Genomic DNA, 72,089 nt, shown 5'->3' with positions numbered 1-72,089 from the left:
AAGATCAGAAGGCTGATAGTAATCATGTCAGTGAAGACCAGGATCAGGTGTTTCCTGTTTAGAAGGACTGCATTGCTTGTTGCACTCCACACAGTGTGTATTATAGCTTGGCAGAAAGTTTATTTGCATTTTTCTACGTCCAGAGACTTTGCCTAAGACTAAAACTGCAGGGGGTAGAATAATTAATCTAGGAGAAGAAATCTCAAGAAAGTCAAGGTAGACAAGACTGTTGCATGGCTATTGTTGGGGTCTTCTAGCTAGATTTATGTTGCAAGTCAATAGGAAAGAGCCCATCAGGGTGATTTAAAACATTGTGAATTTGGCTAGAAGAGGAGCTGCAATACAGCTGTGGGCTGTAAAGACAGAACTAAGAAAAATCTCCGTTTCTGAGAAGGAACAGGAAAATAGAAAAGATAGCCTGAAGGCATCACAAAGCAAGTCTCAAACCTTTGCAGCTTTAAAATTTCAGAAGTGAAAGACTGCTTTGAAGTGAAAGGGGCAGACCACTGTGTTCCAGAATGGCAGCAGCACAGAATCTTTGTTCTTCAGAATTGGACTCAGAGTAGCTAGTGATCCAAGCACTTGGCCTCTTCTCTCCTGACGTTTGTGTATTCATAGAGGAGTCTTTTTTGTTCTGCTTCTCTGTGTTAATAACTCTGACGGAGGTAGAGAAGGCAAAAATATTCTCCAATAACTGGGTGGATGCCATTCCAGGACATTTCCCTGTGGTGACCTGGCTCCTCTCCATGCTACCTCAACAAACACTTGGTAGCCCTGTGAGATGTTTTATTAAAATTGGAGCACAAGGAAATGGTCTCTCCCAGAACACAGAAGTGAAGATCTGATAGCAGCTTTATTTTCCTTGCCAGCCAGCCTCAGATCTCTGCTGGTTAAGCCTCAATTCTGGGTTTCCCAGGAGACTTGTTAGTGTTAATGATGTTTCAATTAAAAAGTTTCATTACTTAAAGTCAGTCACAAGCACTTGCCTCTTCTGCTGAGGTCTCAGGAGAAAAAGAAGTTATGAAAGGCCCCAGGTGGGTTTCTAACTCAATTCTCCTAGGCACTCTGGACTGTAAGGACACCCCAAGCTCCCTTAGGGGCAAATTGGCAACGTTGCAATAAAAGAGAATCTGACAAAAAGTTTGTTTTCTCCTGAGGCCAGAGGCAACTCCTACACAATGCTGAAATCACGCTCTTATTACTGAACACCTTTTGTCTGTGTACTGGGAGGTGGAAGACAATAGTGTGCTCATTATTTTGAAGTATAAAAGCATAATGAGCCCTTGGGAATGTGAATGGGTTTGTTTAACTCTGACATTTACACTGTACAAAGCTCATCTGCAAATGATTACTGGCTGTTGGAGTAAATATTAATAATTTCACAGACTGGCTTATTCCCCTGATGTGAATGCTAATGTTCATATCAGAAGGGTGTAACTCTATAATCTCTAGTATTTTGATTATGTTACAGCATGTATCGCAAAATTATCACTGCACCAAAAAATAATTGAGAATTTTATTGGGTGTGAAAACACATGTTGTTCAACTCTTTTAATTACAATAAATTATATAATTACTTAAAATTTATAATGAGTCATATTTATAAAGCCCAATAACTAAGGTCAGAATATCCTTCACACACAAAAATCAACAAACTTTATCAATTGGTAAAACATTAAGTAGATTCCATGGAAAACACAAAATCCTTGCATGAATGTAACTGGTTTATTGCATGTCAGACCTCACACAAGGAATACATTGATGATCTTAGAGAATTTCAAGGACTTGAAAAGTTTTGTCAGGATCTCTCTTTCCTGATTCTTCAACAAGAATATTCTGGGTCAAATTACTTTTACTATTTTCTATTTAGCGTCCCACCTTCTCAGCTGCTGGGACACATTGTTTAAGTTAGGATTTTCAGTTTCCTGTAAGATTATGTCAAACAGCACAGCATGGAGAGAAAGGCTCTCTGAGGCTCAGCTGACTTGAGTGCAGCACAGCACTATAGTGGGAACATGTGTGCAAGGAGGTTGAAGCAAGGGGACTTGTATTTGTGAAGAGGAGAGAATCTGAAGATGCTGTGTCCAAAGCCCATTGGTCTCGAAGCGCAGGTAGGGGTTGGCATCAGCTCATTAGTGGAGATATACTGGCTTCAGCCATGTGGCATAAACTCCCCTCCTCCCTCTTGTACTGAGAATTGAACCCAAAGCTTCTGTACTAACTCCACTCCCAGCCCTTATTCATTATTTTATTTTATTTTTTAATCTGGAATGAAACTCAGGACCTTGGGCTTGTCAGGTGCTAGACAAGTACTGTTCTGCTGAGCTATATCCCAATCTTTTAAAGTTGGAGAGAGGATCTCACTGAATTTCTCAGTTGTGCAGATTGCAGTCAAACTGGAAATTTTGTGCCTCAGCCTCCCAGAATGGTAGGATTACAGGTGTGCACCTCCATGCCTGCCTCATTTTCCCCTTCTTCATCTCCCAGCTATAATTTTATCTGAGGTAAAAAAGAATAATCTTTATTCAGGTATGGGACTTTTTTGTAACTGTCTGACTGTACTATATATAAAGAAATATTTCAAGTACAAATCGATTTATAAATCTTCAACCAATGAAAATCTTTTAAATGATTTTACACAGAAAATAATGGACTTATAAATGTATTTATAATACTTTAAATTAATCTTACTGGTATAATTTAAATATACATAATGATCACATTCCTCATAAGGAATTTGTACCCATACATGATTTATCTTGATTTCACTTTTTCCCATCCCCTTGCTCTCCTTATTACAAAAGCTTTGTTTCCATTTTATCCTCCCTTTCTCATTTCTTCATTTCCCTTTCTTCATTTTCCTCTCCCAAATCTAATTGTCAAACAAACTAGGTGAAAACATGTCACTCACTTTAAAGACAGCTTACTCTTATCTTACCAACACACTTAAATTAACTCACTAGGGTTTTTTTTTTTTTTTTTTTTTTTTTTTTGTCTTTTTCATTTTTATCGGTACCGGGGATCGAACTCATGACCACCTGCTTGCAAGGCAGGTTCTTATGCCGCTGAGCTAAATCCCCAGCCCCAACCTGTCTGAATTTTTATAAAATTAATTTATCAGGGCCCTGATGAGAGGAAGTCAAATCATGGGATGAGTTGCCCTTTGAGGAAAGCTCCCTCTAAGCCCTTAAGGCAGCTATTTTAATTTCCTCATATACTTGCAATTCAGTAGTAAGTTGACTGTAGCAGCAAAGGTGCCTTCTTTGGTTATCATGTCTGTTGTAATGGCTGTGTTGTGAGCTGCACTGCAAGTGGCCTGATATACACACAATTCAAAAAAGTTTTCTTTCCACAGTAGGCAACCCTCTGCACCTAAGCATGCTTTAGCTATGCCTTTCCGATCATTTGGAGCCATAACCTGTTGCCCTAGGAGCTCTATGAAACCCAAGGTAAAAGGGGCTGGAGGGCCATAAGTAAGAGTAACTTGTTTTAATTCTTTAGGGACTTAAAGGGTACAGCTTTATGAAGACATATAACTGGTACCGGGATACCGGGGACTCAAGTTCAGTGACGGCAGACATGTTAAAAGTACACATGAACTCCCTTTCTTCTTTTAGAACTGGCTTATTTTAGACTCTTTTAGAGTCTTCTTTTAGAGTTGCAAGGCAGAGAGTGACAAAATGCTCTACTCTCTGAGAGGTAGGAAGTTCCAACCTGAGTTGAAAATGTAGAAATTGTTGTTGTGGCTCAGGTAAAGTTATGAAGGGCTGTGAAGTGGAATTTGCAGCACAACACTCCTATAGTGGGGAAAGGTCCTTTTTGTCCCCCATAGTTTTTCTTTATCTAATTGAGCAACTACAGGGCTCAAATTCTATAGGGGTGGCTGTTTCTCTGCCATCTTTTTCCCATTCAGGACTTGATTTTAAAGTAGTACTCCAAGTCAAATCCTCTGTGATCATCTCATCAAGCTTACAACCATTCAGACAGTGTTTAATTTAAGTGCCCCCAAAAAAGTAAATACAGGAATAAAAAAAATACAAGAAACCATTCTATGTACATCTGTGGTTCACAAAACTGTTTATCCCAATTTCTACACCTGATGTCAGCTCAGGACTGATGATATTAATGAGCTCAATACTGAGAATATCGATGTACCCCTCTCCCTTTCATGTGAACACTGAGGTGTCCTTCTCACCTACTAAATAATGAATTACTCCCTCATGCCCTGAGTCTGTATTGAGGTGCCATTCTGCCATGACTCATATGGCTCTTGAGATTCCCAGGGTGAGGACCTTGAAGATCGGTGAAAAGGTGAAGAAATAAACACACAGAAAGCTGGGGTGAGGTGTAGCACTCTCCTGATGGGAGGAAAGGAACTGTTCCACCAATGCAGTGCATTTACTTACACATCTAGCAAGTTAGTGCCATGTGAACCCCCACTGTTTGGCAGTCTGCATGCATGGCAACCAAAGAGCTTAGTGTTTTCTGTACCGGAGCAGCCTGTTCAAGTGGTTGCCTTGGGTCCTCTGTGTTCCCAGGACTGGCCTTGCTTCAGCTCCACACATGGGACTGATTTCCAGATTCATGACTCTTAGCAGAGGCACAGTCTTTCCTGGAATGGGGCACATCATGTTTCTTTTGGGGAAGTGGGAGTCCTCAGGGAAAGGCGTGCACCTCCCTGAGTGCCACTGACCCATGTTATGAGTATGAGTCCAACTTTTTTTTTTTTTTCTTGAGGGATAATTTAAGTATTCTTTCAATTCTTCAAAGTGTTCCTTTATTTTAGGGTGTGTTCCTGTTCTTTATTTTCTCAATTAAACTAATTTGTAAACTTTGAGTATTTGTGAGCATTTCTCATGTGACAGTCTGAAAGGGAAAGGGCAGACATTTAACCAAGGCAGTTTTTAGTACCAGAGATCAAACTCATGACTTCATGCTTGGCAGGCAAGCACGTATGCCACTGAGGTAAAATCCCAGCTAAGCTAGCAAATTTTAAGAAGACTGCAGCTCATATTCACTGTCACTATAGGATAACTAAAGTTAGTCATATATATATATATATATATATATATATATATATATATATATGTGTGTGTGTGTGTGTGTGTATAAAATATATAATATAAATACTTAGGTTGATATATAACATAAGTACTAAACTTAATGATGTATAATATATTATATATACTAAAGTTAATAATATATATTCTTCTTTTAAAGTTTAAGTAACTGTCAGTATTATAGAAGAAATTTTTGTTTAACTATAAAAGCTATTCATACAGAGTCGATAGCTGTGAGATTTCTAGTCTGTTAATAAATGTTTATTTATGTGGACTAATACTAATAATTTGAATGGAATCTAAAAGTTTGGTGTCTTTTCAACAATAGGTAAACTACTTCTGCTTACGTATCCAGATTTTGCTTAAACTAGATATTTAAAATATAGTTCTTCTGAATAATTTTGTTTTTAAAGAATGGCTTTGAAATTTTCAGAAAAAAGGAATTGAGAACTTTTCCTGCATCAAATTGTTTTTGAGGTAAATGTCTATGTTAGCACCTATGCATGGCATTTATACTTGTCTGGGACAGAAATATAAGTGTTAGCCTGTCGACAAGCATATAAATGAGACTACATACTACATACAGGCAATGACTGAGGTCTACAGGTTTAAGTTTGTTTTAAACATATTAGCAGAATATTTCTGTTCAACAACTTTAATGTTACTTGTGATTACTTCCTAATCTCCACCCTAAAGGAGGTAAAAAACAAATCCCACCACTTTTTCAAGTACTGGCAATCTAGGTATAGATTTAAATTTATGGTATTATACCATTTTATAATGATTCAAGACTTTTTTGCAAAGTGATCACATATATTATCACATAATATATTTTGGAATAAAATAGTTCAATACATTACCAATGTATTACAAAGAAATAAAGCAAAAATCTCTAGTTCTGTATGTTTAAAATGTTTCCTTAACATTGATTTGTTCTTGGTAAAAATTTTAAAACTAGCATAACAAATAAGTATTGTACTTCCATAAAAATGGTCCTCTACTGTTTTCCATTAGACTTTGATTGCTTAAGAAAATAAAATGTTCAATGAGTAATGCCTCACCATCCTGGGACCATGGCCTGCACCATCACGCACTCCCTACGCAACTGGTGCTGGCCCTGGGGAATGGGTACTACTCTTAGACCTTGGCTCCCTCAGTTGTGCACTTCCTGTGCGACTCCAGCTACCAGTGAGGGACGCCAGGCCGCCCAGAGACCTTGGCCTATGCCCAGTGGATGCCCGGGCCCAGGACATCTACTGGCCTCTCAGGGATACTCCCTACCTCCTGGACCTAATACTGTTCTGTTGATCTTGAGTTCCAACCTTTCTCTCAGAACCTTGGACTACAGCAGATTAACTGTGCTAGCCTGAAGGGAGATTCAGTAACTGCCTCACCCAAACAGAAGAACTCAGCAGGCTCCAGTCAGTGTGCTGAGTATGCCCCTAAAATACAGGGGTACAGAGGGTAAATAGGGTCAGTAGTAAAGCTCCCTCCAACTAACTGTAAGACCTTGGTGAGTATCACAAGAGTGTGGTTGACTCCTTCCTGCACACTGAAAACGTCAGGCAGGGTGAGGAGTATGCCAATAAGGATTCCCTTCACTTGGAGAAAATCAAAAGGAAGGACTTATGAGACACACAATCACACAATACGGACATAATAGGGCCTCAGCTGACACAAACACTATAGACAGGGAGATTTGGTGACCTGGAATAACCTGAAGATAAAGTAATAGCAGGAAAGACAAGTAGACCTAGACAATATTACTAGGCTTGTCAAGCCCAGAAAGAATATAGGACTCACCCAAAAACCCTGTAGTGGGGAATCAGGTGACTGGCCCACCTATTCATTGAAGGACCCAGAAATTGAACAAATATCAACTTCACATTAGGACCCCAAGGTACACACTATCAACTTTTGACACTAGTGGGATTGAAGGACCAAATAGTAACTTGAAAGGGGAAAATGGCAAAACAAAAAAGAAAAATGCAATCTCAGACATCTAGTCCACCAGGAGCAAGTACAGGAGACATTTAAATAGAGGATTTCAAAAGTAACATACAGCAAATCTCTGCAAAGATAGCAAGTGAAATGAAAAGCCAACTCCATCAATCCATAGAAGAAATCAAATTAGAAGAACTCTCTCATGTAAAGATAGAAATAACAACCTTAAAATACAGGGGTAGAGTGGTTAAATAGGGCCAGTAGTAAAGCACCCTTCAACTAACTGTAAGACCTTGGTAAGTCTTACAGGGAGTTGCTGAGCACACTAAAGAAGAAATAGAGAAAAAAGTACAGGAGCATGAGACACTGATTGAAACCTTGAATGAACAATATAGAAAAAAAGAAAATTAATGAAACAAACTCAAAGAGACATCCAAGAAACAAAAAAATTCTATTCAAAGCTGGCAAAATCATTTAAATGAAGCTGAGGATGGGATTTTGGACCTTGAGGACAGGATTACAATTAGTGATCATGAGAGGATAGAACTTTTAAAAATAATGAAGCAGCATGAAATAACAATCCAGCAGCTACAAGATGATACCAAGAGAAACAATATGGGATTAATAGGCAGTGAAGATGCAAGGTTCAATACAAATGACATATCTAAAATATTCACAGAAGTAATAGCAGAAAATTTCCCAAACATAGGGAAAATCTGATATGCAGATAAGTGAAGCATATAGAACACCAGTCACAACCAACATAAATCTACACCCAGACATACAATAATGAAGATCTCAGACAAACAGAATAAAAACAAAATACTAAAAATACTACAGAAATGACACAACTTACCAAGAAGGAAAGCCCATTAGAATCACAGCAGACTTTTCAGCACGAACCCTCAAATCAAGAGGAGCTTGGAGTGAGTTATTTCAAGCCCTGAAAGAAAACAACTTTCAATCCAGACTGATGTACCCAGCAAAAGTTCCACTCAAATTTAATGGAGAATCAAGATACTTTCATGACAAAGAACAACTGAAGAAATTCATGTCCACCAAACAAACTCTAAAAGAATATTGAAAGACACACTAGACAGAGATAAAAGTGACCACATCCCCAGAACAACAACAGAAAGAAACCACCATGTAGGACAATCAATTAAACAAGGGGGAAAAGCAGAAATCAAACAACTGAAATATAACATGGCAAAGTTGAGCCAGTACATACCAGTGATATCCATAAATGTAAATGGCCTCAATTCACCTATCAAAAGAAATAGGCTGACAGAATACATCAAGAAACATGATCCCATAACATTCTGTATACAAGAAACAGTTCTGACCCAAAAGAAAACTCATAGATTAAAAGTCAAAGGATGGAAGTCAAAGGATGGGAAAGAAACCCAGAAAAAAGCAGGGGTAACTATTATATTTGCAGACAATGTGAACTTTAAACCTAAAATGATTAAAAGATAAAGAAGATCACCACATACTCGTTAGTGGAAAAATTCAAGAGGAAGAACTAAAAATTGTAAATATATACGAACCAAATACAGGAGTACCGAACTATATAAGACAAATACTAATGGACATGAAAAATCAAATACACAAGAAGACAATTATAACAGGGAAACTTAACAGCCCACTGTCAAAAAGAGATAGATCAATTGGACAAAAAGTCAGCAAAGCCATAATAGAACTGAATCATATCTGTGAACTATTGCACTTATAGATGTTTGCAGAGTGTTCCACCCAACCGCATTAGAATACACATCTTTCTCAGCTGTGCATGGGACATTCTCCAAAATAGACCATACATTATCCCATAAAACTTTCTAAAGTAACTGCATAGGTATTGAAATTATCCCATGCATAATATCTGACCATTATGCACTGAAATTGGAAATGAATGGCAAAACCTGCATAAATACATGGAAATTAAACAACTATTTGAACAACCAGTGGGCTATAGTTGAAATTAAAGAAGAAATAAAGCAATACCCACAATTCAATGAAAACGTGGAAAAAACATACTTAATCTGTGGGATGCAATGAAAGCGGTCTTAAGAGGGAAATATATAGCAATAAATTGTCATATCAAGAAAACAGAATGAGCACAAATAAATGACCTAATGCTTCTTCTCAAGCTTCTAGAAAAAGAAGAACAAGTTAAACCCAAACCTCATAAAAGAGAGGAAACTGTAAAGATTAGAGCAGAAAAATGCAATTGAACTAAAAAAAATACAAAGAATTAATGAATCAAAAAGCTGATTTTTTGAGAGAATAAACAAAATTGACAAACTTCTAGCTAATCTTATAAAGAAAAAGAAATAAAAAACCCAAATGCATGTAATAAGAAATGAAAAAGGGGAAATTATGATAGATCCCATGGAAATTCAAAGATCATGAATACTTCCTTTGAAAATCTCTACTCACATAGAGTGGAAAACACAGAGGAAATGGACAGATTTCTAGGAACATATGAACTACCAAAGCTCAACCAAGAAGATATAGCAATTTTGAATAGCCCAATATCAACTATTGAAATTGAAAATGTAATTAAAAACTTACCAACAAAGAAAAGCCCAGATCCCAATGGATTCAAGGCTGAATTCTACAAAAAATTTATAGATTTGTTGCCAATACCCCTTAAACTCTTCAATGAAATTAAAGAGAAGCAATCCTCCCTAAATCATTCCTGGAGACAAGTATTATTTTCATACCAAAACCAGAAAAAGACTCAATCAAAAAGGAGAACTACAGACCAATCTCACTAATTAATGTTGATGAAGATTCTCAATAAAGTATTGGCAAATAGAATGCAGCAAATCATCAAGATTATACATCACAACCAAGTGGAATTTATTCCAGGAATGCAGGGATTGTTTAACATATGCAAATCAGTAAATGTAATATACCACATCACCAGAACCAAAAACAAAAACCACATAGTAATCTCAATAGATGCAGAAACAACTTTCAATAAAGTCCAACACATGTTCATGGTAAAGCCCTTTAGAAACTCAAATACATGGTATCTACCTCAATCTTATAAAGGCCATCTATGACAAAGCAACAGCCAATATTATACAAAATCGACAAAAACTGGAATCTTTTACTTTAAAATCAGGAATAAGACAAGGATGTCCACTATCACCACTCTTATTCAATATAGTTCTGGAATTACTAGCAGGGCAATCAGACAAGAGAGAGAAATAAAAGGAATAAAGATAGGAAAGGAAGAAGTTATCCTATTTGCAGATGACATGATACTCTGTACAGAAGACCCAAAAACTCCATTAAAAGACTACGAGAAGTAATAAAGAAATTCAACAGTGTATCTGGATACAAAGTCAGTGCTCAAAAATCAATAGCATTACTGTACACACAAAAAATCTCACAAGGAGAAATTATGAAAATATCACCCTTCACAACAGCATCTAAAAAATGAAATAGTTAGGACTCTACCTAACTAAGAATGTAAAAGACCTGTATGCTGAAAACTATGTTACCCAAAAAAAGGAAATTGAAGAGAATATTAGAAAATGGAAGGATATTCCTTGCTCTTGGCTAGGAAAAATCAACATTGTGAAAATGGCCATACTTGCAAAATTGTTATACAGATTTAATGCAGTCCCAATAAAAATACCCTTAACATACATCACATATATAGAGAAAACACTCCTTAAATGAATTTGGAAATAGAAGAAAACTAGAGTAGCAAAGGCAATTCTGGGAAACAGAGGCAAGGCAGGAAGCATCTCAATTTCTGACCTGAAACTATACTACAAAGCCACAGTGATAAAATCAGCATGGTACTGGCAAAGAAATAGACCTAAGGATCAATGGAACAGATTAGAGGATACAAACAGAACTACAAAGACACTCAGCCACCTGATATTTGACAAAGGATCTAAATATGTTCACTGGAAGAAGGATAGCCTGTTTAATAAATGCTGTTGGAAAAATTGGCTTTCCACATGCAGAAGACTGAAACTAGACCCATGCCTATCACCATGCACAGAACTCAAGTCTAAATGGATCAAAGACCTAAATAGTTAAAACAGAAACACTAAATCTCCTGGAAGACAATGCAGGCCAAAATCTTGGAGACATAGGGGTAGGCAGAGAATTCGTCAACAAAATGCAAACTGCATGGGAAACACTTTAAAGAATCAAAACTTGGATCTCAAATTATCGAAAAATTTCTGCACTTCAAAAGAAATCACCAACAGAGTGAAAAGAAAGCCCACAGAATGGGCGAGAATTTTAGCCAGTAACCTCTCAGACAAAGGACTTATATCCAGAACATATAAAGAATTTTAAAACATCAAGCCTTCCAAATTCAAAGGCCCTCTCCAAAAATGGGCATTGGAGATGAATACACAGTTCTCAGATGAAGATATACAAATGGCAAATAAATACACAAAGAAATGTTTGACATCACCGGTCATTTGAGAAATGCAAGTTAAAACAGCATTGAGATTCATCTCACTCCAGAAAGAATAGCTGCCATCAACAAATCAACTGATAACAAACGTTGGCGAGGCTTCAGGAAAAAGTATCACTGCTCTACCATTGGTGGGAGTGTAGACTGGTGCAACCATTATGGAAATCAGTATGGAGAATTCTCAGAAGACTAGGATTAGAAGTTCCATTCAATTCAGCTATTCTCTTCCTGAGTATTTTCCCAGAAAAACTGAGAAGAAATATCACAGTGATATATGTGCACCCATGTTCACAGCACCACAGTTTTAATAGCTAAATCTTGGAAACATCCAAGATGCCTATCAACCACAGAGAGGACTAAAAAGGTGTGGTATTTTTGTACAATGGAATATTACTCAGCTATAAAAAATGTGATTGTGAGGCCTTCATAGGTAAATGGTGACAACTTGAGACTATCCTCGTTGGTGAAATAAATAAGAATCATAAATATCACATTGTGTCTCTAGAGTAAAAAGTAACAAGAAATGTAGGAGTAATAAAACCCCAAATGTGTAATTGCTATTGTAAAAAAGAGAGGATAAGCAAGTGCTCTAAAATTATAACTGAATGTATGTTTAAGTGTGTAGGATGGATAACCATATTACTAAATTTTTGTTAGATCAATGAACAGAACTGTTTGTAGTCTCGCTATTTGAATTTCCACTTTGTATGCTTTACTTTGTAACCTGAAGAACTATTTCTAAGAGGACAATATGTAATTCCTCAACTAATGGATTTTTACTTTTGTTTACTTTTTTTGAAATTATTATTTCTACTCCTTTTCTGTTTTTTTCTTTTTAAAAATATTTTAAAAAAGAAAATAAAATGTTAATGAGTAAGGATTTACTTAGACATCCACTTAAATCTTCTTTTTTTTTTGTCTTTTTCCTTTTTATCGGTATCAGGGATTGAACTCACGACTGCCTGCTTGCAAGGCAGGCACTTACGTCACTGAGCTAAATCTCCAGCCCCTCACTTAAATCTTCTTAAAGATAATGTTTGATTTATAACTCTGGTTGAATAAACTAATACTTAAAATGTATTCTGCTTTATTCATGTATTATGCGTTACTTTATTTGAAAGTCTAATTGTTCTCAGTCCAACTCTATCATTGCCTTAATATGCTGAAAATGTGACTAAGTAATGTTGCTGAGTTATCACCTTGTACATTGTTTATAGTCAACAAGGGTCAGTAAGGGGTAAACTTGCTTTATTTATTCTCATCACAGAAGATATTTAGAAATAAAGACATCAATAAAGGATGAGTTAAAGACTAACTATATTAAAATCTTTTCACAGCCACACTATATGTAAATACCTAAAAACTAAGTCATAGTACAAAGCACATTTTAAATGGAATAAAAATGTGTTTTGAGGTAGAAAATTTTTTTTTGCTCTCCAAATTTAGTCTAATCATGAATGAGTTCATTTCCTTTTTTTAAATGACCTCTTTTTGTGCTCTTGCTGGGAGGCCAATGCATATATTCGGATAATCAGGGCCAGAGTCCTGGTTTTTGATGACACTGTATTGTACATGGAGCTGACTAATAATCTGCTTTGCCAGTGTAGGACAAATGGTCTCAGTTGAGCTGTGCTGCTCCTCTTGTAAGATGGCAAATTTCAGCATAATGAGGATTCCACCTAAAAATGGAAGGCTGCCATCTAGCAGCACAAATACGCTTTCCAGGAAGCCAGTGGTGTTTTCACCTGATGAGGAACGGGAAGAAGAAAAAGGAGGAGGAGGAGGAAGAGAAGGAGGAGGAGGAGGAGGAGGAGGAGGAGGACGAGGAGGAGGATGAGCAGACAGAGATGGAGACGGAGATGGAGACGGAGATGAAGCAGAAGAAGGGTTGTAGTGCTAAGCCTGTTGGATCAGGTACAAAATAAGAAGGTGAGCCCAACCTGTGAATATTGACAACATGTAGGCATATCTAGCAGTTTAATCTGATTTCCTCAGAGCCTCAAAGATTCCAAATATGAACCATTTACACAGACAAAGCATGACAACCGGTTCTTACATCCACATGAGCAAACTTCAGAGCATTTACTATGTTCTTGTTTAACTGATAAACTCAGATAATAGCACCTTCTCTCTAGGGAATCCATCCTGTGGACTTGCAGCCACAGTCACCTTGCAGAGCTCAGCCTATTTCCCTGCTGTCTTGCAGAACCTCATCAGAGATCCAGTCTGAATTCAGACTTCAGATAAATTCATCAGCTTAGGCATCTTGAGAAACTGAAACAAGGGGTGCTTGTACATGGGTCTTACCAGTGGTCTCATCCAGAGTCACATTAGACCATGCAGAAGACATCTATCATAGCAAAGAATGGCTAAGAAATTCAGAAAAAAGTGATGCTGTTGTGAGTGAATAGGGCAAGGGCGTTACAAAGAAATGAGAAAGAAGAGAGCTCCAACAATGGTCTTTAAAGAAAGGGAGACACATATAATGGACAATCTGAGCAGTCCTTTTAAACGTTTTTGTGGGCACCTTAATGGAGATAGAGGGTAGCAAAACCACCCCATAGGCATTGGAAAAGCAACAAGGCAGCTTTATTTCTTATCCAGGTGTGAACAGCTTGAGAACAAGGAAGGAATCCAGAAAAGGTGGCAGAAAACACAGATATAAGAAGGAAAATGGTTGCTAGGCATTACAGGTGGTTGCCAGGGGTGGCTTATGAAGCCGTAGTTTCAAAGTGGTCTGCGAGCTGAGCAGTATGGTCATGAGAGTAGTGCACATGTCCTTGGGCTTCCTGGAACCAAAGAGTGTGTAGCTGTACTCAGACTTCAAGGAACAAAGGGTGGGGGCATGGTGCTGTACAAAGACTGTTCCCACTGGTGCTCTGCAGCAATTTTTCTCTTTAGTAGTAGTTTTCCTCTGGGCCTGACATTCCTGCCTCTGTGTTTTAAAAGAGGGTGAAGGTGGGAAAGAAAAAGGAAGAGAAAGTGGGCAGGTGGACTCTCTTTCTCTGTGTTTCTCACGGGTTCTTTATATGGGACATATCGGTGGTGTGGTGTGGATGCCTTAATCAGAAGAGAGATCTTGGGGGACAGGATGGTGTAGAGGGTGATCAGCACAGGCATTTGTCTCATTGAGACTCTGGCAATAGCCTTAAATTGATTATGGAGGAATCCTGAAAGAACCCCAAGGAGGCATGGTCCAAAAAGGAAAAGGAGGAGGAGAAGAAAGAGGAGGAGAAGGCAGAGGGGGTAGGAGTGGGGGGACACAGACAAGAGGACTGGAAAAGGCTCAGCTACAAATTCCAGTCCAAGAGTCAGATGACATGTATTCCCCAATTACTGCAGCCTTGCCCATTAGCCTTTTTTCAGGCCTTTACTATACCTAACTGGTTGGTATAGAAGCAACTTTTTTCTCCGTGAACGATGAATAGCCCATCTTTTTCAACGGTGGGAAGAAATAAATCTCTATGATTTTGGAGGGTCACTATTGCCATGGCATCTAACTGGTTCTGTAAAGTAAGAATGATGTCAGCTATTTCTCTGAAGCTGTTAGAGAGATCTAGGGAGAGGGCACAGTAGTAGGTTGAGGAGGTAGTCACACCTGCCCTTCCTGTCCCTAAAAGTAGTGGCAATACTCAGATCAACAAGCATGGGTTGCTGAAACAGTCATGCTTTGACCTCTATTGTTATATTGTTATGTCCTGTTTTATCTCAATCTCCCCCTTATTCTTTAAAAAAAATTATTTAGTCATTTCTTATGTTTGTCTTAATTAAAGAAAAAAAAATTAAAAAATTAGGATATATAAATAGTAACTCTTTTTGATTTCCTATTAACTTGTTTTGAAGTCCTGTAATACTCCCACAATCTTGTTTTGACTGATTAGACTCTGTTCCATTCTATATGATAGTATCAAGTTTGAAGACATAGGCAACTACTTTGAAGGCAATAAGATTCACTAAGATACCCATTCTAGTTTGACTATTGTCTTCTTTGGAAGTCCTGTAATGTTTACAATGCCTAAGTTTTATTGGTCTTGTTCTCTACTGTTTTGTCCAACTTTATAATATCTAATAAGATAGACAATTCTTTTTAAGGAAACAAGAGACAACGTTGATAACCACTGTTGATAACCTTGTACTCTGTTCTACACCATGTGCTATGTCTATCCTTGGTTTTGACTGACAGCTTTGTTTTGCCATATTTGACTGTATTCTCTCCCCCCCCCCCAAAAAAAGTAATAAGCACTAAGGAGTAATAAAATCCAAAATGTGTAAATTTTGTTGTAAAAAAGAGAGGGAAAAAAAAGAAAAAGAAAAAAAAAAAAAGAAAAAGAGCTCTAACGGATATAACAGCAAGTGTGTTTAGGGGTGTTAAATAGCTGACTATATCAATGTTTTTGGATCATTGAACACAGCTGTTTGCAGTCTCCCTGTTTGAATTTCCACCTTGTATTCTTTGATACTGTGATTTGAGCAACTATTTTCAAGATGATAATATGTAATCTACTAACAGGTGATTTCTTACTGTTATGTTTTTTTTTTTTTGTAGTTCTGTATTACGTGTACCCTTACACTGCTTTGTTTTGTGTTTGTTTTGTGTTTTTCTCTTTTTCCTCTTAAAAAAAAAACAAGCATGGGGGTTAATAGCAGGTCCCTACCTTGCCAGACCCAGTTCCAGTGGTGATGGGGCAGGCTCTGGCTTTTCAGGGCAATGTCTGTTTTGGGGCTGAGGTATGTCAGTGTTCAGGTGCTGGTCCAGTTAGTGGGGAGGCATAGGAAAGTGGATATGCCACAAAGGAAAAAAGACGTGTTGGCTGGGTAAGCAGAATTTTTTATGGATGTTAGAGTTGTGAGGGTTTTCTTTTTCATTCTCCCAGATGCCTAAGTGCCTAATAAGGCAGCTTCCATGAGAGGCTAAAAGGGCCCCCTGCAGGGGATGGGATGGGCACTGCTGTTCTGCCTTTCCAGCATAGGAAGAATCTTTTGGTGTCCCTTTGAAGCCATTTTGAGCAGTGGGTAAGACTAGACAAGTGGAGGCAATATGAATGAATGGGAGACTGGCTATAAGGAGTCCATGGGTATTTAGTCACGAATGGGTCAGGATTGCTTTTATAGAGCTCTGATGGCCAACTACACAGTGAGGTTGTTACAATCTTGGCAGGGCACAAAGTCATACAGACTAGGGAGTGGAGCATCCTGGTGACCTGGTGATTGGCAGGTCAGCTGGGGCCAGTAGCCACAGTGCATAATTACTTTCATGGGTGAGTAGATGTCTGGTGGTACACTGGTGGATGGGTTATGCTGAAAGCATACAGAGGCTCAAAGGATAGAGTAGTGTCAGTGGATGTTTTCACATTCATGTGTGGGCTTTGTTGTGCTCTGGTATACAGAGAGCTTAGTTAAATAGGACTGGAGGAGTCTGGCCATGCATCTTGTCTGAGCTTTTTCTTCATGTCATTGCTAAGGACATTAATAGAGATCCTTTATTTTGAGGAATTGGGGTGGGCCCTTTGTTTCATATTGAGGCTGGTATATGACATCAGCAAAGGTCCAGGGCTGGGGATGAAATGGAGTGGCTGTATAGGTGAATGCAGACTAGATGTGGCTAATGTTTGGCTAAGGGAAGCTTGGACTGATTTAACTGCAGGGTCCAGGGGAGATAATTAGAAATCACCGGGAAAAGCATAGGGGCAGGTTTGCATCCGTGGGAAAAGGAGGGCTAGCTGGACAAGAAAGCACAGAGAGCTAGAGGAGAGGAGCCTAGTTAGGGCAAAGGGTGAGCACAAGAAGTGCTGATCCCTGTAGCAAAGGACAATTGCTTTGAAGCCATAACATGATTATAAGTAAAGTCCACAGGACAGTGTGTAATAGAAGCAGAAAGTGTTTACACTCAACAGGGATCATCAGGGGAAGTGGTGAAGTGAGAGCAATGGGAGTACTTGCCTGAAAATGGACAAGAAGAAAGGAAAAAGTTAAACCTCTTCTGGGGACAATCACAAGAGAGCCCTGATAAAGGAGATCTTTTATCAACATAGGAATGACTGGAAGATGGGGCCCTGAAGGTGAAGCCAAGAAAGGCCAAGGCAGACAAAATGAAGGAAGTGGGTGAAGCAACAGGATAGGCAGGGTCAGAGATCTCCTACATCTTCTAGAATTTAGGTCAGCTTGAGGGAAGTAGCAGAGGTTACTTGCCATTTCCACAAGGAGGAGTCAGGAAAGTTATCAGTAGGACACAGCTTCTCCTGGGAATGATGTGCCGACTTGGAAGGACTTTGTAGATGGACCACTGTCAGAGTGCTGCAGATGGCCAGGAAAGGCCCTATTCATTTAGGCTGTGGGAACCAATCTTTAATCAGGACCACTTTGTTAGTGGGGCTGTCTTCATAAGGTTGGGCATCAGAGCAGGATAATGTTAGCAGCATGTATCTCTTATCAGGATCATTGCAGAACTCAGAGGTAGTCCCTGACAGGGCTGGCTTCTGGGCCACAGTTTTCTGCTTGCAGAAAGGTGTGGCCACATAAAAGCTCAAATGGTCTGTATTCTCTAGGTTTGGGGTAGTGTTTGTGGTGGTGGATGGCATGGGTGGAAAAGGGGGTGTGAGTTTAGTGAGGTGGACCTTGAGGAGGCCTTTGGTCTCTCTACTGGATGGCCAATTAGGGGTCTGGAGGTTTCACTGAACGCCATGCATCTTGGACATCTCCTGAGAAATTTGCTTAATAAAAGCTGGTTTTCTATCTTATTAAATGGAGGTGAAAAGGCCAAACTGGGAATAATATCAGCTAGGAGAGAGTTAACAATTTTTCTGAGCCTGTGAGAAAGGCTTCTACTCATCCAGTAAATATCAATTCAGACCAGCAAATATTTAGCTCTTTTACTCTCAGCATGTGGGTGAAATCAATTTGCCAGTCCTGAGCTAGAGAAAAGCCTCATGCTTTATGTGTCAAGAAAATAAGGGGGGCTCAGAAAGCCCCAAGGTGTGGTCACATGGAAGAGAGCTTTGAGAGGTAATAGTTTTAAAAAGAGTTTTCCAAGGGGGAAGGTAAAGGAGAGGCTCAAGCAGTCGGTATATGTACCACGAGCTAATTGATTGTGCCACGGGAGCTCTGAGGCTGAAGCAGACTGATCAGGAGTCTACAGCCAGTGTGAAAGTGCTCAGGAGCAGTGAAAGAATGGTTTGGGTCTGTGAAGGATGAACTTTCCCTGGTTTAAGAACCATACATCTTTGGTGGGGAGGTCTTGATATTGTTGGCTTCCGGAAAGGGAATTGGCCAGGGTCATGTCAGGGATTCCAAAATATTGATCCTCAAGGTCAACTACCTATTTAACAGTTTTATTGTTGAAGGTGTTTCCAGTGGCTATGAAGTCTGAAGGCCTCTAGTGTCCTCTGCAGTGAAGTAATGCCACTTGAGCACTTCAAATTAGAAACCAGGGTGGCCTGCAGAAGGGCAGTAATTAATAGGGTGTTAAAGGACCTGGGAAGGTGAGAAACCCACTTTCTTCCCAGATGGCAGTGTGTCGGTGCAGTATATGGAAAGCACACCTGGAGTCTGTATAGAGGTTAACTCATAGGCCCCTTGCTAGTGTAAATAGATGAGTCAGGGTGACCAGTTCAGCCTGTTGAGAGGTGGTGGATGGAGGCACAACTGATGCTTCTATGACAGAATCATGGGAGGCAATATCACATCCTGCTCTGTCAGGAGTGTTCAGGGTGGGTTTATATGAACTCTGTCAATGAACCAGGTGTTGTCAGGGCTGAGACGGGAAAAGGTGGAAATATGAGGGGAGAGGGAAGTTTCTAGATGTATTAGAGAATGCACTCATTGGTTTAGGCTTTTTGTAGAGAGGTGGCACGTTGGTAAAGTTAAAATAGGGGCCTAAGGCGATGGTAACCATGGGAGATTCCATGGAGCTAAAAGACATGGGGGTGGAAAGAAAGTGTTAGAGATGGATGAAGACATGAGTCCCTGAGATTACAGGAAGAAGAGAGGATAAATGGTCATGTCTAGTGATTTTAAGTAAGAATAACAGGGTCTGTGGCACCCAGTGGTAGGCATGTTGGCCAGGCCACAAAAGTAGAGTGAGGTATTTGGACAGGAACATAATCAGATATGGGTGTGGACCTTACATAAGAACCCCTGCTGTACATTGTATTGAGTTTTTTATCATATAGAGTCTGATGCATAGGGTGAGGTCTGGAAGGACAAGGAGGGGGATGTCTTTATCAGCCTCCTTTGAGGTCTGAAAGCACTAGTGAAGAAAGATCTCATGATCTAAAGATTTAGTGGTGTCTCTTTTTATGAGTTTAGTTCAGTTCAGTTCAGTTCAGTTCAGTCTAATCTAGTCTAGTCTAGTCTAGTCTAGTTTAGTCTAGTTTAGTTTAGTTTAGTTTAGTTTAGTTTAGGTTTAGTGAGGGCAAAGTTGGTTGGAAGTATATTCCTGTGCTGGAAAGGAAAGGGAATTGTTTGTTGGTGAGGTTTGGAATTTGAGAGATCAATTGGACATAGTCTGGAGTTAGGGCTCTGGAATGTTTGCAGAGAATGATGCCAGGTAGGTGACAGATGGGGAACAGATTTGGGCCTTAGAGGGAAATAGGTGATATTTCTTTGAAGACAGATGTTGTAATAATAAGAGGGTGTCTTGAGAAGGAGCAAAGATGGCAGATAGATAACAGCAGGCTACAGAGGCTCCCTGAGATAGTCAACTTAAAATTCAGCATAATACAGCATGGGGAGTCCCGAAAAGAGGGAGATGAATTCTCTCGTCATAAGAAGAAACTAAGGTGAGAAGAACTAATCAAACATATGGTCCCAGTGCTACTATTGGAACAGCTAAAGGTTCAGTCTTCCCACTGCAGCACCTGAACTCATGCAGCAATGACTTACTGAGCCACCTGAAATCCCACCACTTAGACTCACTGGAAACGCAATCACAATGAGGTCGGGGGCGGCAAGCTGAATAGAGACCTGAGTGAGTGGGGAACCTGCATCAACCTGTGGTGAGTGATGGGAATACAACCATTCTACAGAAAAAGGGGCTCCAACAGATGACATTCTGGAATTGGGAAGGACTGGAAAGAACAAGGGGCAGCAGTGACTTCAGTCAGTTGTTTCCTTCCTGAACACGATTGGTAGAGTGAGGTTGGCCTGGGTCAAGACAGAGCTTGGATGAGACCCACCCAATAGGTTATCTTAAATCAATTCACTACAGTGGCAGCACACACTAATGCAGTGAAGGCCTCAGAAGGTTGACTGACCTGGAGGGGAGGTGGCACACACTAATACAGTGAAGACCTCAGCAGGTTGACTGATGCAGAAGGGAGGGGCCAGAATATGATCCCCCTGTTTGCAACTCACTAGCACACTGCATGGGAAGGGTCACCTAGCCAGCATGCTTCAGAAGAATTGTAACCAACAAAGAAAGAAATTGGGGCCTCCTGGAAGAAACAAAAAAAGATAGGAAGAGGAAGCAACAAGAAAAAGTCTCGAGGTCCCAACCCTTAGAATATTGACCTAGGAAAGGTAAATGCAAAGGGGAATGAGGACAACAAACATGCAATATCAGACACGGCACCAGTGGACATAAAAAGATATATTCGAGACCTTATAGATGAGTTCAAAATGGAAATATTTAGCCAAATAAAGCAATATATAAGAATATTAATAAAAAAAGATGATAAGCACCCCTCAAGAAGACACAGACAGAAGAAAGGAGGAACTCAAAAAAAGGAGAGAACCATTTGATGAAGAATATAAAGAAAATATAGAATACATGAAGCAGATTCAAAGGGATTACCAGGAAATCAAAAACTCTATGGAAAGATGGCAAAACTGCTTGAAAGAAACTAAGAATAGATTATCCAAACTGGAGGACAGGTTTGCAATGTGGGATTATGAAAGGAAAAACTTTCTAAAAATGACAAGGAAACAAGCAGTAACAATACAAAGGCTAGAAAATGACAAGAGGATTTATAACTTGTGAATAAAGAATGTGAATGAAGAATCAGGGGTACAAATAAAGGAACTACAAAGACTATTCACAGAAATAATTAAGAAAAATTTCCCAAACATAGGAAAAGGAAAAGACATTCTGATGTATGAGGCATACAGAACTCCAGCCACCTACAATCAAAACAGAGCTACACCAGGTATACAATAATCAAGATCCCAGAAATTCAGTATAAGAACAGAACATTAAAAGTTGTTAGAGACAAGAAAGACATAACCTATAAAGGAAAGCCCATCAGAATAATGGGCAGACTTCTCTATACAAACCACCAAGTCAAGAAGAGTCTGAAACAAAATATTCTAAGCCCTGAAAGAAAATAACCTCCACCCCAGATTGATATAGCCTGCCAAACTGTCTCTAGAAATTAATGGAGAAACAAGATGCTTCCAAGACAAAGAGGAACTTGGGAAACTCGTGACCACCAATCCAACTCTACAGAAAATATTACAGGGCATTTTAGAGAGAGAGAAAAGTACTAGGATTCCAGGAACAGTGGTAGAGAGGCCTCAGTGAATGGAGCACAAAACAGAATGAAGAAGACAAGCAGGCAACTGATGCAAAAAAAAAAAAGAGCATAACAGAAATGAGGCAGAGAAGGTTGGTTATAGTCTCTAATATAGATGATCTTGATACACTAAATTAAAAAAAAAGAACCACACGTAGAGTAGATCAGGAGGTAGTTTCTACGGAGATGCTATTTTTAGGAAATATAATTAACATGAAAAAGAGTACATGGACTGAAAATCAAATACGAGAAAACAATGCTCTATGTGACAGAGAACCAGAGAATAATAGGGGCAACTAGACCAGTATCTGTGGATAGGTTGGAAAGACAGGCTTTAATAGGTAAAGGAATACAATTTAGAGATCAAGTCCAGTTGAGAGAAGGTTCAGAACCACTTACATAAATAAAAGATAGCCCCCATTTTTGGTGAGACCCAAAAATGCACAGTGTACCCTGGGGAAGTGAAATGAGAGGGAGAGTCTTAAAAGAGATGGCAGAAGATATTGCTAAGAGTGTATCAGGATTTAAAACCCACATTACTCACACCACTCTGCTTAGATAGATTTTATTCTGTCCCAGTTTGTCTAGTTGGATTAGATTTGAGGGCACAGATAGCTATCCAAAAAACATCAGGATATAGCATAGTAATCATCTTTAATTTCCTATTAACTTAATCTGGAGCCCTGTATGACTTATACTGTTTTATCATGACTGATCTTAATTAAATCTGGTTTGTTTGATTGCTGTTTGGTTTTTATTCAAAAGTGATATGATTGATAGTATCAAGTATGAAAGTACAGGCAACTACACTGAAGATGACAAGAATCACTATGATACACATTCTGGTTTGATTACAGCCTGTTTTTGAAGTTTTATACTATATATAAAGTTGTGCTTTTATTAATACTCTTATGTCCTGATATATTCAATTACACTATGTCTGATGATATAGCCAATTCTGTTGAAGATAACAAGAGGCAACACAGGAACTATGGTAGAACTCCTTGCACAATGGTGTTATATGTCTTTTTCATTTCATGTGTTTACAGGAATATGTTTTGTTTGTCTTGCTTTGTTTTGTTTCTCCCTCTAATATAGAAAGGATAGAAATACATGTTAAGACTCATGCATGTGTAGAACCTTTAAATAGTTTATGAGAACTGATCTTATGACATGTGATGAAATGAACCAATACTTTGAAGAAAAAGAGACATTAAAGTACCCAGTGCCGATCCTGGAGTGTCATAATGTGAAACCCAGCAATAAGATTATTCTTTGTTCAGAGTGATATTAGCCTGCTTGGGTTTGTTCAGTCTCAACATAATTGAAGATATGGATAACTGTGTGTGTGTTTAAGGGTATAAGATTGACGGCCATATTTCTAAGTTTTTGTTGGATAGTTGAACAGAACTGGTTGCAGTCTCATTGTTTGAATCCTCACTTGTTATGCTCCACTTTAGACTCTTGAATAACTATTTGTAAGAGGACAATCTGTAATCATCAACTAATGGTTTCTTAGTGTTTATTTTTTTCTTTGTAAGTATATATTATTTCTATCCATTTTCTGTTTTGTTTATTCTTTCTTTAAATAATATTTTTTTAAAAAGACACTACAGTACTCAGTGTTGATCTCGGAGTGTCATTATGTAAAATCCAGCAATACTATTATTCTTTGTTCAGAATGATTTTAGCCTGCTTTAGTTTGTTTAATCTCAACACAAATGAAGATATGGATAACTGCATGCATGTTTAAGTGTATAGGATTGACAATTATATTACTAAGTTTTTGTTGGATACTTGAACAGAATTGTTTGCACTCTTACTGTTTGAATTCCCACTTTATATGTTCCACTTGAGTATCTTGAACAACTATTTGTAAAAGGACAGTATGTAAACATCAACTAGTGATTTCTTATTGTTTATTTTTTCTTTGAATGTATGTATTATTTTTACCCATTTTCTGTTTTGTTTACTCTTTCTTTAAATAAAATTTAAAAAAAATAAGAGAGTGTCTTCATGGGATCACTCAAGGATGGGATTCAGATTAAGAGGTCCTCCATATGCTATGCATGAGATGAGAGGAAGGGGTAGAAAGAAAGGAAGTTATGTGTGAGGCCCTGACTAAAGTTGTGGGGGCTACCCTGAGTCCCTGTGGCAAGACAGTGCAGGACAGCTACTGGGAATGACAAGCATCAGGCTCTGTCCAGGTAAAGGCAAAGAGAGACTGGGAGGAGTGGTACAGGGAGATAGTGAAGAAAGCATCTTTTAGATGTAAGACAGAGTAATGAGTAGCAGACAGAGGGATGGAGGGCACAGTTGTGTAGGGTATTTCTCCCCAGGGTATGGAAAAGACAATCCAGTTGATAGTGCAGGGATATTGTGCCAGCCTGTAAGAGCTATCTGACTTTCCAACAAGGAGAATAGGGATATCATAAGGGGAGTTTAAGCAGATTACGAGGCAGTGTCACAATTGGCAGGAAAGAATATGTTGCAGTCCCCATTGTATAGGGTCAGAGATGGGATTTGCTTGTTGGGCAGGGTAGTTGTGGTTAGGTTTGAGAGGGACAGAAAGCAGTTGGGATGAAGCCAGGGATGGAGTGGAAGTGTACCACATTTGGGTGTTCAGATGAGGGAAATGATGGGAGCTGTGTGGGGAGGCAAGGAAGGCATCAGTAGGATGACAATTAGGGATGGTTGTGTCCCAAGGATGGTCAGAGTAGCTGACAGCTTGGTTAAAATGTCTCCCCTAAAAAGGGAATGAGACAGGAGGGGATGAATAAGGAGTGTGGGAAAAGATGATGATGACTCAAGAGCAGATTAAGGACTATTTAAAGGTCTGGAGACATTGAAGTCAGTGTCCACAACAGTGGTCAGGGCTGGCAAGACTAGTCCTTGGAATGAAGGGATGGGTGGAATCTGTGTTGATCAGGAAAGGGATGGACCTACAGTCCACCATCAAACTTACCTGATATTTAGCATCCAAGCTATTCCAGAGCACCTCGGAAGACTTTGGGCAGCTTCAGTCTTCAATGGCCAAGCTAAGAAGGTCTGGGAAAGAGCCTGTTGGGGGTTTCTGGGGTCTGACCCAGAGGTGGCAGGGACAGCTGCCAGCATTGGGAAGCTTGACTTCCAGTGTTGATTCCTCTCCCTGGAAGATAACAGCCCAGGGGAAATCCTAGACTGTAGGCATTCCTCAGCACAGTGACTGATCTGGAGGCAAGGCTCTGGAGGGGTGTTTCTGGTTGGGTTCCCTTTTGACCAGTAAGATTGTGGTTGACTTTGGGAGATTTTTATGATGGAGGCCAGCCTCTGCAGTTTATAAATGCACTGATTTTGAGCATTTTTATTTCTTTTGTTGAATTAGTTCCTATTGTGTATTTGAAGGCCAGTCTCCAGTCACTGTAATTATTTTGTGAATGTCTAGGGCTGACTGCATAATGAAGTATATCTCAATAAGTTGTCCTTCTGTCTTTTCTGGGTCTAGTGTTGTGAATCACCTAAGGGGAGCAGGCAGGTAGGTCATAAATTGTGGAGGCAAGGAAGGCATCAGTAGGATGACAATTAGGGCATGGTTGTGTCCCAAGGATGGTCATTTTTCATCTCTGTCAGAGTGATCTCTTTAAGTTTGTCAAAGTAAATGGGCTGCCCTGTGAATTTTCTCTACTAAGTAAAAGATCATTCTGTCTCAACTGGCCATTTCCTGGGATCCTGCCTGATCTAGGATTGCCTCTCTTGGGGAACAGCCCTGGGGCCCTCAGGAAGGTCAGGCTTAAGATGCCATGGTCATCCGCATAAGTCTGGGAGTTAGAATAATACTCGCTTCCTTCATCTGGATAGAGAGTCAAGCTAGGGAATACAGTTAAGTCACCTCAAGTGAAGCTATATGACTGGGAAATGCACTGGAACTCTTGGATGCAGTGGGTGGAGTCAGAGAGGAGGAGTGGAGACACTGGATGATGTGGGAGAGGTCTGACAGGGAGAAATCAGTATGAACTTGTGCTTTTCCCTCCATTCACACACTTCATGGGGTGGGAACTGAGCAATGGCAGTCAAAGGATTGGGGCCAGGCTGCAGTCTTCACAGGGCGTGGGATGGGACGGGAATGAGCAAAGTGTGTGTAGGAGGGTTAAAGCCAGGGGGAAGTAAGTGCTGACTAGAGAGGAGGGTTAGAGTTGTAAGATTGGCAGGAGGTCTGTGGGAGGGTACTGTGGTTGCATTGGCCATGGCAGGAGGCTAGGTGGAGTGGGGGAGGTCAGTAGGGTCTGTCAGCAGAGAGGAGTTGGTGTGGGGGGCAAATGGGAGGGAAGAAAGAATTTGAGAAGTGTCATAGAATGAGCATGAGGTGGGAAAGATATAAAGTGTAGAGAATGTTTGGACGTAGGGTACTTCAGGCTGTTTGTCCAGTTTTCAGTAATAATTATGTAAGTCCCACCACATGGAAAAAGCAAAAGTTCCATTTTTCTATCATTGGGAACACAAGTTTATATTGTGGCCAAGTGGTGTTTTAAAAAATATTAGCCATTTAGGCTTCTGATCAGGGGAGAGGTAGAGAGGCTTTTGGATTTTTAGGAGACAGGCTGGGGACAGTGGAGGTGTATATAGAGGGAGAGGGTTTTCCCCCGGAGAGCAGAGAGAGCGACAACAATGTCCACAGTGGGTGTCTCCAGCTGTGAGTCAGGGCTGTAACAGAATGTGAGTGAGGTCCAAGGCAGGTGTCTCCACGACTGGTTAAACAACCAAAGAAGATTGTCTTCAGGGCTAATATTCGTGACCAGTGCTGGATTTAAGGAATGTGGAAAACAGACTGAGCCTCTCTTCTGGTCTCAGTGAGTGAGGGGAATGAAAGGAGGAGGAGGGAGAGAGGGCAGATGTAGCAGATGTAGCAGAGGAAGGGGAGGTAGTGCATAAAACTGCTCACCAGGGGTAACACAAAGAGGAATGAAGTAAGTATCCAGGCGGCTGGATAATACTGCACATTGGAATATGAAGCAAAAACACTGCTCTTGGCTCAACGCTATGTCCAGTTAAGTATCCCCCAAGGTCCAGGAGATAAAGAACACCAGCCTATGGTGCTACGGGAGCCTCTAGCATTTGGGGCTTCAAGTTGGGCCTTTGAATGGAACAGCAGGAGCCTTATGGCTCCTCTTTTCTCTTGCTTCCTGGCTGCCATGGAATGAGCAGCCTGCTCTGTCCCATGCTCCCTGCCATGACAGTCTGCCCTGCCATGAATCCAAAAGCAGCAGAGCCAACTGTGACTGTAACCATGGAACTATTAGCCAAACTCATCTAAGTGGGCAATTCTGGTGCAAGAATCAGGATGCTGATGATGAAATGTGCACCGTAAAGGGTGTGCCCCTGAAGTGAAAAAATGTAGTTTGACCCAAAAGTAGTGTTTTAAGATATAGTCAAATAAGGTACAGTGGCTCAAGAGATCAGCGTAGATAAAATGAAGCCACATACTTTGCACCAGAACAATGAGAAAGAAACCTTGAGGGCATCTCAGGAGCTCGTCACAGTCTGAAAGGTGTAAAAGTGTAGCCTTCCTTCATCTTCTTTGGAAAGAGAGCCTGAGGGGACCCCAATTTCACAGAGTTACCTAGGGGATTTTTATCCTGAGATTCATTTTCTTGCTTAAGGCAGTCAGAAGCCACTACAGCTACAGTTCAGGTGGACTCAGGTAAGGCTGATGCAGCAGCAGACCTAGTCCTTGTCCAGTGGATGCTGGTTTTGTAGGCACACAAAATCAAAGTGATAAGGAAGCATTGAAGTTTCCACCAAGATTTCAAAGAAACTCTGAGGCCAGGCAGTGTGGCAGGGTTTGGTTTCTGAAAGCAGCCTGACAGAAGGATATTTGAAGCTATACAAAAAGAAAGATATCCTGGGAAGCTGGAGTTGCCAGAGATGTGGAACAAAGGGCAGTGAGCACAGCTGGCCCCAAAGACAAGCCTTGGATGCTGGAACCAGCAAGACCATAGAATTAGAGGCACCTTTGCCCTTGGGATCCCACATCCAGCCACTCTGTATAAATGGAAAAGAGAACTACAGGATTTAGTGTTTTCTCTGCTGGTTTCAGTCTCGCTTTGCTGAGACTCTTGCTTGTCTCTTTCCTACTCTTCCTTTTTGGAATGGGAACAATGACCTATAGAATTTATTGTGGGCATATGTCATGTAGTCTTTGGATTATTGTAGAGGTTCTAAAAGTATTTCTTGCATCTCAGAGGAAAGTTTAGACTTGGATTTTTGACCAATTGAATAAGTTTTGGAGATCTAGTTCACAACATGGTGATAGTGGTTAATAATGTATTGTATACCTTAAAATTACCAAGATGGTGACTGATAAATATTCTCACTGCAAAGAAATGATAAAATGATAAAAGTGAATTAAGTACATTAACTTAACTATTTTGTAATACATAACTATATCAAAACATCACTTTGCATGTCATATGTATATTTGCTTTTTACTCATCAACTCTGAGAAAGTACATTTTAGTGTTTCGAGTGACAATGGTCTCAGTATTTTAAATAATGCTTATAATTACTTAATTTCAGAAGAAGGAATGTTTGAGCAATCACTTTACATTTATATTCTGTCAATAATGGGCCTATGTTTCTAATCTGGCTTCTCTTCATGGCTGCAATGAAAGCATAGGAAAAGAGGTCCTTTACTAAGAGCTGAAGAAGCAACAGCTGTGTGCTGGACAGGTGTGGGCCAGCAGCAAGGCCATGGAGCTGTCCAGGTGATGTTAAAAATTCACAGGACATCAGCATCAGAAAAGGTCACTAAGATACAGTCAAACTAGAGCAAACCAGTCCATGGATGAATCCAGTCACAGACAACATTAATGTCACCCAGTCCCAGACAGGATTGAGCTCCTCTTTCCCAGTTGATCAGAGCAAATGTTGTGTTTCTTACAGTCAGAGCTCAACAAGCCTTTGCCCTCCCTCTGCCCTTCCTTTGCCCTTCTTCTGCCTGAAGGAAACTCAGACCACCTCCCTATACCACTCACAAGGTGGCGGGGAAAACTCCATTCAGCATATGACTCAACAGACTCCCAATGCAGTCCTTTTCAGGACACTGCCCTGAACTTCATGCAGTAATTTGTGTGACTTGTGCTCTCATGTTTTGAGTTTCCATCATGTGACAGGAGAAGCATTTACTCTCTTGCTGTTCATTAGATACTTAACGAAAACTTGAGTTAAACAGTATGTAGAACATTTTCAACAGTAACACACAGTTCTTGTAAAATCAAAAGAAAATCTAAAACATGAAACAAAGAAATGTGATATATTTGCATTGGTCACATGGGAGTAAGGAATTGTGGCAAGAGTGAAAATGAGAAGGCAGGGAAAGGAAAAGGAGAAAATAATAAGGAAGGGAGAACTGGGGATGGAGAGGCTGATAGCTGATCTGCCATATCAGAAATGTCCTGACGAATGCTTGCAGAGGAGACAGGAGGCACGCTGTCCTGGAGCCACTAGCACTTCAGAAAGGAGAACACCTTCTTCATCCCTGTCTGCATCTCTTTGTTCCGGAAGCTATACACAATGGGATTCAATGTGGGTGTCACCAGAGTGTATAGCGCAGCCACCACCTTGTCCCTTTCAAATGTGTAGCTGGAAGCATGGCGGATATAGGTGTAGATAACAGGGGAATAGTACAGGGACACCACTATGAGGTGGGAGGAGCAGGTTGAGAAGGCTTTCTTTTTACCTTCTGCTGTGCGGATGCGGAGAATGGCAGCAATGATAAACCCATAGGAGATGCACGTGAGGGTGAAGTCTCCTATGGCCAGAGTGATATCTGCCACACACACCATCACTTCATTGACTCTCACAGGGCTGCAGGACAGAGCCAGCAGTGGGGGTATCTCGCAGAAGAAGTGGTCAATGGTGTTCGGCCCGCAGAAATTTAGCCTCAGAATAAGACCTGTGTGCACCCAGGAATTGGTGACTGCAATAGCCATGACAATGCTGAGCAAGGCCACACACATGTAGGGGTTCATGATGGTGCTATAGTGAAGGGGGAAGCAGATGGCCACGTAGCGGTCATAGGCCATGGTGGTGAAAAGAACCATCTCAGCTCCCAGAGACCATGTGAAGAAGAAGAGCTGGGACATGCAGCCCACATAGGAGATGGTCTTTTGAGCTGTCAGCATGGCCCACAGCATCTTGGGTATTATGGTTGTGGTGCAGACAATATCCACAATGGCCAGGGCCAGCAGGAAAACATACATGGGGGTGTGCAAGGTGGTGTTGCAGATGATGGCCACCACAATGAGCGCATTGCCCAGGAACGCCGCCAGGTAGATGAAGAGGAACACAAAAAAGAAAACTCCCCGGAGTGTTGGGCTTCTGGTGAGGCCCAGAATCAGGAACTCAGAAACTACGCTGTGGTTCATCCTCTTGGAGTAATTAAATGGTGAACATTTCACAGAGGGAACCACCATGAAGTAATATAAACTGAGTGAGTGTGTGTGTGTGCATGTGTGTCTGTCTGTGTGTGTGACTATTTAGTGATTTGATACAACTTTGCAGCATAAATTCCCATAGAGTTCTGATTTCCAGGCCTTGATTCTCCACTCTTTGATGTGCATTCTTCCATGATGACTAGAATACATTGAAGATAGTGAGTGACAAGAAAAATATAGAAAATAAGCATTTTCAAAATAGTCCAATATTATTAAACTTGCCTAAGTAGAATTTGTTTTGCTATAGTCATATACCCAGCACAAATATAATAAAATTGCTATTCTAATAACTTATTTAGTTGCCTTATATATTTAGGTGTCTTTCTTGAGACATATATAAGAAGGAATATCTTGAGAAATGGAGTTACTAGTAGAATATAGTTAAATATGATGGAAAGATTTCAAGGGAAAAATGTCCACTATAATACTTTTGTGCTGCATATTTATGGAACCACTGGCAAATTCAATGCTCTCCGATACTAAAGGATGAATTAAATGTCTAGATAGGCATTATTTACTTTGGTTTGACAAATAGGTTGCTTAAATTGAGTGAGCCACTGGTTTTACTTTTATATTTTCCACCTTGGTGAAGGAATGGTGCAGCCACATTTACTTAGATCTCTGGCCCATGACAGTGAGGGGCTCTGTGCTAGATCTGCTACAGTTTGTTCTCAAACCATAGCAGGTCTTTAAAATGACTGTTTTGCACAGTTAATAAGGTAGCAATTCCAAAAGTGAGAGTAATATTAGCTAGGATTTCATGTCTTACCAGTAGACGAGCGGAGATGAATGCCTCTGTGCTCTGACTCCAAAGAAATCATCACTAACATCTTTTGCAAAATTCCACGCAAAATCCAAAGCAGTATAGTTAATGTACACAAAAACAATGATACGAGAGGTGTTTGAAAGAAGATGCATGTTTTCTTCCTACGAAAACATGTAGGAATGAAATAGGACTTTGAGTCAGAAAATATGGATCGGTAGTTGATATTTGAAAGTTGCTTCAAGTATTTGAATGTTTAAAAAAATCTGCCATACAAATTATATTAGCTCATCTTTAAAATACTAGGGCCAGGGATATAGCTCAGTAACATAAGCACCTGCCTGAGTTCAATTTCCAGTACCAATAAATAAATAAATACAATAATACTGAGAGCCGTACACGTGTTTAAGTGATATAAGAGATCCTGAGTTGGCACTGCATTTTGATCAGCGTTCTGGTATCAAAAGTTCTTAGGGTAAACCTACAAGATGGACAGTCCTTATGTTATTTTTTTTTATTTTGAAAGAATATTTTAAACCCATATTTATGTGAAGCATTATTTTCAATAGCCAAGGAATGAAATCAACTTAAATGGACAAGAAATTGGCACATGATATAATGCACAGATAGATTAAACAATGCTGGATACACATATTCAGGGGATTCTGTTCAGCCTTCAAGAGAAGTAAGCTCTTCTGTTTGTCATAGATGCAAAGAACAGGGGGACACTGTAAGGAGTAAAATAACCCAGGTACAAAAACCAAATGCTGTATGATATAATTTATATGTAGAATCTGAAGAAAAACTATTTTAGAGCATGAAGATGGTGATCTTGCAGTTTTAACCTGCCTTCCCCATGCATTCATCTGGGTTAAATGGAGAAGACAACAGTAATCACCTCTTTGAGTCGCTTTGAGGGCAAAACAATAAATAGGATTCATTATCCCAATTCTGGGAGCACATGGCGTGACCAGTTAAAGGTAGTGGTTTATTATTTAGAATTCCTAAACTAATATATTTTTTTTTAAAAATCCATATGATTTAGTATACAGTGTTTCATCATTCATGTTGAAGCAGTTTTTACTATTTAGTGGAAAAATTTAATACAGAAAGATATTGGAGAACATTGAATAAATGTAATAAAAATTAAACAGCTTTGATTTGGACAATAATATTTATTCAATTAACTCTAGTTATAATAAAGATGTCTTCATTCAACAAATACTTAAAGGTCACATTATGCACTAATCATTATGCTTTTTGCATTGGATGTTGATATAGAAAATGTAATACATGCTCCAAATTATCTCAGAATAATGGCAGAGCATTGAACAATCCACTAACTTGGTCCAAGAACATACAGGAGTTATCATGGTATTAAATAACTTTATACAGTGACCTATAAAACTTAATTTGGCTTTGGGATGGTGGGAAGATTGACGAAAATTGCAGGTATGACACCTGCAACCCCTCTGTCCTGGACTCAGTCCATGCCCAAGCTTCCTACCCAGGGCCCCCACATTCCCCTTTGTTGCTTGTGCTGTCTGTGCAGTTGCCATGGGCAGGTGCCTCTCTCTTTTCCTAGCTGCCTTGGTCCAGGCTGGATGCCAACAGCTTCCCAAGAGAACAACCATTTTTCCAACTAACTAAAATCCTATGCTGATGTTAGAAAGGAGAGATTCTAAAATAGTTTCTAAACATTACTAACAAAATAGTCACATAAATAAACTTTCTTCTAAACCCTAACTTGTGCTTTCTTTTTTGTGCCAAGAATGGAACCCAGGACAACTGAACCACACTCCTAGCACATTTGGAGTTACTTTATGTGATAGAAAAAATTAAGAAGTCAGGCAGGTAAGATAAATGCAACTATCATCAAATAGCTTTCCCTTGGTTTAAATTAAATTACCATTGATGGAAGGATTTTCTCTTGTGGTTGAATAAATGTTACTTGGTTCATATACATTCCTACTCGGGCTGTGATTGCACGGTAACCATGAAAAATAGATGATACTCACGCCAGCTCTTCAAAGAATATTTCCATGTACAAATGATGACTTGTGCTGAAAACTCAGTATCTGTGAGTATCTAAATACCATTTTCCTGCTGACTTAATATTGGTCCCTCTATATTGCTGTCAACCTAAAGCATAGTAAGAGGTCCTGACTCACAGGCAAGAGGTCACAGGGACTAGTGTCTCGGACTGTTTTGTCAGGAGCAGCAGTACAGTGGCTCTCAGAGGGTCAATTAAATTAAAACAATCTGCACACATTGCTAATTAAGGAGTAAAAAGATGTGGACTTGTGCGTCATCATTTCTCTGTGAAGGCCAAATGTGTCCCCAGACAGCCTCTCCATGGTGCAGGCGACCTAAATCACAGGAGACACTGAGGATGGGATGAGAGACTCCAGGACTGACACTGTTGTAGAAAGAATTAGGTCTGCCTGGGCCAATCACCCTCCCAACAGACCTAAGGAGAAGCAGGGCTGGGGACAAGGCTGTGCCAGACTCTGGGTCAGATCCCAGCTCTGGAATTAAAGCAAACAAAAATAAAAAGGAAATGGTAGAAAAAGCAATAGGCAAGTGGCAGAGGATGAATTCCAAGGTGGAGAGTAAAGAAAGAACCATAGCACCTCATTTATCCCTCAGCCCAGCAGGGGACAAAGATATACAAAGGAAGGGTGATGGTGGTATTTGGTTATGGCCTGGTGAACAAAACACAGCCTCTAGCTGGATTCTTTCAGAGTTGTTTGAGAAACCACTGTGTTCATCCTCCTGGTGTAGCTCATACAGACTCCTACAGCAGGCAGCCCACATCCTTCCCTTCTGCAGTGTACCTTACGTCTTGCAGTGTCCACTGGACAGGAGCGCACTGCCATTTTCACCGTATTAGGGAGTGTGGTCTTCTGTTGGTCTCAGGGAAAAGTTACAGGGGAGCACATGAGATCATTCTGAGGCCATATACATATATATATATATATATATATATATATATATAGGCTTTTTTATTTCAACATCATTATACATCTTAAGGCTATGATTTTTCTGTTCTTTATCTCCTCCTAAATTTACAATAATATTTGTGTGTTGAATGCTTCCTCTATTACTTTTGCTTCCCAGCCCTTTAATCTGAGCTCTTTGGAGCATGAAAATAACAGGTATATAAGAACTTATCCTTTTCAACCTCTGAATTGTTCTTACGATTAATTTTTCTTTCTCTGTCATTATTTTACATTGCTTTATCTTCAGCTTAGTAATGAGATATTTTCATATAAATGGTCTTTAACTCTAATCTACTGACCATTAATTTCAAGTATAATACATTATACTTCTGTAACTCTGTTATATTCTTTATTAATTTTGAACATATTTGTGTGCTATATATATATCAGTTGAATTCTAGAGTTTCTATGTTTTCATTTTTTCATGTGTTATGTGCATTTTCATCTCTTTTCTTTTTCGGTACCAGGAAGCCAACTCACAGCCTCCTGCTTGCCAGGCAGGTGCTTAAACCACTGGAATAAATCTCCAGCCCCCTCATCTTATTTTTTTTTTTTAACTTTACTAATCATGACTGTGGTGGGTTGAAAACTGGTGGGCAACTTAGTCCAGCTGAACTGAGTCATCGTGGTGCTGGGTGTTGGGTGTGGAGGGCCTACTTGAGGATCATTGTCTACATAAAAAGGAAACCTGGAGAGGAAAAAGTGGTGTTTCTGGTGCTCCTGTTGCTGGGGTTCTCTGGGAGGAGCTGTGGAGCTTCTTTCCTGATATGAACTCAGCTGTTCTCATAGTCAGAGGAGCTCAGGATCTTGTTGTACTAAGGATCCTGTCGTTCACTTAGGGAAGCTCTGGTCTTACTTGAGCTTTGCTTCCTGGTTCCAGAGGGAGGTTCCAACACCAATTTATTTTTCTTTCATACTATACTTGTTATAGTTTTCAAGAAATCAATGGATACTACATTAACTATGAACATCACCCTGTGCAATTTTTGATTACCTTATGTTTCCTCTGCAATTAACAGTTTACTACATTACAAAAATCCCTTTGACCCTTCATCCTATTCCACAAGTGCTCCAGATACTCGTAACACCATTTTATTTTTTCTTTGAGTGTGTCATTTTTATATTTCACATGTAAATGAGCTTCTACAGAATTTGCTGTCATGTGCTTGGCTTATTTTATTTAACATAATGTCCTCCAAGTTGGTCTACAGAGTTGCAAATGACAGAAATAATATTTTATGATTGATTAATAGTGCATCATTTTAAAAATGTTTTTAATTTTAAAGAGATTAAGAAAAAAAGAGGACAGAACAAAACAGATCAGAACAGAACAATATAAGCAACACAACACTTTACCACAAGACAATTAATATTAACAGTAGTTATCACAACGGCTCTTTCCTTGAAATACTTGAGCATACCTTCATATATAATAGTATCAAACATAACAAAATAGTATAAAACCATTCAAGAGAATGAAAGTATCACAGGGCATTCAGAATCAAATAACCGAAAATGAACAATGGCTACTATATTATCTCATTTTCCATAAAATTTTGTTTATTCTATCACACATATTAAAATCCAATAAGATACAACATGATAGAAACAATGGAAACAGAAGAACAAAAGCATGGTAGGACTTCAAATCAATTAAATCAGCAATGGCTGCCATAATGTTTTGTTTTCTTCAAAATAGCTGTTCATACCATCACATATAATAAAATCAAATAAGACAGAATAAAACCATTCCAACTATGAATGAAAACATTATAAGGCTTCAAAGCAATGTAATGGGGAATCATGCTTACCATAAACTCTTATGTACTCTTACCATTTCTTCCACATGGGAGACTATACGGTATATATACATGTGACTTTGATTTATTTCACTTATGAGTATGGTCTCAAGTTGCATCCATTTATTTATAAATATCTCAATGTGATCATTCTTTATAGCTGAGTAGTACTCCATCATATAAAAACACCACAAATGTTTTATCCATTCCTCAGTTGATGGACCCTTAGGTTGTTTCCAAGATCTGGTTACTACAAATTGTACTGCTATAAACATGGGTGTACATATATCACGTGGTATGATGTTTTCATTTATTCTAGGAATATGCCTAGAAGTGGAATAGCTGGATCAAATGGGACTTCCAATCCCAGCTTTTTGAGGAATCTCCACACTGAACTCCTCAGTGGTTGCATCAGTCTCTACTCCCACCAACAGTGCAGGAAAGTTCCCTTTTCCCCACAGCCTCTCCAGCATTTGTTGTTGGTAGTTTTCTTGATCCTGGCCATTCTTTCAGGAGTGAGATGGAATCTCAGTGTTGTTTTAATTTGTATTTCTCAAATGACTAATGATGATGAACATTTTTTCATGTATTTATTTGCCATTTGTATTTCTTCATCTGAGAACTGTTTATTCATTTGAAATGACCATTTTTGGATTGGAACTTTGAATTTTGGGGGTCTGATTTTTTAATTCTTTATATGTTTTAGACAGAAGTCATTTGTCTGAGGGACAGTTTACTGACATTTTTTCCCCAGTTTGTTGGTTTTCTTTCTGCTATGCTGGAGATTTCTTTTGACATACTGAAACTTCTTAATAAGAGGTGATCCCAGCTATTGATTCTGGAATGTATTTCCTGTGCAGTTTGATTCCTGTTGAAGAATTCTCTCCTACCCCTATGTCTTCAAGATTTTTACCTAATTTGTCTTCCAACAGATTTAGTGTTTCTGTTTTGATATTTACATCTTTGATCCATTTAGAGTTTATTTTAGTATAAGGTGATAGGCATGGGTCTAGTTTTAGTTTTTGGCATATGGAGAGCCAGTTTTTCCAACACCATTCCATTTGTTAAAGAGACTGTTGTTCTTCCAGTGAACATGTCTGGCCCCTTTACCAAAGATAAGATGATTGAGTGTGTTTGTAGTTGTGGTTGTATCTTCTAATCTATTCCATTGATCCTCAGATCTGTTTTTATTCAACTACCATGTTGATTTTATTACAATAGCTTTGAAGTATAACTTCAAGTCAGGAATTGTGAGGCCTCCTGACTTGCCTTTGCTGCTTAGCATTGTCTTTGCTATTCTGGGTCTCTTCTTGTTCCAGATGAATTTTTGGAGTGATTTCTGAAGGCCTTTACCTTGAAATCAGCCACAAGACAAGGATGTCCCTTATCACCACTCCTATTCAACACAGTACTGGAAATACTAGCCAGAGCAATTAGACAAGAGAGAGAAATTAAAGGGGTAAAGATAGAAAAAATAGAAAGTTAAATTATCATTATTTGCAGACTACATGATACTCTTCATAAAATACCCTCAGTGATATAGGTGCACCTATGTTTATAGGAGCACAATTTGTAATCGCCAGCTTTGGAAACAACCCAAGTGTCCATCAACTGAGGAATGGATAAAAAAGTGTGGTATATCTATACAATGGAGTATTACTCAGCTATAAAGAAGGATCAATTTGAGATATTTATCAATAAATGGGCGCAGCTTGAGACCATACTCATAAGTGAAATAAATCAGTCTCGCCTGTGTGAATACCAAATAGTTTCCCTAATGTAAATAATGATTCAAATATATAAAAATATGTGGTAATCATGATTCCCCATTATGTGGCCTTGAAGCCTTATAAAGTTTTCACTTATTAATTGGGAAGGCTTTATTCTGGGCTTCTTGATATGGAAATATTTGAAGCTATAGTATATGAAGTTTTATTCAAATATTTCAAGGAAAAAGAGACGCTATGGTAACTACTATTAAGTCGGGTTATTTGGTGGTGAAGCACTAGGTTGATGAAACAGTGATGCTTTGACCGGTATTGTTATATTGTTATGCCCTCGTTTATCTCAATATCTCCCTTATTCATTAAAAAATTATTTAGTTATTTTTATGGTTTTTTTAATTAAGGGGAAAAATTTTAAAATTAACAGGACATATAATAGTAACTTTTTTTGATTTCCTATTAACTTGTTTGGTAGTCCTGTAATACTCCCACTATCTTGTTTTGACCGATTAGACTCTGTTCCATTCTGTATGATAGTATCAAGTTTGAGGGTATAGGAAACTATTTTGAAGGCAATAAGATTCACTAAGATGCCCATTCTTGTTTGACTATTTTCTCCTTTGGAAGTTCTGTAATGTTTACAATGCTTAAATTTTATTGGTCTTGTTCTCTACTGTTTTGTTCAACTTTATAATACCTAATTCTTTTTAAGGAAACAAGAGACATTATGATAACCATTGTTGATAACCTTATACTCTGTTTTTACATCATGTGCTATGCCTATCCTTGGTTTTGACTGACAGCTTTGTTTTGCTGTATGTGACTTTATTCTCTCCCCCCAAAAAAGTAATAAGAACTAAGGAGTAATAAAACCCAAAATGTGTAAATTTTTTTTTTTAAAAAAGAGAGGGAAAAAAAGAGCTCTAGAACATCAAGTGTGTTTAGGGGTGTTAAATAGCTGACCATATTAATGTTTTTGGTTGGATCATTGAACACAACTGTTTGCAATCTCACTGTTTGAATGTCCACTTTGTATTCTTTGATACTGTGACTTGAGCAACTATCTCTAAGATGATAATATATAATCTATTAACTGGTGATTTCTTACTTTTTTTGTAGTTCTGTATTACTTGTACCCTTACACCGCTTTGTTTTGTTTTGTTTTTTCTCTTTTTCCTTTTAAATAAAATTTAAAAAAAGAAAGAAAGACTCCTAGATATAATAAATAAATTCAGCAGTGTAGCTGGATACAAAGTCAATACTCAAAATCAATACCATTCCTATACATTAACAACAAAATCACTAAGAAAGAAATAAGAGAAGCCACACCCTTTACACTAGCATCCAAAAAAATGAAATCCTTAGGAATTAATCTCACAAAAGAAGAAAAAGATCTATACAGGGAAAATTATAATACCCTGAAAAAGAAATCAAAGGGGATCTCAGAAAATGGAAAGACATCCCTTGTTCATGGATAGGAAGAATAAATATTTTGAACATGGCCAGTCTCCCAAAATTCTTATACAGAATGAATGCAATCCCAATGAAAATACCATTCCACATACCTCATAGATCTAGAGAAATAGTGCATCATTTTTCATGTATGTGTGTGTGTGTGTGTGTGTGTGTGTGTGTGTGTGTATGTGTGGGTGTGTGTGGGGGTGTGTGTGTGGTGTTAGTTTGTGTGTGTGAGATTTACTTTATCTGTTCACTGAGAGACATACAGGTCGCTGTTATTTCTTTGCTGTGGTGGATAATACTGAAATGAACATGGAACTGCAAATGTCTTTGCTATGTAACCAGTTGTGGAATTACTGGACTTTGTTAGTTTGCAGCTGTTTATATCAATGAATTTCTAATGAAACAAAGCTTTTTCTAAACTTCCTAGTATTTGGTAGATTGTGATTTATTTTATATTCATTTTAAACTGTTTTGTAAAATTCCTTTTTCTATCTTCTTTGATCCACTGTTTTTAGAGAACCTGTTATTTAACCTTTCCAACTTTAACAGGGAAATCTCAGCAGGCACATGTTAAGGACGCTGCGGCTGCCTCTGATGTGGTACCTGACTGAGGGATGATCCCTGAGCATTCCTGAGGCTTTTGCACTCAAGGCTTCTGTCTGTCTGTCTGAAAGGGGCTTGTCTCTGAGTGTACTAGCAGAGAACATGGCATCTCCTATTCTGTGTCCTCTGTTTACCGAGCTACTCATGTTCCTCAGCGTCAGGTGAGGACCATTGAAGAGGAGAGGTCTTGGGAAGAGGGGGAAAATAATGACAAATATAAAAATACTACTTGAGAAAAAGAATGCATTGGTATATCTTGGCGTCGTTCTGAGTTCTCCAGATTTTGTGCTATCGAGTTTGAATTTCACTCGTGTTCTTTGGAAAAGACATACTGATGTTGAAGTGGTCTCTTGACTATTACAGTACCTCTTCTTTATGGCTTGGCCTTTGGATTTTGGCAGTTTTATTATTATGTGCCCCCAGGTGTATCTCCATAAGTTTGTCCTTTATGAAGTTCAATTCATGTATTCACCAGAAAAATGTAACATTTTTAGTCATTCTGCCTTCAAATATTCTTTCTGTTCCTATTTCTCTCTTCTCTGCACTGAACTTTATTAGGCCTATGACTGTACACATGCTTCACAGTGCTTCCAAGTTCTCTTATGGGTCTCTTCATGTCTTTTTATATTTTATTTTTCTGAGTCTTAATTTTATTTAAAGAAAACAAAACAGTAAAAGGGTACAAGTAATACATAACTTCAAAATAAACAGTAAGAAATCACTAGTTAATAGATTACTACTGTCATCTTAGAAATAGTTGTTCAAGTTACAAAATTAAAGCATATAAAGTAGACATTGAAACAGTGAGACTGCAAACTGTTGTGTTCAATGATCCAACAAAAACTTAGTAATATGGTCATCTAACACACCTAAACACACTTGCAGTTGTGTCCTGTAGAGCACTTTCTTTTCCTCTCTTTTTTACAATAACATTTATACATTTTGGGTTTTATTACTCCCACAGTTCTTATTAGTTTTTTTCTTTCTTTTTTTTTTTTTTGGAAGAGAATAAAACCAAATGTGACAAAACAAAGCAATCAGTCAAAACAAAGGATGTAAATAGTACATGATGTAAAAACGGAATACAAGGTAATCAACAATGGTTACCATAATGCCTCTTGCTACCTTAAAAAGAATTGCCTATATCATCAGATATAATAAAATTGATCAAAACAGTACAGAACAAAACCAATAAAACCTAAACATTGGAGACATTATTAAACTTCAAAATAAGATGATAGTCAAACCAGAATGGGCATCATATTGAATCTTATTGCCTTCGAAGTTGTTGCCTGTACCCTCAAACTTGATACTATCAAATAGAACAGAACAGAGTAAAATCAGTCAAAGCAAGATGGTAAGAGCAATACAGGGATTCAAATCGAGTTAATAGGAAATCAAACAGTTACTATAGTATATCCTGCTAATTTTTTAAAAATTTTCCCTTTTTTCTATGTCTTTGCCTTATGTGGCTTTAAAGGACCTCTCTCTAAGTATCAGTAATTTTACCTTACTGCTTAATTCTACCATTGACTCTTTCTAGCAACATTTTATTTCAGCTCTTTTACTTTGAAGTTTTAGAATTTGCTTTTAGGTTTTTGCCCTGTTTACCTCAATTCTTTTACATATTTAAGAGTTAATTTTCAATGTTCCTGTAGAAGTCCAGTATTTGGGCTTCCTCATAATTTATGCAGGTAGCTTTCTTTCTCTGCTTCAAATAAGTCATGGTTTCCTGTTCTTTCTGTGTCTGGTAATTCAGTTGAAAGCAAGACGTTTTAAGTAGTCTAGTGTGTCTGTTTAGGGTTAGCCTTGGGCTCTGTTGCTTATTTTCAGAGTTTGTTTCCAACCACTGACTTGGACATGGCCTCTGAAGTCACAGGAATGTGCAGCCAGACTTCCAAGTTGTCATTTCCCTTAAGTGTTTCTATCCACACATCTCAGGCCTTGGGATCTCTCCACTCCCATGTCATTTGTTGTCCCTGCATTTTGGATGTTTCTTTAAGCATCTTCCCAACCCATGGCTCCATCCCCAGCAGTGGAGGTGAAGCCCTTGAGCTGATGCCCAGGTCCTCTGCTTCCTAGATCTGGCAGGCAAAGCACAGCTGGAACTTCACCCCTGTAGAATAAAGACCACACCCTTCTCCTCCAGCACAAAGGAGGAGCACCAGGAGAATGGGCCGCCATGCCCACACTGGCATCCAAGAGGGGACAGGTATGTTGTGGTCAGCAAGCAAACAGCCACAATGCCTCCTTGTGGAACTCCGGGAACCGCCTCCTTCGCTAAGCATTCACCTGGGTTTAGTAAATTTGACTGGAATCCACAGTTAAACAATATTTATGGGGACTGATTTTGCCCACTTAATAGTATATATCCATGTAGGAGAGATTCTTATAGTGCTGCACTTCTTTACTGTGTGTGTATACATTTTTTTTCTCTTTTTGCTAACATCACTGTATTATTAACTTCTTAACACATTTTCTGAAAAATAAGGAAAAGTGTAACAATATATCTTTATAGAATGGATTAAATGTCATGCTTCTGACTAGAGAATAACTATACAGCAAAAATATACTGCATTAACTGTACTAACAGTGAAGCTGATTATTCTACGGTGAGTTTTAAGTAAGACACAAGCTCTGAGAAAACTACTCTTTATTTATATTCATTCACAAAATAAAAATTGAATCTTAAGCATATCAAAACATATTAGCAAATAGGTTAACAAAAGACTCACTAATCCATACAGAAAAATGACACTTGGCAAACAATATGTTTAATTTTCTGGAAGAAAATTTCCAGTTTAATTTTCTGGAAGATGAATTCAATGAATCAAAAATAAATACCTTTGCAGGTTCTGGATACCTGGCTTTTAATTTAATTTTTAAAAAATGGACAGAGAAGTTTTTGACTACAGAAACATTAGAATTGGAGAATTCTCATTGACTTTATGTTCATTTTCTCTACTTTCATACTTTCATTAGTGTGACACATTTGTTGAAATTCATGAATCAGTATTAGTATACTTTATTATTAAATAAAGTAATCCAAGGATGTAGCCTAGTGGTAAAATTCTTACTTAACCTGTGTGAAACTCTAGCTTTGATCCCCAACACTAAGAAAATAATAAAAAACCAATTGTTAAACTAAGCAAAATCTATTTTTAAAATTTTTCTTAGCTTTTACCAACTTCTTTTCCAGAGTAGCATTTCATGGGTTAGTTACTCTGCCCCCTTAATTGCTTTTAGGCTGTGATGATTTACCATTGGTGTTTGTGATGTATTTTTCTAAGAACTGGACTAAGGGTTGTGTGTTCTGGGCTGGAGAACCTCAGTGATGGACAATCCCTCTTGTCATGTTGTATGCAGAGGTGTGGACACATGACAGAAGTGCAGGGATGACCCTGAATGGGACCACTCCTGGGACAGTGTCCACCCGCCTCACCCCACTTCCTGTTGATAATCCTTTCCTCACGCGATAAGACTGCAGAGATCTTGCTATGTGTGCATATCACAGGCAGGGGAGCTGTACTTGGTATTCTGAAGTCAGAGTATTGACGTGAATTATAGGGAATACTCCTGTGGGGATTTGTATCCTTCACTTATTTGTTCAACCATTTATTCATATTAGTGTACACTCAGAAACACTCATTTTATGTTGTGGCTATAATCTCATTGCTGCTTTATATGTTCTGACTCAGATTATTTTAGTTCAGGGCATCAGGTGCTTCTCAAATTGGGTCCAGTTTCCACTGCCCTTTTGACACTGATAATTATTATACAATTTTGGGTTTAAATATGATGTTTTGATAAACACACACAATGTGGAATGACTACCTCTTCCTGAAGTTTTCTCCTGTTCTCTGGATATCACCTGGGTTTCCTAAGATGCTGTATACTTCTGATTTCTCTACCTGGAATTTAGCAGACCTTACTGGCTAAGGTCTCAGGTCCCAGAGTGCTCTAAGGTCAGATGTCAAGCTGAAACCTCAGGTTGTCATCTTTATTTCTGACTTTTCCACTACAGCACAAGGTAGGTTCTAGTTCACCTCCCAGAACTGATGATTTGTTTTATTCATGCACAAGTCCATGCAAGTAGCATGAGTTCAGACTGCCAACCTCTGTGACCCTGGTCTGGGTGTACTTACTCTCCAGTTGGTAACTCAGCCCTGGTGGTCTTTGGCAAGTGATACAGGGTCCTGGCCCACAGTCCCTTCTGGGCCTCCTCTCCAGTGCCTGCTCTCTCCAAGCTCCAGGATGGTGGTTGGGGGCCCTGTTTTGGAGAACATTTGCACAGGCTGAGCAGAAATGCCTGGGGCAAAGAGAAGACATCCACACTGGTCCCCAAATCAGGCCGGGCTTATGTTCAGGCTGTGGATTGCACCTGGAGTCCAGTCCTTTTCTCTTGACCCCTGTGACCATTAGACCTTGAAGACTCCATCACTGTCACCTCATTCCTCTCGACTGCTCAAGCATTAGTCTGAGCTCCACAGCTCTGCCTGCCTGGTGACAAGAGCCACACCTCGTATGTGATGATGCAACCATGACCCTCGTAAGATACCAGGAAGCCACAACTATGAGACTTACAACTTTGATTAAGCAAATACTTTATGCTTTCTCTTGCTAAACCTTTATGTTGTAGGATTACTGGCCATGATTCTTGTAGAAGCAGATCTGCAACACACCTTTTGGAAATTAATATGTATCAGTCCCAGTGAAATGGCTCTGTTTCCTTCAAGCTTGTAGCTTGCTGGCATTCTGCTTCCACACTGCAGCTCTGAATCCAGCTCAGGCTCCAGTAAATACACAAGCAGGGTCTAGGACACAGCTGTTACCCAGCTCCCAGCACCTGCTCTGCAGTAGCACATATGCCAGAGGTTCCCCAAAGCTTGCTGCAGCCCTGAGTGTCTTCTTGTCTTCATCCTTTCTGGGCCACCTGTTTCCTGTTCCCTATGAAGGGAGTGCAACCCAGAGCATCCAACCATCAGCTCCACCTACAGAGCAATGGTGCCCACAGAGCTCCCGTGAGGAAGTCTGTGCACCATGCTCAGTTATGCTTATATTCAGCTGTTTCCATTTCCTCATATTCTAAATATAGCTCTAAAAACTTTTCACTTAGATGATTAAAAAAAATCTTTAAAAGTGGCGAGAATGGAGTTTTAGCAAAGCATGTTTCTTATTATTTGCCCCTAATTTTATAAAAGAAAGTCAAAGTTACATCTAAACCCTTGTATATTTTTTCTTTAAAAGATCAATTTTGCTTTTATTGAACATTTATTACACAGGAATATAGAGTCAGAATGCCCAGATTTTTGTTTGTTTGATTTCAGTTCTCAAGGATTTTTTTTTTTTTTTTACCATTTTTTCCCATCTTCCTGAATCAAAGTTTTTCCCTGGTCCTCGACTGTCTTGCTGGCAGCCTTTGGGAAGATAAAGGGCAGTGTTTGTAGACTCCACTGTGCTGGGGAGATTTACTTCCCCCTCCATTTCCTCAGCAGGCTTTCTCTCACTTCATTGTTACAGAGCGTATAGATGAAGGGGTTCAGGACTGGGGTCACCACTGTGTTGAGGACATGCACTGCTTCAGCCAGGTACAGAGAATCTGTGATGAAGGTGCAGAGGTGGAGGAAAATGGTGGATCCATACCAGATTAGCACCATGGTGAGGTGGGAGGAGCAGGTGGAGAAAGCTTTGCTGAGGCCACTGGTGGACAGCATCCTGAGGATGGTGTTGATGATGTAGATATAGGACACCAGGATGATGAGGCAAGAGCTTAGGATGACCACAAATGCAATCCCAAAGGACACGAGCTCCACTGCTTAGATGCTGCTGCAGGCCAGGGAGATCCAGGGGGCAATGTCACACAAGTGATTGATGGCACGAGGACCACAGAAGGACAGGGTGCTGATGAGGGCATTGGACACTACAATGGCCAGAAAACCACAGGCCCAGGAACCCAACATCAGCTGTGTAGATAGCAGGCTGCTCATGATGGCACCGTAGTGCAGAAGGCAGCAGATGGTGAGGTATTGGTTATAGGTCATGGCTGCCAGCAGGAAGTACTCTGTGCAGCCTAAGGAGAAAACCATGTACATCTGCAAGTGGCAGCCCACAAATGATATTGCCCGGTCCCTCCCCAGCAAGACAACCAAGGCTTTGGGGACTGCCACTGTGGTATACCAGATCTCTAGGAAAAAGAGGTTGCTCAGAAAGAAGTCCATGGGGGTGTGGAGTTGGGGGGAGCTTCTCACCAGCAGCAGGATAGCCACATTGCCACCCACTGTGAGGAGGTACATCAGCAGGAGCAGCACAAAGAGAGCTACAGAGCCTGGGACCCAGGGAAGCCCAGCAGAAGAAAGTCCTGGGGCAGACTCTCATTGCTTTGGTGCCTTGAGGTGGTCTGCAACCAGAGCACAGTCACCTATAGTGAGGCCTTGGGGCAGTCACAGAGGCCCAGGGGGACCAGGGAATGAATCCATAAATGCCTGGTAGTTATCAAGCTATCTGTTCTGTGTAAGAGGCAAGGTACAGGTAACACCAGTTATTTTAATATATCTATGTGCCATGATACTACAGCCAATTAACAGTTCAGTAATCTAATGTGCAAAATATTTCAATGATCTTGCAAGATCACATCAATACTAACATTATACATTGGATGTAGGGTTCAGTGCAGCCCCTCTGTCTCCCTCCTTTCCTCCTGTGGCTGCAGCACAGTTTTAGGTGATGTCTAAGCCCACATGAGGCCGAGCATTTCCTGTGGGTTCAGTTTGTGACTTTTATGGCAGTCTCTGCATGGCTCTTGAAGGAAAATATGAAAATTTGTGTTTCTTTGGAAGTTGGCAGATTTCCTGTCAGTGGATCTATGATGAGAAGAGACTTTTTCCTTCCTTAGTATAGTAAAGGTATGTAGACTATTCTTGTAATGAAAAAACAAATTGCCTTAGATATTTCAGGTGACATAGAATAGTAAGAAATAGATATAAAAATGCTGCTCAGCAAAAATTGCCCAGTAGCGGATTTCCCAAGTTCTTAAAGTTAGCATGTTAGGGCACCTGCATGACTCATGAGGAAGTGCTGGTCCCTAACCATAACTGCACTTTCCTGTCTCAAACATCGAGGCAAAGTTGAACGCCCTTAGGATTGTCTAGTTTTCTTAAACAGCAGCCACCAAAGAACCCCCTAACACAGCCCAGCAATTACAATAGCGGTCACATCAGGGCTCAGAGCACAAACTCCTCAGTGTGTGACCTAGGAGTGCCAAGATTCTAACCTGAAGGTAAAAGAAAGCTGAAAAGTCACCCTCAGATCTTTCCTGGAGACCTTAGGTGACAGATGTCATTCAGGATTCATGGAGAAGTGTCACTAAGAGATAACAAGAAGACAGCAGCTGGCCTTGCTGTGTGCTCATGGCTTGGCACCATTAGACCTTTCCCTGGTGTCCCTGACCTGCTTCTGTGCAGAGGTTCATGGCAATGCGGTGTTCTGGTCTTCGTTTCTGAGGCTCCTGTGTCATAAACTTCACATGAAATAAATGTGCTGTGCTTTTCCCTGGTGAACCTGGTCTGTGATGGGGGCCAGCGTGAGCCATTTCAAAGGGCGCTGCTTTATCCTCTCCACAGGAGCCACTATGTGACTGCTGATTTTCCAGTGAGTAGCCTGGTACCCACTGTTAGCCTGGATCTACTGGGGCCTTCCTAGTTTACAGAAGAAGAACCTGGACCAAGAAGCTAAAATCACCCAAGTGGACTGTACATCAGTCCTGAAAGCTGAGTCACCTCCCACCTCTGTGTGTAGCTCCCTTTGGGTGACTGCATGCTGTGTTTCAACTGGTATTATTCCAGGGTTCTTTTTTCCCATTTGGTTACTTCATTACTCAAGGTGAGGGTTTTGCTATTTGTATTTATTAAGCTTGTACAGATTTGATATTCTGGAGTCTTTGGACCTTCTCATGTTCCTCAGGTTCAAAAAAATAATTTACGTTCCAATAGAAATCACTGGTCAGAGAAATTTTAAAATCCACTAGTGTGAAGTGATTCTATCCTAACTTTATGAGTAATGTGAGTGAAATAATTATATTCACTGTTTCCTAGTTTCAAAGTTTAAAACACAACTTTGATGACTGAAAGCTGGTGAATAAGTAGGATATTTGCCTTTGAATAAAAGGCAATTTTCATTTTACATTCAGTTAAGCTGCTGGGTCTCTCAGATCCTGTGAACTAACAACTGTGTGCTGTGCATGATGAGAGCCCTGTGTGAAGCCAGTGTGCTGCTCTGTAGCCGCGGTGGTGAGTCCACGATGCCTCTCTACACACAAGAGAAGCTGCCATGGTGCTTTTCTGAACTAAATCCTCTGCCTTCAGGTTTAACTGCAGATTCATCACTCTGATAAGTCAGTGGGGTTTGCGTTGCTGTGTGGGCGCCCATCTCAAAAAGGTTCCCATCCCTGTGGTCTTCAGTGGTTTGCATCTGAATCTGCAGTGCATCAGAAAGACTATGCTCACAGCTTAAAAGGAGCCTAAAGAGATCAGAGGAAAGGGTGTTTTGGCTTCTTAGCTTTAAAGAAGTTACCATTTCATTTTTAAAATAAGTAATCTGTTTTATAAAAAATAGTTTGAGTTTTAGACAATGTACTGAGTTAATGTACTATTCAAGTTAAATTTCTCATGAGTGGTGTTTTTGAATCTTAAGTGCATAATGTTTGTTTCATAGAGATAGCAGCACTCAAAACCCCTGCATGTACACTGTTCTTGGTTCATGGGAGGTTTGCAGTGGTGCCCAGGTGTAATGGTAGACCCACCGTGTGTGCTGGTTTGTGGTCACCATGCCGCTGTACCCTGGGGAAGCAATGGTCACTCTTTCTGCTTCAATTCCTTCTGCTGCAATGGCCACATTCTCTGACTTTGACCTCGCCTTTCCACTCCTGTTATTTCATAATTTTCGTCATTTAAAATTACTTTGCTTTGACCGATATTCCCTGTCTTTCTGTTCCTGGTTTGGTTACCTCTTTATTCATAGTGAGGGTTTTGCACTTTGCACTCACTCTGCTTGAATAGACTCTGTCTCTGCAGGCTTCAGACCCTCTCTTGTTTCTTCTGCTTCCTGTCTGTCTTTCAGGCTGGTCCTGCCCTGCCCTGGCTTTATTTAACCTCTTGTCGTATCTGGTGTCTCCTCCACTTTGTCACTGTGAGCTTCAGTGTGAAAACAGTGTGCTGTTAGGTCACAGCTTTGCTTGGCGAATCCTCCAGGGAAGGCTAATTCTCTCTCTTGGGCACTTAAGGCTAGTTAAAATGGCATTACCTTTTTCTAATTTTATCTAAATGTGCAGGTTCAGAATGTTTTCTATCACTTGATTTAAACAGCAAAATTATTAATTAGTAGGGCATAAAATATGTATGTCTTTGTTTTCATATTTGTTAGTCATTTATATATATATAAAAATGGGAAGGCTTTTTTACTTGAGTGAATGGTATGGGTTAGACTCACAATAAATAAAAAATCCAAGACAGTTTTAAAATCAAAAGAAAGGGGCTTGGTGTGTCTCAGTGTCAGTGTGTGGTTATCATGTGTGAGTTCCTAGGTTCAGATCCAGCACTGGCATGAAAAATCAAAAGTTGTTTTGAGAGTAGGAGATGAATTAATAAAATACCATGTTCAGACATTGATGAAAAGCATAAAAAACACATATGTAACAGTGTTTTTCCAGTGTCATAGTTTTGAAATATTCTATTACTGGAATAAAATAATATTCAACAATGAAAAATTTTAAAACAATATTATAAAACTCTCTTGCTGTGAGGCACATTGAACAGCTCTCATTGTGGAGTAACTTCCATTGACATTCTGGAGGGCAGTTAGGCTGCAGAAATCTTGCTGCATGGGGGATGGCTAGTATTTTATCCATTATTTTACATTGAAATTACTGTTATCACAGAATTAGGTGTTTCCTGAAGTGTGAACTGATTGTTCCAGAGAGTACACATATGTGACCTTTAAAAATGCAATTTATTTATGTAATTAGTATGGAGTAATGTACTTCAGGACATAGCCACAATCTAGAATTTTTTATTTTAAAAAGCCAAACAAAAAAAGGATAGAAATGATATAGAATTTCAAAAATAGTAAGAAATTAACACTAGTTAATATATTGCATATTTTTATTTTAGAAATAGTTGTTCAGGTTATAAGATCTAGGTATAAAAATGATCAAACAAACAATGACAGCACAAACTAACAGCGATTGGTAGTATAGTTATTTATCTTGCATACATAACATACCTCCAGTTATATGTGTATACCTACATACACAGAACCTCTTTTCTCCTTTCTCCTATCCAAATTGTTCTTTCCTTTTGAGCATTTTCTTACCCTCTCATTATCACCATATCTCCTGTACCTTTTGGATCTTATTACTCTTTCAGTTTTGCTTTTAACACTATAGAGACAGTATGATATTTACACATGTGAGTTTGTTTTATTTCACTTATGAGCATGGTCTCAACTTGACTCCATCTACCTATAAACGCTTCAAATGTGTCTTTATAGCTGAGTACTATTCCATTGTATAAAAAACCCACATCTTTTTCTCCATTCTGTGGTTGATAAGCATCTGGGTTGTCTCCAAAATTTAGCTATTACAAATTGTGTTGTAAACATGGGGGCACATATATCATTATAGCATGACATTTTCAGTTTTGTATTTTTGGTGGGTGTGTATTTTTCCTCCAGTGTGGCTTCCATCTTTGTCACTATCTCTGTCTCTCTCAGTCTTGGTCTCTGTCTCTGTTTCCATCTTGGTCTCTCTGTCTCTCTGTCTCTCTCTCTCTCTCTCTCTCTCTCTCTCTCTCTCTCTCTCTGGCTTAACTTCTTTAGAAACTTTAGTTGTGTGCTGAAGGTCTTGAGATTTACAGCCTTCATCATTCTCAGTTTTCCATGACTCCACCTATAGTTGATGAATGTTAATTTGAAAATTTTAGTAACTGTAAAGAATCATCTAAGTTAGACCTTGATGTGTTGTTTCTTAATCATTTCTGAGTTTGATCAAATTTAAATGTTCATTATTTGTATGTTTTCTGTAAAGTGCATATTTGTATATTTTCTTTTATATTTGATATGTTTAAATTATTTTATTATTTTGCATATGTACATATGATCTGAGAAGTATTTTTAAATTTTGAATTATTTTCTGAGGCACTTATTTTTTCCCTATGATACTTTTGTTGAATAAAAGTAAATTGAACCTTTTATACAAAGTTACCACTAATTTCCTTCCAGAGTTTTCTTTTTGTTTGTTTAAGAAATTCCTTGCCATGGTTGTACCTTGTATGTTTGAAATGTGTTGGCGTTCTGATGATCACATGGGTTGTCTAATTCCCCTGAAAATACTTATACATAGCTTTCACAGGATCTTTCAAACACATGATGCTAATTAATGAAGATACCTTAATCCCAGGCCTCCCCACTGAGGAAAGACCTCATCTCTGCTGTGTCCTCCTCACCCCTCTTCTTTAACCGCTTTTTGGCTGTCACTGAACGGTCCCCCCCTTAGTGGTCATAATGTTGTAAGAGTATTGACACCCGCCTCTTCTACATGTCCTGATTTTTCTTTTCTAAAAATTGTTTTGATTTTCCTCAGTTGCATATGTGAATTTTAAATGAAAAGATAAATTCTATTTTAAATCAAGGTTTCCAATAATTTGTTTTTACCACTTAAATATGCCTTCATTCACTCAGTTATTGACTGACTTCTTACAGTGCTGGGTGATCTGTCCTCAAGCTCAACCATGCTGGTCATGCATTCTAGCTCCAGGCTGCACATTTAACCCCTAGTTTAATTTTTAAACATATGTAATTGATTACACGCTTCAGACAGGGACTTATTAGACTGTTTAATAAATTTCAATGATTACTTCAGGACAACTGGCATGTCCCTGAGGCTTCTCATCTATATTCCCAGAACACTGTATGGGTATCAAATTAGACCAATTTATTTTATATTTTAAATAATTAAAAATTGTTTTCCTAAACAAGGTATTTTGAGACCTACTCCCAGGCACTTTATAAGCTTCATGTTTTGGGAGTGTGTAATGTATGCGAGTTTTTCCCATTCTAGGACTCACAGGGTCATTTTGTCCAGTACCCCCTTGAGCGCTCCAAGTTCTTCTCCTTAGAATGTTCCACTCCCCATGTCTTCCTGATGTTTTCTCACGTGGAATTCATGTTTGATCTGTTACGTTGTTCTCTGCTTTCGTGAAAATTGGATGTTGGTTCTGAGGCTTGGTTAAATTCGGGTTAGACTGTCTTTTCCTTCAACAATACCCAAAGATTATGCTTTCTCCCTAAGGCAGGGAGTTTGCTATTGCTTCTATTCATTATGGAGATTCCTCAAAAAATTAAAGTTCCACTAGCCCCACCTACTCCTCTTCTAGTTATCTTTCTGAAAGAGTTGGAGACATGCTCCTACAGTGCTGCACAAACTTCAATGCTTGACTGCTAGCCCTGTGATTCAAAGTGGGAATAAGGACTCAGTTGTGTTAGAACTGAGTATCTGCATGCCCATGTTTATAGAAGCAAGACTCATAATGGGAGAATCTTGGAGTGGCCCATATGACCCTCAGCAGACAGATGGATAAGGAGAATGTGGTATATTTTTATATATAAGGGAGTGCTGCTCTGGAATAAAGGGTAAATTTGAGTTATTTGTAGGAAAATGGGTGCCCCTTGAGGCCATAATTTTAAGTGAAATAAATCAGACACATGAGCTGAAATATGGTGTGGTTTCTCTTATACAATAAATCAAAAATATAAATATAAATAAAGAGCAAAATTTAAAAATAATAAATAGAGAAACTGATATTTTGCAAATGGGAAGAAGACAAGCAGTGGAGGGAAGGAAGACAAGAGAACAGATGTTTTCACGAAGAGGTATTTCACACATGTACCAACTCTCCAGAAAGAATCCAATCATTATGTTCTGCAAAGACGGACTGGGAAAGATACAACTGAAAAAAACCACACTGCTGTCAACTGGCCAAAGAGAAATGTTTCCTGCAGACACAACAGGGGAAATTCCTAGATTGGGAACAGAGGTGGGACCTGGTGTCCTGCACTTCAGCCTGACATGGTCACTGTTTAGTGACCCAGGGAAAGAAGGGTGAGGTTTACTCCTCAGTCACACTTATGACCACAGTCCTCTCCTATGCACGGGGTCTCTGCAATTATTGACCTTACTCACATTTTGGAAACAAGGAACTTGGCCCACTACCTGCTCAACCCCCAGGACAGCTGACAGTCACAGTGAGGTTGAAAGGACCAGACCACATAAAGGGCAACACCTCAATCCTTGTAAGTCACTGCCTGCCCCTCTCCCAACCAGCCTGTGCCCCTACCCCCTCCTCAACTCAACTCACCTGAGTCTGTGACCTGTGGTTGGTGCCTCACTCTGTTTCTGGTGTTTGGTCAACAGCAAAACTTTCTTCACCGTGATCTTTAGCCCAATGATCCAAAGTGGGAAAAGGGAACCATCTGGGTCAAAACTGATTATCTGTAATTAACATTCTGGTCCATGATGTGGCTTAACATCGAGACAAAACACACTTTGTCACACAAACTCATAGATTGATATACTTTGTTATATTTTAAAATGCACAGACTTTATTTGTTTTTAAATTTTAAAAGCAAAAACAAGAAAGGATAAGAATGATATAAGGCAGATCTACAAAGGCAGATTTTCCCAGCAGAAATTTACAGAAAGTAACAAGAAGCTCTCCGTGAGAAGGTTCTGGATCAGGGTGAAGGAAGGGTGAATTTAAAGTGTGATTTAACCCCTAGCATCGTCCTGGTCCTCACAAGGATGTCACCATGGAAATGGTAACTGCAGACCAATCAGGACACCAGCTGCAACCTCATGACAAACTAGTCAGATGTCTGCTTTCCGGCTCCTCCAATATGTGACTAGCACACAGAGAGACACCTCTTGCCATGGTCAGTGCAGCAGGATGTGGTCAGAGAGGTCACAACTCTGGCCTCAGACTGAGACTCATGTGCTCCATGAGTAGCAGACAGGACTCAACCTGTGTGAAGTAGAGAAAATTAAATGGAGAAGGCAGCAGGAAGACAATGGGGACCTATGCAGGTCCAACTTGCCTCAGCATGCATGAACCTTAATGCCCCGGAAGAAGGGGCCCGGGGGAGGAGCTAGGTACTCGGAGTTTCACAGGTTTGGATAACATCCAGGTTGTCAGACTTCTTGACTGCTGGTGGCAGTGGAACAATCTGCTAGTCAAGCTTGTAAACCAGCTGTAACAGAAGGTGAGCTGATTGGTCAGTGGACAGTCATGGGAGCAGCAGAGAGATTCTGGTGGGCTTGACCAGAAGAAAGAGAACATGCTGCACCTGCTGTTAAACTAGGGAGAAAGGATGGTGTGAGCTCCTGCAAGAGAAAAGAAAATCACAGTGTGGCTGGGTTACAGCAACTCTTCAAGTTGTTTTAACTTCCATGCCTTATTCCTGCCTGAATCAATTACAAAGTAAGTGATTAAAATTTGAAGATTTTCTATTAATCGTCTGTATCCATGACTCTACATCTTATTAAGAAAACAGTTTTCCAATCCGCACTTTCCCTTGTGATAATATCAGAAGAGAGAGTACTGAGACCCTTCCAGAGATTTTCCAAGAAATAGACAAGCTCCTAAGTATGTACATCTATGAAATTTCAGCAGTATAAGTGACCTGAGGCTCAGGGTCATTTCCTTGTGGCCATTTTCTTCATCCAACTCCGTAATAGCTTCATGTTCACACCAAAGATATATAATTGTTTAACATATTCCTTGGTTTCAAGAATTAAAACAAATTATTACATGATCTCCCACAGCCTGTTTGAGAAAATTTAAAGAGAAATCCACATGTAAGAGATATCATGAAGGCTTTATTTTATTTTAGTATGACTTTAATATATTAAAATGAAAATAGTTATCAGAGAATACTTAAGAATATGAGTAAATATGTTTGCCTACATCTGGCCATTCCATTAGTCCAAGTTAGTTTCAACATGACTGAAAAAGACTATAAACATGATGGAATATTATTTGAAAAAATCATTTTATTTCCCTAGATAATCAAAAGTTATTCTACCAAAATCTAGGATTTCTGTAGGAATGACACAGGTTGGGAGAAGTCTTTTGCATCATGGATAACAGTGAGGAAGCAAAAAATCTCTCTTTGCCTCATGACTTCTCAATAATCTTAACAGATTCTACAGTTTTTTTTCAGAAATGCTATCGTTTCTCAATTATAGACGGCACAACGATCTTCTGGTCCACCGCTTTGGAGGTACCCTGTGCCCTGCTGGACATCGTCCACCCAGGTGACCAGGGTTCCTTGGGAGGATGCGGCTTGGCTGTTCCTCCCCCAGCAGGGTGGCAGATGGCTTTGCAGGTGAATGCTCTGCCTCAGCACCTACCAGCCATGGCAGTGTGGTTCAGGTGCTGTCCATGTATGGAGACCGCTGTGCCATCTCAGAACTTTGGTTTTCCACAAATGAAGCACAGAATTGAATTACTAGAAGACCAAAAATGAAATCCACTCATGATAACAGCCAGGTTTTTCAGAAAGCTCAGCCACCAAGGGGGAGCTTTGCTTAAAGAGCACCTGCACTGGCCTGCAGGCTGCAGATGCTGACCTCAGGCATCGGGTATTGACTTCCTAGAGGCACAGATGGACCTATGCCTGCCTCAGACCTTCCCAAAGTTAGGGATGAGGAGACCCCATGCCACATTTGAGGGACCGTGTTGGGCACCAACACCAGGGTATGTTAAGCGGTGGATGCCTGGCAGGCAGGCAGGGCTGGCAGCAGCCTCCTCAGACCCTGCTTCATGTCCCTGTTCCTCAGGGTGTAGATGACGGGATTCAGGATTGGAGGGAGCATGGTGTAGGTCACAGACAGCAGGCGGTCGGTGACTGAGGGAGCATCTGAAGGCAGCCTCAGGTAAACAGTGAATGCGCTGAGCATAAAGATGGAGAAGACCACGAGATGGGGGAGGCATGTAGCAAAAGCTTTTGACTGACTTTTCAGGGATGGAATCCTCAGCACAGTGGAGAGAATGTGAATGTAAGAGAATACAATGCAGATGAAACATGACAGGCTCAGACACACACCAATGCCCAGACTGGGGTAGATCACCAGGAGTGTATCACTGCAGGAAATCTTAAGCAAAGAGGGCACATTGCAGAAAAACTCTGATATCACACTGGAGCCACAGAAAGGCCCAGAAAAGGTGCCAGCTGTGTACACAGCGCCAAAGAGCAGCCCCAGGGCCCAGGAAACTCCTGCCATCAACACACAGGCCTCGCTATTCACGATGGCTTCATAGATCAGGGGACAGCAGATGGCTACATAGCGGTCATAGGACATGGCAGTGAGGATAAATATCTCACCAGCTGAGAAGGAAGTCATTAAAAGGAGCTGGAAGGCACAGCCTGGAATGGAAATGGAATTGTCATGGAGCAGACTGTTGATGATAAATTTGGGGATTGGAATAGACACCAAAGAGATGTCCAGCAAGGACAAGTTCTTCAGGAAGAAGTACATGGGTGCTTGAAGCTTCTGGTCCAGGCTGAGAACAGTGATGGTAAGAAGGTTGCTCATCAGGGCCACCAAATACAGCAGCAGGAAGAGCATGCCACAGAGTGTCTGCCATGAAGGGTCCTCAAAGAACCCCAAAAGAAGGAACCCTGTCACCAAGGTGACGTTGACCATACTAGAGCCTCCTCTCTGCCTGTCAGGATGAGGACATACACAAAAAGAGGAAAAGTAATAATCAGCCCAAAAACAGTGATGTTAATATTCAGAGATATTCAATGGCAAAGGAACAATGTGACCTCTGTAACTTACATACCATTGAGCATTTTCTTAAAAATTCTCTTTCCTTTCAAATTTTCTCATTTCTTCCCATCCTTCTCCCTTTTTCTCCTCTTCCCTTGCCAGCTAATGACAGAATCTAGGGTCTCACAGGTATTAAATAGGTCATTACCATGAAGCTACATGCCAGATGCCTCTTTTCCCCCACCCCAGTATAAAAAATTACATTAGTAATATATGAACTCGGTCTCAGTTTTGCTTTTAGAGTTTTGACACTCAGAGATTTAGGAAGGACTTTTCAGGGTTTGAGGGTTGCCTTATTTCCCTTTACACTGTAAAGAACTCTTTCTTTTCTGCTTACTTATCATACTTCAAATAGCTACAGGGAAAGATTCTGGATGTTTTCACAACAGAGATATGAAAGACCATTAATGTGAGCCATGTGCTAACTACAGTGATATGATCATTACATGACATACACAGTACATTACACATTATCCATGGAATTGGAATAATTAGTAAGAAACACAAGAAAAAAATCCAGGAAAATAAAACAGAATGAAGTAGTCTTTATAAGAGCTCACCCAATCCTGTATTCTCAACACTCGCTCATTACAAGATAAATACAACTTCATTAAACAAAGGTGTGCTCCCTACTCACTGGGCATTTGTGTCCCACTACTATGAACCATGTTTTATGACAAACCTTTTTCTATCAGAAAAACAATGCAAAGCCTCATGTATCTATAGTGTGTCTGCATCCCCAGTATTGTATACAGAAGCAAAACGTGTGCTCTTGTGTGTGGTTATGATTGTGAACTCACTCGTACATTTATACTAAATAATGCAACACAGGCACATAACTTCCTCTATCCTCTTGTATCTGAGCAAGAGGATGTAACTGAAGATTTGTTGTTCAGTGTCTGTATTGTCTTTAGTTCATAAAATCCTAGTATATCGAAAAGGAGCGGGAGAAGAAAAAGTGATTTAATTCATATACTTTATGTCCTTTGGGTACAAGCATCTATTCAGAATCACACTATTAGACTTCCCGGTATTTGATTTCTTTATAAATGGTGACCACAAGAGAATGTATTTGTCATTTTGAATATTTTCCTCTTACGTAATTCACTTATTAATGCTATCACATATGATCTTTCTGATTTCAAAATGTTTCCATAGTGCTGTTATTTAGTTATTTTTTACTGAAAGATCAAATTGATGTCTATATGTATCAGACATGAACTAAATAATAGAGATTTTTCCTGGGAGCTTGCACTTCATTGAAGGGGGAATAAAAACAAAAACTAAGGAAAGACAAACCTCAGACAGTGACAGATGCTAAGGTAAGAAGAGCTGCTATTTGGAGATTATGTGTGGGGAAGGGCATTCACCTGAATGACCTGGGTGCCGACCCAGAAAATCGGAGCAAGAATCCATAGAAAAGAACTGTGTGGAAGGTAACCGAGCAGACACAGCTCACATGGAGTAAAGATTTGGGTGCCAGGTCCCCTAGGGAGAAGCAGTTGCCGAAGCCTGATTCTTTCCAAAGTTATTTACTATATAAAGTTTTTTAAAAATCTATTTAGAAACAGAATATTCTAATATTTTATCCAAAATTTTGAAATTCATACCTTAAAATAATTCCAGTGCTTCAATCATCCAACAACCCTTCCTCATCAGATGTATTTTTAGGAAATGACTCTAAAAGGTATACATGAGTTACAACTTTTTTCATACAAATAAGAGATTTCAGTTTAGCAGAAGATGTGTTGAAAGTGAAGCAGAACATCACACTGTCTTGGAGAAGCCTCTGTGACATACAGGTACAGCTCTAGGATTCTGCTGAGACTGAAAGATTCCTACTAAGTTGTGAAGTTTCACAGGGAAAGATGAAGAGTAAAGTGAACAGGAAAATCATTAATCTTTTGTAAAGTTCATGTCTTGCATCATTTGAAAACCTCTGAGGGCAAAACTTACAAAACACACTTTTAAAGAAACTTAGCTAATACCCAGGATTCCCCAAAGGAAAAGGTCTGAATCGCCTTATTAAGTGTTTATCACTTGTTTTAAACTTTTTTCATTGCTGAGACAAAATGCTCAACACTCAAAGCTGAGGGGAAACGGTTTATTCAGCTCAGAGTTTGTAGAGGTTTAACAACACAGTCTGCTGGCTCCAAGACAGGGTGGCACATGGCAGAGGGGCAACCACTCATGGGGGCGGAAGATAGCAAAAGTAATAAGGGGTCTTAACAATATCTTTCTGCCACTTTCTTCTGATCCAGACTAGTGGGATTAGAGTGGTGGCAAACCAATCAGTGGACGATTTAGTAATCAGGCACCCTTAATCCAGGCATTGGACCACAATCACACACTCTAGGTCCAGCCACCAATGCTCACCTATGACCACATGAAGCTTTGGGGACATCTAAACATAAGCCATAACTCCTCTCAAAGCCATTAGCATTACATTATAATCACTATTGTTTTCTATAGATGGGTTTGCATGCCATGGAAAATATGAAATAACACCATGAAGAATATGGATCAGATATTTGTCAGTATTATAGTAAATTGATGAGATATGCCCTTCAGAGAAATAGCATAACATTATAATGATCCAGCTCATGTTGCTGCTGTAAATTTGTTCTGTAGCTAATAGTAGCTGGCTATGAATCTCAGTATGTACAACAGGAGGATACAGGAGGCAGTTATTTCCCCATAACGGTCGTGAATACATCATTAAATCCCACTAAATATAAGTTTAGTCATCATATAAATTTGTCATTCTTTAATACAGTGCCATTTAAGACAACATGTCTCTTATATACCACTGCCTTTACTACAGTGTTCCAGCATCATTAAGTGCTGTAACACACTCATTACACACCCACAACACACCGATAACACACCCATAGCAGCACCTCTTTCTGGAAGGTTATCATAACTAGCTAAACAATAACTGAGGGAAAGCCCAATGTCTGAGCTCAAAACTTTACCACCATAAATAATTTTAACCTAGAAGTTGCCTGATTTTTAGTTTTGCGTCTTTGAAGACCTGTGTAACCTTGTGAAGACCTTGTGAAACGAATATATTTCATTCACCATGAAGTCTGCAATACTGGGTGTCGCAGACCAGATCAGAACTGTCTAAGGAGGCAGTTCTGTCCTGCTTCTCATCACTGAGCAGTCCAGGTGTCCCTGTTAGCTATGTAGAAAAACTCATGTCCACTATCAAGTTCAGAAATGGGAGTTAAAGCCTTTGACAGAAAGTAAAGTTAGACCAGGGAGGAGAGTGGGACCTGGGGAGGGTGCCAGGATGTTCCATAGTTAAATATGACCTGCTATCTATTGACTTTCACAATAACTTGAATGACATATGTATCCAGCACATTTGAAGTGTGACTCAACAAGTTAGAGTTTCTGAAGACTTGTGTTCACTTGAACTCCGTAGACTAATAGTACTTTGAGACTATGTTTGTTGAAACTAATGTATTTCACCGAAGTTCAGGTGTGAACATATGCAAAATACATGTGCCTTTGTAATAGCTTAGTTTAATGAGATTGAATGCGTAGTTAGAGAAGCCTGTGATAAGGGCACATGCAAGAAGTAAGCAAGTAGCCAAGCAGCCTTTAGGATTAAGGACAATCAAATAAAAGTTTTTGATAAAGTCCAGCACTCACTCATGATAAAACCCCTAAGCAAATCAGAATACATGGTCTCTACCTCAATCTGATAAAAGCCATCTATGACAAACCAACAGCTAGCATCATATTAAATGATAAAAAATCTGAAAGCTTTCACTCTAAAATCAGGAACAAGACAAGGATGTCCATATCACCACTCTTATTCAATATGGTTCTGGAAATGTTAGCCAGAGCAATTAGACAAGAGAGAGAACTAAAAGGAACAAGGATAGGAATGGAAGAAATTAAATTATCATTATTTGTAGATGACATGATACTCTTCACAGAAGATCCCAAAAACTCTATCAAAAGACTACTAGAGTTAATAATAAGCAAATTCAACAGTGTAGCTGTATACAAAGTCAACAATCAAAAATCAATAACATTCCTGTACACAAACAACAAATATATTGAGAAAGAAATTATGGAAATAACATTTTTCACAATAGCATCCAAAACAATGAAATACTTAGGAATCAGTCTAACAAAAGATGTACAAGATTTATACATCGAAAACTTAGTACTCTAAGAAAGGATTTTGAAGAGGATGCCAGAAAATGGAAAGATATCCCTTACTCTTGGATAGGAAGAACCAGCTTGGGGAAAATGACCATACTCCAAAAACTGTTACACAGATTTAATGGAATCCTAATCAAAATACCATTAGCATACCTCACAGATCTAGAGAAAGCATTCCTAAAATTTATGTGGAATCAGAAGAGACCTAGAATAGCAAAGACAATATTGGCAAAAAAGGCAAGGTAGGAGGCATCACAATCTTTGACTTAAAATTATACTACAAAGCTAGTGGCACAAAAACAGACCTGAAAATCAGTGGAACAGATTAGAATAGTGGAACAGTTGTAGACACAACTACAAAGACACTCAGCCACTTTGTCTTTGACAGGGGGACTAAACATGTTCACTGGAATAAAGACAGCTTCTTTAATAAATGGTGCTGGGAAAATTGGTTTACATTCTGAAGACTTAAATTAAACCCATGTCTATTGCCATGCCCTAAATTAAAGTAAAAATGGATCAAAAATATAAATATTAAAAAAGAAATACTAAATTGATTAGAAGACAAGGTAGGTAGAAATATTGAAAACATAGGGGTAGGCTAAAGATTCATAAACAATACACAAACCACATGGAATATTTCAAAGAATCAAAAACTGGGATCTCATCTTATGAAGAAATTCTCACAAATCAAAGAAAATCATGTAGCTCACTGAGGTTAAGAACTAACTCAAAAGACTAACACAAGCTTAGAGGTGCAAAGGTAAAAGTAATAATGAAGTATAAAATATTGAGATGATAATACAGAGCTAAGGAATCTAAATTCTAGGAAGAAAACTCTCATCTGGGATATGCTAAGTTATAATTTTACAGCTCTTTCTTCTCCAGACCTGCAGAGATACACAGATAATGCGTTCTGTTTTTAAAATCATTCCATCTGAAGCAACTAAAATCATTCCATTCAACTGGACTTTGTTCTAATTTTGATATATGAGAACTTTTCTAAATTTTCATTGATAAATACTCTCCTATATTCATTCTTTGTCTTTCAATTTTGAGAGACAGAGAACTCAGTTCTTATGCAATTAAGTATCGTGCTCTGTTTAATTTGCATTTATGGAAATTCTTACTTTTTTCTTTTCTCCTGAGTTCCATGTTAGAAGCTATACATTTATGTCAGTGGGTGTGTGCCTTTTGGTCCATAGCGTGATCTTACCACTTTATCTTGTGACCTCATGGAGACCACACACTGTTAGAAGAATGGACGTCTATATCATGATCAAAGAATTCCTTCTGATGGACATCTCATGTTCTAGAGAGCTCTGACTATTGTAAGTTCTTAGTGATTATCTGGTGTCTCTAGTTGGAAACCTTGGGCCCACAGCAGCCATAGTAACAGACTAGTGTCTTCACTATGCAATGTACTTTTCTCTAAGTAAATGGTCCCTCATAGACCTCTGCAGCATCTCAGTTACTGTTCCCAAATCAATTATTAATTACCTTACAGGTAGCAACTCCATTTCACTCAAAGACTGTACCACTCAAAGACTGTTCTCCTGTTTATTTTCTCTGCATTTGCAGAGCTTGCTCTACTGGTGGTCATGTCCTATGACCATGATGTGGCCATTTGTGGCCCTCTGCATTAAGGCCTCATCTTCACCCCAAATCTGTGCACAAAGGTAGTGGGGGGGCTCCTGGGCCTGTGGCCTGGTCTGCTCTGTGATCCACACAGTGACCATGTTCAGGTTTTGCTTCACAAAGTCCAATGTGATCCATCAATATTCCTGTGATGTATCTCAAATTCTGAGGGTATCATATTCAGATGTTCAGTTTGTTGAATCTGTGGTCTTTGTAGTAAGAGTTTGTGTCATTTTTGTAAGTTTTGTCTTTGGTTATGTTACATATGAATATACTTTCAACAATGCTTAAGATTAATATGAAAGAAGCCCATCACAAAGTCATATCCTCTTGTGTCTTAGCATTGGGCATTTCAAGTGAAATGTCATGCAGATTCATTGTCATTCTCCTTTTGGATTGATTTTTCCTATGATTTTGATATCAGGGTAATATGTGCCTCCAAGAATATGGTAAGGAGAAATGCTTCTTCTCATGTTTATGAAAGTGTTTGAAGTATATTGCTGTTAAGTCTTTTATAAAATGTCAGAGATTTAAGTTAAACGCATGTCTGTCACGTTTCACTAAACTAAATTCAAAACAGATCAAGATATAAGTATTAAAACAGAAAAACTAAATTTTGTGGAACTCAAAGTAGGTAGAAATCTTTAAGACACAGAGGCAGGCAGAGTTCATGAACAAAAACCAAACTTCACTCCTGAGTTAGTTAAGCTTCTAAATTTCTCAAGTTGATGCAATAAATCAACCATAATACAGCCTCAGCTGACAAATACCTGAAGTAGTAAAGAAAATTCCACAAAGTAGATGGAAGACATGTACAGTGATAAGAGAGAAATCGTCACACAGCAAACAGGGGTGACACAGTTATTTGGAAAGCACCATCATCTGACTGATGGGAGGGCAGGTGCACTTCTCTTGCCCATGAATTAAAATACATTAGGTCACCTCCGTTTTCCTTCATCTGATTTCCAGTTATCTTATTTTCCCACTTAAAACACCGGTGTTATTTATGATGACTTGTGTGTACATATGTGATTTTTCAGTCATGATTATGTCTAAAGACTTATTGATTCTCCAAAGCCTTAATTCTCAAGTACACATATTTTTTCATACTAAAATTCAGTAGTTCTGTGAAAGGGAGTCAACTAACATTTTACATGCTCATTTATTTCACATTTTTGTTCAAAGAGTCTGAATTTGACATAGTTGAATTAATGCTGAGACTTGTTAAAAGTGAAAACAAAAACAAAGCTGTTTCATGCTGAGAATTATGAATTTCACTGTAAAATAAATCAGTGAATTTGTCCTTCACCTTTCCATGCAAGCATACACACACCATTTAGTGTGTAATATATTTGCTTATTAAAATAGATATTTAAATTACTTTAATCAATGTAATTATGTTTTATTGTGAGAGAGGTTTGAATTACTCATTTGCATTCCCATGTAATTTTTTAGAGATCAAATATATGAAACCAAGTGCTTTATAATCCTTCACAGTCTATTTAAATTACACTTTTAAAATTAAATAGAATTTGGGCAAAAAGAAAAGTCCTGAGAGGGCAATAGGAACAAATTTGAAAGATGCTCAGTGAGCAGAGAGTAGCTGAAGGTGTGGTCAAATCTACAGCATTTAATACATCCTGTGCTCTGGGCTCTGTATCTGAATCCACGCTGTATCCTCCTAGATACTCAGTTATCCCAGTGTGGAGGGCACTGCTCCCATCTGTCCTGGGGGAGGATGGCAGATGTTAAAGTATGAGCAGTGATGCTGCTCAGCAAACACTCATCACCCTCTCCTCAACGAAGCCATAAGCAGACCGAGCAAGGAGACAGAACTGTTTCCTGCAGCTGGAGCTGAACGTAATTGTATATCCTGAGGATACTGGAAATGCAATGTGATACTGGGAGCCTGGAGGAAGTAGGACTTGTCACAGTGTGAGAAGCACTATCCCTTGCCACATTCATAAATGCCAGTGCATAATTAGATAATGTCAGGAATGCACATATTGCATACAAAATGCTTTCAGTAATGAGAACAATATCTGAACTCAGAAATATAATTTATTTTAGAAAGAAAGGTGCACAAGATTAATTTTTTATATGTATTTTATGTTACACTATATACATGAAGCATGCATTCAACAAGTCAAACCTGTGATTAAATTAAGAACATTCAAAAATTTTCAGTTATTTTTAACCACAAACTTAAGATAATTTTCAGTAAATAATGGAAATCACGTGATAATAAAATCTGATCTGTGAGAAAAAAATCACAAGTTATAATAAAATCTGATCAGTGTAGTAGGCACACTGAAAAATTCAGAAAAATAAAAGATTGGGAAAATAAATTGAAAGCCAGGAAACATGAATGCTTAGGAGGAACAAGAACTTCACATAATTCAAATACGAATGGAATGACAGACCACAAACAAAAATCATCCAAGGTAAAACAGAAAAACCTTTCAATTTATATATTTAAAAACTATAAAGTGAAGAAGCTTAGGAAATGACCAACTTCCCACAGAAGCTGACATTACAGTGAGAAGACCCAAGGCATGCTGAAATCTGAACAAGAATCATCCCAACACTCAGTCGGGGGAAGGAGCAGGGGGATGTGCTGCACACTTCAACTTGGTCTTGTTGTTTTTAGTCTCCTTCTCATTTTCCTTAAGACTTTACTCAGGGCTGACTGAATGTCCCTGTTCCTCAGGCAGTAGGTAACAAAGTTCAAGGCAGGAGGCATCACAGAGCAGAACACAGAGCACAGCAAGTCCGCAATAGGAGAAGCATTGGAGGCAGGCTTCAGATAAGCAACAGCACCCGAAAGGAGAAAGAAGCCCACAACCACCAGGTGGGGTGGGGAGGTGGAGACGGCTTTGGACTGGCTCTGCTTGGATGGTATCTTCAAAACAGCAAGAAAATAAACACACAGGAGACCACAATGTAAACCAAACATGAATATATATAGAGGCCCCCAAGGACCGCACTGACATTGTTGACAGCATGCTCCTCAGAACAACTGAGCTCTAGTAGGGATGGGACTTACAGAAAAAATGGTGAATCTGATTGGAGCCACAGAACTCCAGGAAGAACATCCCAGCTGAATACAAAATCCCAAACACTGCCCCACTGAGCCAGGACACAGCCACCAACTGGACACAGCACCCTTTGCTCATGACAGCCTCATAGTGCAAAGGGTGGCAGATGGCAGAGTGGTCACAGGACATAGCAGTCAGGATTCCCACCTCTGACCCTGGCAGAAGGACCACGAGGAAGAGCTGAGACACACACCCAAAGGAAAAGATGGAGTTACTGAGGGTGATAGAGTTGACAATGGATTTGGGGTCTTAGAGAAGATGAGACACAGGTTCAGGCAGGACAGATGCCTGAGGAAGAAGTACATGGGGGTGTGGAGGTGGTGATCGAGAACTGTGAGGAGGAGGTTGAACACCAGCATGGACACCAGGTAGACCAGGGAGAGGAGGACAGCCTGTAGCCCCAGCAGTTCCCTGCTGTCCATCAGTCTCAGGAGCAAGAACCAACCCGAATGTGTCTGATTTCTCATACCGTAAAGTCTCAGGCCACCTGTTGAGTGTAAAGGCACAATGGTGAGTTATAAACATCATATTACAGGGATGTAAGCACAGCCATGTTTGTAGCATCACACACTGTTACAGCTCGGTCCTAAATGTCCATCGTGGGTGGATGGACAAAGAAAACGTGGTTTTATACACAACAATGTACCACTTTACCATCTTTAAAGAAGATAAATTTGAGGCCTTGAATAGGAAAATGGATGAACCTTGAGACCATGATGTCAACTGAAGGAAATTATTGAAAAGCTTAAAAATCACACAATTTCTCCTACATGAGAAAACCTGGGTATAAATAAAGGTCAAAATAATAGAGATAGTAAGAAACAGAACCTTGTAAGATGGAAAATTACCCAGTGAGGAGAAAGAGGCTGGGAAAAGGGTGTAGAAAGAATTGAGATGTGTTGAGTATACATGCCTCCTCCACATCACCCTGACTGTAATCACTGTCACTGTCCATATGTGAAAGTCAGAATGATGCACTTTGCATCTAGGCTGTAAATGTGGCCATCTCACAGGTCAGCTGTGACTCTGCAGGTGGACTGTGCGGTAACTCTGAGCAAGATCATAGTTTTGCAGCCTAGAGATCGGCACATTTTCTTTGCTGTTCTTAAGAGTTCCCAAGCCAGCTACCCTACTCAGTCAACCCAGTTCCCAGTGCTATTAGCTCAACTGTAACATAATTTTTTTCAAAATTTTTCTTTCTCTAAGTGTGACTTTGTTCACTTCATGTTTTAAAACAGAGCATCCCTTTAATAAAGAGTGGTCATCAGCCATCTCCTCACTTCATGAGTTATCTTTATCATGTAACATGTGTCATCAGTGATCTGCCCTAATTTAATAATTTCAGGAGTACACAAATTTGAACTAATAAAATAAATATTAAGATATATACAGCAGGAAATCTATCATATGTCTCTCCATTCTTGATACATGCACAGTTTAATATCATGAGTTAGTTTAAAAACATCAAGATGTTTTTATTCAAATCACCTATAAAATAATGATGAGTATAACTGCTCAATGTGATCCAATTTAAATTCTTTTTGAAACAAGAAATACCATGTATCTTCAAAAGAATATGAAATTACCTGTGACTAATTTTTAGCATTAAGATTTCCAGGGTTGTCTGTGTAACAGTAGCTAGAATAGGGCATAGGGTGAGCCTTTGTATAAACCAATATCATCCACCTTGCTGTAATTGGTGTGTGAATTATCAGTCATGGCTAAAATATCCACTTGCTTCATACTGCATTATTAAACTAGTCACTAATTTGGCCATCATTTGGCTGGGCTGCTTGAAGTGGAACTGAATGAGACATCGCTCTGTGACAGGACATTTGATAATTTTGGAAATCTAGTAGTAGTCCATTCTTGAAATAAAAACGTAAGAGAAGACAAAGCTGAAAGAAAAAGTGAAACACTTAGCATGATAAAGTGACTCTATAGTTAAGTATTCCCTGCTCTTCTGCAATACATTAAGATAGATCCTCTGGGGTTTCATAGAAAATTTAGTTCCTTGATCTAGATGTTATCATAGCATCAAAGCTTTTTTTTAACATTAAAGCAGTCATTTAGCACAGAGTATGGAAGATACTCAAGCCATTCTGACAAACTGAATATTAATCATACAGTGGCATACAGCATAAAGGAGCAAGATGTGAGATTAGTTTATCAATCAGGAATGTTCTAGAGAGGATCGTGCCAGCACTGAGAACCAGCCCTTGTTGAGACAAGCATATCCAACCAGGGAGGCTCTGCACTCTCTGAGTTCATGGCATTTGGGCACCCACAGTGAAGGGTTTCACTTGTTCTCCCCTCAGGTCCTCGTGTTCCTAGGTCCCTTTTGTCCTTTTCATCACTCTAGCGATGGTGCTATGCTTCTTAGGGCAGCCTTTCTCTTCCTCAGTGTTAGAGGGGCTTCTAAAAACTCCAAAGTCATCTTCAGCCTGGTCATGCAAGCTATCCTGCTATGCACACACTAGGAATGTACCCTAGGGACCAAGTGCCTCTGCCCTGTTGATTCTTTGCCCTGAGCTGTCTTCCAGGTCTGTAAGGACCAAAGATTCTGGGATTTCATGATCCTTGCTAGGTCTGTGCATCTGCCTAAGGAGCTCTTTAAGAGGAAAAGCCCCTTGAGGAAGCTGGGGATTTGGCTCAGTGGCATAAGAGCTTGCCTGGCAAGCATAAGGTCATGAGTTCAATCTCTGGTACCAAAAAAAAAAAAAAAAGGGAAAAAAGTGTTCTTATAAGATTAGGGCCTTAATCCCCTGGGTCCTCAGGATCTGTATGCTTTGTGCACTCACAGAAGAGCAGAGTCTGCTGGGAGTGATGCACAGCGTGGCCCAGTGGGACTCCGAAGGGCCCTCTGTGACTACCCAGAAAATGGGTTCAGCCTTGCCATCTGCCCTGCAGAGAAGCATTTCTCATTCTTCCTGTGCTGATTGCTGAACTCCTGACCAGCTCTGCTTTCTTCTCTCTCACTACAGTGTAATCCCAAGAGATGGAGCTGGGATGACCAGAGCTGTTTCACTGTCACAGCTGAGACACAGCAAAATTATAATTGCTGCTTTTAATACTAATCCCCCATATTTATAAATAAATGGATGCAGCTTGAGACCATACTTATAAGCAAAATAAATTAAACTCACATATATAAATACCGAATAGTCTCCCTACTATAAGAAATGGTAAGAATACATATAAGTAAGTGGTAATCATGACTCCCCATTATATGGCTTTAAAGCCTTATAAAATTTTCATTCATTAGTTGGAATGGTTTTATTCCGGGTTGTTTGATGCTATTGTATGTGAGGGTATGAACAGCTATTTTGAAGAAAACAAGACATCATAATAGCTCGTGCTGATTTAATATCATCTTGTTTTGAAGTCCTACCAAGCTTTTGTTCTTCTGTATCCATCGGTTTTATCAGATTGTGTCTTACTGGATTTTATTAGATGTGATAGCATAAACAAAATTTTTTATGGACAAGGAGAAATATAGTAACCATTGTTCATTTTCTGTTAGTTGGTTCTGAATACTCTGTAATACTTTCATTCTCTTGAATTGTTTTATACTATTTTGTTATGTTTGACACTATGCTGTATGAAGGCATACTCAAATATTTCAAGGAAAGAGACACTATGGTAGCTACTGTTATGTCAGGTTGTCTTGTGGTAAAACACTCTGTTGCTTAAATTGTTCTGTTCTGACCTGTTTGGTTATGTTCTCTTTTAACTTAATCTTTTTTTAACATAAAAATAAAAAATATTAATCCTCCCACAGTTGTATATTATTATTTGATATGAAGAAGAGACAGCTTACCAATTTTCAGAAAAGTCAAAATTATCCATTTTATCATACAGAAAAAATGGTTTAAAGCCACCTACTTTAAAATGCTGTATCAGTAGAAAACAGCCATATTTTAATCTTGAATATGGCCTCCTATAAAAATCAAATAACTTAATACATTTAAAGGAGAATATGAACATTTTCTTCCTTATTCTTAAGATACAATCTCTATCATGATGACTGAGATAATTTAAGTCCTATTTTAATTCTCTAAATTCATGTTTGCTTTCAAGCATAAGAAATTAGTATCAGAAAATCAAAATTCAATAAAGCAATGAATGAAAATTTTGAATACTTTTATAATACTATTTAATGAATGCAGAAGAAATTAATAAAAGACAAAAGACCAAAGGAAAAGGGAAAATAAATTTTAAAAGCAGGCTTTTAAAGATAAACAGCTAAATATCAAATTATTGGAATATATTGGATTTTAATCAGTCATTCTACACATATGCACAAACCTGAGTGTGCACACACACAAACACACACACACACACACACATTCATCCCCATACTGTTACCCAGAACTGTGCCATGGAAGCCAATGTAGTATGTTGCCATGGTCATGTGAAGAAAAATTCTTTATTATTTTAACATTGCTGGATGTGTACATCAATTTCTTGTAACATCTAGTTATTATCTGAGGGTGAACACCATACACTATAAATATGTATACGTTTGTAACACATGGCTTTACTGAAGAGGTTCTGCCAAGGCCATTAGGAAAATAGCAGTGACACAATGAGGAAATGAGAGTGGTTAAATGCAGAAAGATATGAGAGGAATTACACGATGGACATTGTGAGATGCATGTATTTAGGGAGATCAATACATAGAGTTCCACGTAGAAAGAACTGGGACACAGCACCACCTTCTTCATGCCTTACCTTGCAGCAATCTTATCTTGAATTACAGTGCATGGTGAGTTGCAGGGATAAACTGAGCACAGCTTAGGTCAGAATCTGTGTCAGAGGAGGGAGGACCTGTTGGATGTAAAGGAGCATCCTTCACTGTGCTGGCTGAAAGCTGGAGAGAAAAGGAGCGAGTGCTATGCTGAGCAGACAGCATCCTGGCCTGTGCCTTCAACAGCCAGCTGACCATTTCATAAATCAAACAGTCTCTTCACATGTACTGACAGGTCTTGCTGGGCACCTATATGCCTGGATGACCTCACTTCACAGGTCATATCTCATCCTGGTCACCACTTCCACCAGAGGGGCTGCAAACCAAAAGCAGTCACATGAGATGCAAGGGATGAGAACTTCAACATTTGAATGAGTTTCACCAAGATCATAATATGAATGATACTGCCCTGCTTTTCATTTGCATTTATTTTTGGTAAGCACACAACAAACACATGTTATTATGCAATGTTTTAAAATAATGTTCTAACTCTCTTGGGTCTTTTTAACTATTAAAAAGTTTCTATGAGTTGAATGTGTAGACATTAATGGAAAATGATTACTTGGCCTACTACCCCCACCTTTCAACTAGACCACCTCACAGGAACTGGGAACTCCAGCCAGTGATGCACATGGGGCTGGACTAAATCTGGGATCCTCCTCCACACTGTCTAAACAGACCACCTTACGAGACCCAGGAACTCCAGCCAGTGGTACACATGGGGCTGGGCTGCACCTGGGCCCTTCCTGTGACTCCCTGCCTTCCTGGCAGACCATCTTGGAGGACCCAGGAACTCCAGCCAGTGGCATGGGTCAGTTGGACCAAATTGGGTCCCTCCTATGTCCCAGCCACCCAACTCAGGTCCTAAGAACTCCAGCCCACAACAAGCACCACTGCAGTCCCACCCCTGCATTAGAGACCCCCTCACCTCCTGGAGTTAGCATTGCTATTGATTTTTGCCTCTGACACCTTCCTCTAGAATAACCATGCAGTATCCATAGGAAACTCAGTAACCACTTTTCCAAACAGAAGAACTCAACAGGCTTCCATCAGTGAGGTGAGTTTGCCCCTAAAACAGGAATAGAGTTTGCCACCTTCAGTGGGTAAACAGAAGCAGAAGCTAAGCCCCCTCCAGAAGTAGGCAATTGGTGAGCTTGGCAGGTGGGTAGGTGAATCTTTTCTCCTCACAGAAAATACCAGGTAGCTTGAAGAGGGTGCCAATAAGGTTCTCCCCAACCTACAGAAAATTAAAAGGGCCCATGAGACACCCAGAGACACAGTAGGGTCATAGCCAAGACAAACACTATAAACAGGGAGATCTGGTGACTCTGAACAACCTGAAGACGTAATAACAGCAGGAACTAGGAGTTGATTTCCATCAGTACTCCTAGGCTTGTTAGCCAAGGAAGAATATAGAACTCACCCAAAAGGCCATGCAGGGGGAATTCAGGTGACTGGCCCACCTCTTCATTGTGGGACCCAGCAATTGGGCAAACATCAGCCTTACAGTAGGACCCCAAGATATTCACTACCAACAGTTGACACTAGTGGAATTGAAGCACCAAATGTTGACTCAAAAGGGAAAAATGGCAAAATGAGAAAACAAAATGCAACTTTAAAGATCTAGTCCATCAGGAGCAAGAACAGGAGACACTGAAATAGAGAACTTCAAAAGTAACACATTGGTCATCTCTAAAAAGAGAGCAAGTGAAATAAAAAGCAACTTTATGAGGCTATAGAGGAAATAAAATCAG

At 39.4% G+C, this 72,089-nt stretch overlaps 2 protein-coding genes and 2 pseudogenes across 2 annotated transcripts; all 4 read right to left on the bottom strand.

Annotated features, from left to right (window-relative positions):
* Nucleotides 1–29,443: 29,443 nt before the first annotated feature.
* On the bottom strand, nt 29,444–30,367 carry LOC100719936 (olfactory receptor 13G1). Its single transcript, XM_003479507.1, has one exon. It carries the CDS (start codon nt 30,365–30,367, stop codon nt 29,444–29,446), a length of 924 nt encoding a protein of 307 aa, XP_003479555.1.
* A 14,889-nt stretch (nt 30,368–45,256) lies between these two features.
* On the bottom strand, nt 45,257–55,473 carry LOC100720208 (olfactory receptor 6F1-like; annotated as a pseudogene).
* Nucleotides 55,474–55,596: 123 nt separating this feature from the next.
* LOC101789024 (olfactory receptor 14A2-like) lies at nt 55,597–56,541 on the bottom strand. Its single transcript, XM_005008164.1, has one exon. It carries the CDS (start codon nt 56,539–56,541, stop codon nt 55,597–55,599), a length of 945 nt encoding a protein of 314 aa, XP_005008221.1.
* An 8,572-nt stretch (nt 56,542–65,113) lies between these two features.
* Nucleotides 65,114–66,052, bottom strand: LOC100720760 (olfactory receptor 14K1-like; annotated as a pseudogene).
* Nucleotides 66,053–72,089: the final 6,037 nt, after the last annotated feature.

The sequence above is a fragment of the Cavia porcellus genome, unplaced genomic scaffold (genome assembly GCF_034190915.1).
Source record: "Cavia porcellus strain 051 isolate PalLab524CR breed Dunkin Hartley unplaced genomic scaffold, mCavPor4.1 scaffold_2, whole genome shotgun sequence".
In the NCBI taxonomy this organism is placed as follows: domain Eukaryota; kingdom Metazoa; phylum Chordata; class Mammalia; order Rodentia; family Caviidae; genus Cavia; species Cavia porcellus.
This window is presented reverse-complemented; position numbering and strand designations above follow the sequence as displayed.

Coding starts and splice junctions, on each gene's coding strand:
- LOC101789024 (XM_005008164.1), bottom strand. CDS start 56,541: ATGGTCAACGTCACCTTGGTGACAGGGTTCCTTCTTTTGGGGTTCTTT.
- LOC100719936 (XM_003479507.1), bottom strand. CDS start 30,367: ATGAACCACAGCGTAGTTTCTGAGTTCCTGATTCTGGGCCTCACCAGA.